General features: G+C 39.9%; 1 protein-coding gene across 1 annotated transcript; it reads right to left on the bottom strand.

Moving 5' to 3' along the window:
• Nucleotides 1–7,653: 7,653 nt before the first annotated feature.
• On the bottom strand, nucleotides 7,654–31,087 carry LOC105492102 (lactate dehydrogenase B). The gene is made up of 8 exons (XM_011759002.3): nucleotides 30,967–31,087; nucleotides 27,399–27,533; nucleotides 18,746–18,863; nucleotides 16,819–16,992; nucleotides 14,542–14,715; nucleotides 10,676–10,793; nucleotides 9,382–9,505; nucleotides 7,654–8,028 (listed from the first exon to the last, which is right to left on the bottom strand). Exons 2-8 carry the CDS (start codon nucleotides 27,525–27,527, stop codon nucleotides 7,861–7,863), a joined length of 1,005 nt encoding a protein of 334 aa, XP_011757304.1. The 5' UTR covers nucleotides 27,528–27,533; nucleotides 30,967–31,087; the 3' UTR covers nucleotides 7,654–7,860.
• Between the last annotated feature and the right edge of the window lie 36,258 nt (nucleotides 31,088–67,345).

Genomic DNA, 67,345 nt, shown 5'->3' with positions numbered 1-67,345 from the left:
ATGGGCTGCACCCACTGTCCAACCAGTCCCAGTGAGATGAACCAGGTACTTCAGTTGGAAATGCAGAAATCACCCATCTTCTGCATAGATCCCCCTGGGAGCTGCAGACCAGAGCTGTTCCTATTCAGCCACCTTGGAACCATAAATATACTATTGAGCTTACAACATACTCAAAATTGACATACAGTAAAAAAGTCTTCTTATATATCTATATGGATATTACCTAAATATAATACTTAGGTTTAACGTTGGCTTTTTAATCTCAAAATATGTTCTGTTAATGTATAATTTATTAAAAGACTGCTTGCATCAAGCACTGTGCTAGCAATCTTCTCTCCAATCCCATCACATACTAATATTAGGGATGGAAACAAAGGGTAATAAATTTTTAAATTTTAAGTAAGCAGCTGGCAATGTCTCCTTGCAAAGCCCTTGGGTAATCTATATGTGTTATTTTTGTCACTGTTAAAAATATCCTGTGCATTGTTCTAAGAATTACGTAACAGATTAGAAATGACCATTAAGTTTTCAGCATGACATGAAAGCACCGGCTGTCTAGTGTCAGGTGGGAGTCACAATTTCCAGGTGGCCATCGAGTTTCTCACTGCTATGAGGGTGTGCCCAGCAACCATGAGTGTTTTGGGATGCGAGCGGTCAAATACAATGTCAATAGAACAAACAAGAGACAGTCTGGGAAGTGAGTTTTCATCACCTTCTGATTGTTTATTTTATTTTGGGAGAAAAAATTTCTATATTATGAAACCCTTCTACACCTTAGGCTTTTCTACATTTATTAGAAAGTTGCTTTAACCCCACACCATATTCATCTCTGAATAATCTTATTGCTTTTATAAAATGTTTAATGAACAATTTGTTCAGTGGATCCAAAAGCCATAAATTATAAAAAGTATATCCTAAAATGTTCTCTTGCATCTGCTTAGGTTTTACCATGCTTCCTCCCACCAACCACCACCCCCTTAACTCTAAAAAAGTCCACAGACTTTTTTCTGTCTTATAGTTTCTTATTGTTTATACAATAAAATATGAAGTATATTATTTTTCTCCCTCCATTTTTCTGCATGCTACTCTTTTCATGGGCCAATACATCTTTCTGTAATGATATGTCGAGAGCATGCTCATTCTTTTATACAGTGGAGTAGCATGCCATTAAATGAATAAGTATACTTTTTTTTTTTAACAGTCTTCTATGGATAGACATTTCCATTGTTTACTGTCTTTTGCTGTTATAAGCAATGTGGTCTGACTAAAGTAGAACATACATCAAGTTGTTCTTGTGCTACTAGTAGCATTAATTCTCAAAAATGGAATTTCTGAATCAAAAGGCACGAACCTTTTCATTTTGATAGATGTTGCAAAATTCCCATCCATAAAGGTTAGACTAATTTATACTCTTTCCAGAAATATATGAGTTTTATTACTTCACAAAGAATAGAGTGTGTTATCAAACATATATATATATTTTTTCCTATTTTCTTTGGTGAAAAATGGAATATCAGTATATCCTTTTAATTTTCACTTCTTATAAATGGAGTCAAGAATTTTTCACATTGAAGAATCTTTTACATATTTAATAGCAATTTGCTTCATTTTCAATGAATGTCTATTTATCTCTCTGATTTTTTTTTATGTGACATTTAAAAAATCAAGGCTGAGGCCAGGTGCATTGGCTCATGCCTATAATCCCAGCACTTTGGGAGGCTGAAGTGGACAGATCACTTAAGGCCAGGAATTTGAGACCAGCCAGGCCAACATGGTGAAACCTCATCTCTACTAAAAATACAGAAATTAGCTGGGTGTGTTGTCGCAGCTTGTAATCCCAGCTACTCAGGAGGCTGAGACAAGAGAATCGCTTGAACCTGAGAGACAGAGGTTGCAGTGAGCTGAGATTGTAACATTCATGACACTCTGTCCTGGGTGACAGAGTGAGACTGTGTCTCAAATAAATAAATAAAAAATAAATAAATCAGGCCGGGCGCGGTGGCTCAAGCCTGTAATCCCAGCACTTTGGGAGGCCGAGACGGGCGGATCACAAGGTCAGGAGATCGAGACCATCCTGGCTAACACGGTGAAACCTCGTCTCTATTAAGAAATACAAAAAACTAGCCGGGCGAGGTGGCGGGCGCCTGTAGTCCCAGCTACTCGGGAGGCTGAGGCAGGAGAATGGCGTGAACCTGGGAGGCGGGGCTTGCAGTGAGCTGAGATCCGGCCACTGCACTCCAGCCTGGGTGACAGAGCAAGACTCCGTCTCAAAAAAAAATAATAAAAAAAAATAAAAATTAAAAAAAAATCAATCAATCAATCAATCAATCAATCAAGGCCAGGCACAGTGGCTCATGCCTGTAATTCCAGCACTTTTGGAGGCCCAGGAAGGAGGATGGCTTGAACCCAGGAGTTTGAGACCAGCCTAGGCAGCATAGCAAGACCTTATCTCTACACAAGTAAAATTAGCTGGGCATAGTGGCACACACCTGTGGTCCCAGCAACTTGGGAGGTTGAGGTGGGAGAATCACTTGAGCCCTGAAGTTGAGGCTTCAGTGGGTTGTGATCGAGCCACTGCACTCCAGCCTGGGTGGCAAAGTGAAACTTTCTCCAGATTAAATAATAATGATAAATTTAAAAATCTAAGGATTCTTTATACAATGTGGAGGCTCATGCTTGGCCTGAAATATGAGTTGATGTCTTTTTCTGCAATTTGTTGTCGTCCTTTGACTTTGCTTGTGTTATGTTTTCAGGTAAGAAGTTCTCTTTTTCAGTGGTTAAATTAAACCAATCCTTTCTTTAATGGCTCTAGATATGGAGACAAAAAGGTCCTCCTAATCTCAAGGTAATAGCAAAAATGTACCATATTTTCTTTTAGAATTTATACAGTTTTTTTTTCTGCATGTAAATCCTTGATCTATTTAGATTTGTCCTGGTTTAGGGTATGAGGTGTGTATATTACATGTTTTTCTAGTCATGCATTTGTGTTATTTATAATCATTTCCACTTAAATCCTGTCTTCTAAATTGTCTCCATGAAATGTCTCTCAGTTCACAAAGACTGACTTTTCAGAAACCCTAGGCACTTGGAATTTTACTACTATAGTGGTTTTACAATAATAATATATGAGTGTAGGGCTTGACAACTTATAAAGACATTTTCTACATATTATTTCATTTATATCCTTACTTATTACATTTTAAAGTAAAGAATCTGACATTCTGATCACATGGATTTGGAGAAAAAGAGCTATGACGTTAGAAATGTAACTTTGAGCACAAGTATAGAGCTCTGTCTCCTATAGTAAACTTACAAATGCCATGTTGGTACACATGTGTAGTAGGCCATTCTTGCATTGCTATAAAGAAATACCTGAGACTGGGTAATGTACAAAGAAAAGAGGTTTAATTGGCTCACAGTTCTGCAGGCTTTACAGGAAGCATGGTGTTGGCATCTGCTCAGCTTCTGGGGAGGCCTCAGGAAGCTTATAATCATGGTGGAAGGCAATGTGGAAGGAGACATGTCACATGGCCAGAGAAGGAGCAAGACAGAGAGTGGCAGGGGGAGGTGTCACACACTTTTAAATGGCCAAATCTTATGTGAACTCAGAGCAAAAGCTCACTTATCACCAAGGGGATGACCCAAGCTATTCATAAGGGATCTGACCCTGTGATGTGATCACCTCCCAGCAGACCCAACCTCTAACATTGGAGATTATATTTCAGCATTAGATTTGGGTGGAGATGAATATCCAAATTATAGTGATATTAATATGTTTTGTTGCTGTGAAGACCTGGACTATGTTCACTATCTTCCCACCATAACAACTAGAAGAGTTACTTATACCAAACAGATACTCAATAAGCATTTGTTTATTGGCTAATTTAATGTGTTATGGCTTCCTCTAATAATTGTCTGCTTAATTTTCCTCATATAGAACTCTTTGTTCCAAAATGGGATAAGAATTCCTGCTTTCTATTCATCTCTCAGTTTTCTAATGCAATGACTAGTATTTCTATGTGGGAGCTCCAATAATAACAGGAATCAGGTTGAGCCAGATAGTAGAATGGAAAAGATAGAGATTTTCCCTTGAAAGGCCCGCATTACACCTAAAAACACTTCACTGTGTCAGAACCCAGATATAACTGGAAGCATTTATTATATTGCTGTTGGAAGACACTGATGCCAGGCAGTAAAACAGGTCATGGAAAAGACTAATGATTTGGTGTCTGGATTTGAGAATTCTGGTTCCAGCTAGCCTTGAGAGATGACATCTATCTATCTATCTATCTATCTATCTATCTATCTATCTATCATCTATCTATCTATCTATCTTTAAAAATCACCCAGTTCTATTTCCCCTCCAATGTCTGGAAATGCCTTTAATTTTTTCTGGGATTCATCCCTTCCACTACTCTCAATTCATGGGCTTCGACTCCAGAAAAAACAAGTCATCTATCAATGACAGCAGTGCATTGCTCAGGCCATTGAGATAGGTCCAATGATGTACATCTTATTCAGTCACAGCCAGTAAGATACAGTGAGGTGTTTTCTGGAGTTTCTAGGAAAGAAGAAGACAGTTTTCTATTAGATCTGAACAAGAGAAGATACAATTTGGGAGTTGCTATAGACAATTTGCTACTGTATAGAACCTAGAATTAAATAAATGTACAGAGGAAAAAAGTTAAAGAGTTGGAAGAAAACTGCATACTTCTGACTACATCGATTTTTTTACCCTTGAATACAGTGTTGGTTTATGTCAGTTCCATTCCTAAGCTTTTCAGCTAGTTGTACCAAGAAATTCCACCTTTCTTTGTTTTAGCCACTTTGCTGGAATACTCAGCAATAGGTCCACAAAAGTACTTGGGTATCGTTTCTCTTCTGTAAAATAATTTGGACAAAAGTCACTTCCAGTTGTAAAATCATATGAGATCAAAGTACCTTTATGGATGAACTATCAACGTCTGTCTCATTCAGTACATCGTTTTTGCATTTTGGATATTGACCCAAGGAATATCTGTATCCATGTATTGACTAGTCAGGTGTTACTAGGCCTCTGCTCTATTCCTAAGGAATGTTATTAATTCCATTTTTCATGTTGCCCCAGACGATAAGAAAATAACAAAAGTGCTCCAACTGAATGTGTGAGGATTCAAGTCTTTTTTTTTTCTTGTTTTTATAGCATCTTATTTTGTTATTTATCATTCAAGTCTATGTCCTCAGTTAGATAAAAAGTTATCTAACAGGTACTGTGCCATATAGTTGGAGACTATATCATTTAGAATTAATTGGTTGGCCCGGCGCGGTGGCTCAAGCCTGTAATCCCAGCACTTTGGGAGGCCGAGACGGGCGGATCACGAGGTCAGGAGATCGAGACCATCTGGCTAACACGGTGAAACCCGTCTCTACTAAAAATACAAAAAAAACTAGCCGGGCGTGGTGGCGGGCGCCTGTAGTCCCAGCTACTCGGAGAAGCTGAGGCAGGAGAATGGCCGGAACCCGGGAGGCGGAGCTTGCAGTGAGCTGAGATGCGGCCACTGCACTCCAGCCTGGGAGACAGAGTGAGACTCCGTCTCAAAAAAAAAAAAAAAAAAAAAAAAAAAGAATTAATTGGTTAGCTGAGACAGATACTTAAAATGACAGTGATAGGCGTTTATTTTCTCCTAATATAAAAAGCAACTGGGAAGCAGACAGTCAATAGCTGGTACAGGCAGCCGCAGGCAAACTGACAGCCCAGCCTTCTTCAGCTCTTGGCTCTGCCATCCCAAGGGTTCTGCATTTCTGCCCATGGTCCAGTATAGCTAATACATTTGAGATTGTGGTCTTCCCATTATTTTGGCATTCAAATGTCTTTTGTATGATGGTAGAAAATGGGTAGTTTTTTCTCCACGTGCTTATCTGGCAAAATGAAAAGTTGGCAAACTTGTTCATGCTTCCTAACCTACGCACATGTCTATTCCCCCTTTTAAACAAAGTTTAAACAATTTTAAACTGATCCATGAAATTCAACGTTGGAAACTATTGGCTTATTGTAAATTCAACATTCACCTAGAAACGGAAACAATGAACTAGAAGCATATGTTAAATTAACACTCCTCCTTACATCTAGATATGATCGTCATACCAACAGATTAACTGGAAATGTATGAAAAAGGAATTTAATAACTGTGGCCATCTCCCTTTCTGTGATATAGCAGTAACAGTAGCCGCATAATATGCTGGAGCATTAAAGAATATCAGTATTATTCTAAAAAGATATAAAAATTTGACAGTAAGTTTTTCTGCATTATAGTACACTGTGCTTAAGAGAAGGGATTTTTTTTTCCCCAAGATGGGGTCTCGCTCTGTTGCCAGACTGGAGTGCAATGGCATGATCTCGGCTCACTGCAACCTCCGCCTCCTGGGTTCCAGAGATTCTCCTGCCTTAGCCTCCTGAGTAGCTGGGACTATAGGTGCGTGCCACCACACCCAGCTAATTTTTGTAATTCTAGTAGAGATGAGGTTTCACCATGTTGGCCAGGATGGTCTCAATCTCTTGACCTCATGATCCATTGCACCCGGCCAAGAGAAAGGATTTTAAAGCTAATTGCATAGGTTGAATCCTGGTACTGTTATTTAGTTGCTATTATCTGAGTGTCTCAGTTTCCTCATCTGTAAAATAAGGATACACACTTTAGATCAGTGGTTCTCAATCAGGGGTGATTCTCGTCACCCCCTCCCAGAGGACATTTGGCAAGGTCTGCAGACATGTTTGGTTACACCTTGTGGGCAGGGGTGTGTGACTGGCATCGGCTGGGTACATCAGGGATGCTGCTAAACAGCCTACAATGTACAGTTCAGCCTCCACTATACAGAAACATTCAGCCCAAAAGGTCAATAGTGTTGAGGTTAAGAAGCACTACCTTATAGGACAGTTGGGATGATTCAGATAAGTTAACATCTATGAAGCACTTGGAACAGTAAGCGCTACTTAAATGTTAGCTACCATGATGACCAAGCTATGTGCTAAGAGTTTTACATAATTTTCTCATTTAAACAACCCATATTGAAGAGGTATTGTTATCATCACTGTCTTATAGGTGACGAAAATGAGAATTAGGAGTGATTAAGTAGTTAACTTGATTAAGATCACAGTTAATCAATGATAAGGCCAGCACTCAAGTCCAGGTTTGTGAGACACCAAAAACCATGTTTTAAACACTACTTAAATTGACCCCTACATAACATGTAAATTTGTAACACCGTTAAAGGAAGTCTACGTAAGTTTCCCTGTAAATTCACACGTTATGCTATCTCCAAGTAGCCAGAATTGGAATAATCCAGACCAAACTTTCATTTTCCTTCACTGTGAAATAGAACTAATTCTAACAAAATTTCCATTTTAGGCATTCTTCCTTTTAAAATGGGCTTCCTTATAAATGTCATATATATTGACATCCGTTACAACTTCTTCAGTTATAACCTTAAAATGATAATCATATTCTCAGGATAACAACAAACCATGACACATGTTGCAACAAAGCATTTTTGGGTCATTCGGAGGGAGGAGTGTAGATGATGTTGGAACTTAGGGACATTTACGATGTGTGGTAAGAATGACTTGACAGATTGACTGAAATCTTTCAGAAATCATTAAAGAGGGAATCCCAGAAATAGAAGTACACTACAATAGTTAATTTTATTTGTTCAAGAGCTCATATTGCAAGCATTAAACCAAGCATAGGCTTTGATTCTATGAGCCCAAATTCACATATTGAAGAAGATCAAAGCAAACTGCAATCCATGTACACAGATGAAAACTAAAGGCTCAGAGTTAATAACATTGTAGTTTTAAAATTTCTATAGCCTAGAGCCCAGTAGTCACAGGTCTTTTAGGTCCTTCTGGATGTCCCACAGGGTATCCGCACTTTTCTTGAGCTGAGCAACTTCATCATCCTTTAGCTTCTGGTTGATAACGCTGGTTAATCCTCGGGCATTGAGGATACATGGAAGGCTCAGGAAGACTTCATTCTCGATGCCATACATCCCCTGCCACAACAACAAAGCATTGAGATTAAGACATGAAACTAAGTAAAAATGATCAAAGACAGGAGGCTGAGGCGGGAGGACTGTTTGAGCTCAGGAGTTTGAAGTTTCAGTGAGCTATGACAGTAGTACTACTCTCTAGCCTGGGTGACAGAGCAAGATCTCAACTCTAAAGAGGGGGAAAAAATAATCAAAGGTCCGATGTTTCAACAGAAAGAATTGTAGTAAACTTGATAGGCATGAACTCATTCCCTAATCTAATTTTCATCACTTACAGGTCCACATTTCCCCAATACTTATGTTTTGAATTAGGTTTTATACACAGAATGTGCAAACATACACTATGAGAAAATTAGATATTTGTACGTAACAAGTACTTATTTAATTTTATTATATATGTATTTTATTGAACACTGCTCTTCTACTTAAAAACACTTTAATAAATTTTGATATATGAGTCTTCAAATTAAATTGCTTTTAATTGTGGTTCTTAATGGATTACTTTCTATGACATTTTAAGTTGCTTAAAGACTTTTAGTTAGGAAGAAATTTCAGGTGGTAGCCAACCTATGAGGTCCTGGGTAACAGTTAAAGACCATTAAAAGGCAAGATGCTTGGAACACCCAAGAATTGCAAAAACAAACAAACAAACAGACAAAATTTCCAAAACACTTTACCAGTTCGTGTGGGCAATTTATTCAGAGTCAATTTAACTATATAACTATATTAAACATACCTTAACATAAGTTTTTAAACTTCTAATTTCCAAACTTTTGTACATACACAAAACTAGACAGAATAAACAAATTCCTATATTTGTACCCGAAGACTCAGTAATTACCCAATTATTGACACACTTGATTTACACTGACTTGTGGAAAATGACTCAGTTGTCTTCCAAATATTTTAATATACTTTTAGTTTTAAGTATATTAAAAAATAACTTCTACCTGTTTTGTGCATTTGCTCCACAGCTTTTGAATTAAACTGTATTTGCTAAGATACCAAGTGCTATATGAAAGACAATCTAGAGTTTAGTACACCAACTTTAAATGAAACTCTATTACGCTTATTCAAATGATCAATACTTTAAGAATGTGCTAAGTAAAGATCCAGAGTTAATATTAATTATATAAAGAATGACAACAATTTATTGAATGTCTTAGATTCTGTAAGTTTTCTGCCCTTGTTGTCCAAGACTTCTGTTGGAAAATGAGAATAGTTTACATAAAACCTTGAGAGACAGAAATAACCGTGAACTATGATTTTATCCAGTCTGGGCCTCTTTAAATGAATCTTTTTGTAGAATACAATGCTAGAAATCACATTATTATATTTTGTAGTAGTTTGTCTTACCTTTACCATTGTTGACACGGGATGAATCCTGGATAGATTTTTCAACATGGATTCAATAAGATCAGCCACACTTAATCCAATAGCCCAGTTGGTATATCCTTTTAGCTTGATGACTTCATAGGCACTTAAAAAAATTATAACAGACATCACTGAAATAAGACTCAATCATTACTGAAACCAGACCTGACTTTGACACCTGCTCTGTCTCTAACTATAATCTTGGGCAAATTATTTACCCTTTCTTGCCTTAGTGTTCCCTTCTTGAGTGTTAAATGAGTGAATATATATGTAAAATGCTTCAAACTGCAAGCACTACATGGTAAACACTATATAAATGCTTGATAACTTTAGTTTATTATATAAGATTTATAAAGTCACTGTGGTAAAAATATATGTTTTCCAATATTGTTAACAAATTTGTAAACATATTTCCAAACACATAAAACCAGGAAACAATAAAAGTGAATGGACAAAATATATCTCAATTGTGAGGTCCCACTTGCCATTGTCACCTAACATATTACAATCAACTAACTAATAAAAGTGGTAACAGTATCTTGCCTGGCAGTTTTTTTCAGCACAAATTGTAGCTCTCAAAACCCATAAAGGCCCTGGTACTTGAGAAGTAGCAGGAATAACTCTAGCTAAGTATCAGAAAATTAGGATTTAATGCAATTGACGCCCAATCATTAGAAGACTTTGGCCAGTTACATTATCTGGGTGAGCCATAGTTTTCTCACTTGTAAAATAAAGGGATATGTTAATTGAAATTATAAAGACTCTTTCAACTTTTTTGTGGTTCTTTTTCTCCACATATAGGTCAAATTCCTGAAAAAAAAAAAAAATTACTAAAATTGAACAAAATGATTCTATAATTGAGACATCAGTTAGTCTTGTTATTAAAACTTAAACACTGTTAGCAATCAGCCAGCAAGTTTATTTATTTTGGCCAATTATGAAACCAATAGTGTCTAAGTTTACTTTTCTAAATAAATCAACTTTATTTGTCGAGGAGGCAATCTGAAGACTCCTCTTACTTGTTAATTCCACATTTTGCTCCTCTTACCTCTACAATAGTTTCGCTAGAGAAAATATTTACTTTCCCTAGGGAGACTGGCATAACAAGTTTGACCAGTGTAAAAGTCTTATCAGTTTCAAAAGCTTTCAAAAAGTTTCAAAAGCTGCATAATTACAACATTAAGAGTTTATCTGAGCAGACAGCCATGGAAAATGTTTATAATTTTATTTAACTGGAGTTGAAACTAATCATCTAAAATCAAGCTCTTTCACTTACCTTTCAACCACCATCTTATGCACTTCCTTCCAATTTTCACTATCATTGTCCGTTCCCATTTCTGGATTCAATTCTTGGAGAGAAACACCTGCCACATTCACGCCACTCCACACAGCCACTGTTTAAAAAAAAAAAAAAAAGGCATTGCAGATATTTCTGACATTATTTTTAAAAATCTTTTCTTCTTTTAGTTCAATTTCACCTATGATGCAAGTTACTGAATATCAACTGGAACTGCTCCAATAAGTGACTCTCCAGTGGATTCCAGTATAGTCCCCCAAAAGACTGACATTTGCCTTCAAATAGCAACATGTCTGACCTTTTAAATGTCAAGAATTTTAGTGCAAAGCCAAATTGCTGTGTCATAGTTACAGAGAAAATAAAAATCTTTGCTTCTCTCTAGGTGTGTGAAATCACAGGGATTCTAGTCGGGGACTATGCTAAACTTTTGGTTTGAGGAATGTGTAACTTTTCTCCTCCATATTTTTCTAATATATGCTCCTTTATTCTAGAGTAAAGAAAAAAATCCTAGAATAAAACCCAAATAAAGCACAATTATGAAAGTGGGGTAAAAATTATAAATAAGGGTCTACTTAATTTAAGGGAGAAGAGTATCAGAAAGAACTACACAAAACAGGCCTTTGAATTGGCCCTTAAACCTTAAATTATACGTTCCTTGGAGACCTTTGGAGGAGAACATTGTAGACTCTGGAAATAAGAGCAAAAGTGTGGGGTAGAATCTAGTACGGTTGAAACAGATATGAAGGAAAAAGCAATTTATAGCTAAATAAGATCCCCTTTTAGTCCACAACTTCTGGCAAGTCAGGGTAATTGGATATTTTCACAATTGTTGATGAAAATTGTGAAATCGGCATAATCATGTCTAGTGAGCATGGTTTAATTCTCTTTCATTCTACGTACACAATATAGATCAACATGAAAATTTTTAAAAAGATGTTTTGGGAAAAATAACAGCCATAAGAGAATAGAACATTAGACAGGAATCAGAAGACATAATTCTAGTTGTAGATATGGCATTAACAAAAAGATCTTCAATGGCTACTTAACCTACTTACCTTTTTTTTTTTCTCACTAAAATTAAAGTCTTGAACTAGAGAACATGTAATATCACTTCTTATCTATAGGCCTAGCAATGTATAAACTATACCCAGCATTTACTGAACTTTTACTGTACACCTGACATTGTACTAAGTACTTTTTATATAGTACATAGGTGGCATAATTATCTTTATTTTATAGATGAGGAAACAGGTTCAGAGAAGTTAAGAACTTGCTAGTCACATTATCTTGTTAAGATGGGAGAGCCGAACTTAAAGTTACCGAGCTGACTTGCTAAAATCTTTCCATGCTCAAATTAATCTGATCAAGAGAGACACATAGGACCATTACAATTTAACCAGACAAAAATTCAGACGAGTCCTTGGAGGTAAAGAATTCTTGAATAAAGTGATATGATGTGTCAGAAAAAAAGTCAGCATTATCATATAAAAAAGCAAAAATAAATTATGCTATAACTTCAAGAACAAATTCTTATAACACCAAGATAAACCCTTTACTGAAATTGCATTTCAAACTCCCACTGAATTCAAAGGAAGATTTATACTTTGAGCTTACTGGGAGAAAATATTGCTTTACATATATGGCAGAAATGAATTCAGTCAAATAAAAGTATTATTTACCATCATTATTAACAAAATATTTTAAATTATTAGTTTCAATATTGCATGATTTTATTATTATTTTTTTTACCACAAGCTTATTCAATATATTGTGGTTTAATAGATTTAGATCTATGAAACAGAATCAAAATTGTTCAAAACCAGTTTTACATAAAATTGTTCAAAATATAAATATTAATTTAAATGAGAAAAATATTAATTTAAAACATTTATAATATAGTTTTTGTCTCAACACGAAGCACTAAAAAAAGTGTAATGTGATTTTAATGTTGCTCTTTTTGAATTACTAATTTATGGGCAATTCTTTTTTTTTTTTTTTTTTTTTTTTTTTTTTTTTTTTGAGACGGAGTCTCGCTCTGTCGCCCAGGCTGGAGTGCAGTGGCCGGGTCTCAGCTCACTGCAAGCTCCGCCTCCCGGGTTCGGGCCATTCTCCTGCCTCAGCCTCCTGAGTAGCTGGGACTACAGGCGCCCGCCACCTCGCCCGGCTAGTTTTTTGTATTTTTTAGTAGAGACGGGGTTTCACCGTGTTAGCCAGGATGGTCTCGATCTTCTGACCTAGTGATCCACCCGTCTCGGCCTCCCAAAGTACTGGGATTACAGGCTTGAGCCACCGCGCCCGGCCTTATGTGCAATTCTTTAAGTTCCTAAAGAAAATATTTAGTTTTATCGTAGTTTCTTACTACTTGACAGTTAAAATTAATAGTTTATTAAAAACAAAATTTCATTTGAGATAAGGTTTATTTTACATTATAGAAGAGTAGACACAAGTTATTTATAAGCTTTTGTTACCTAATTCATTCCTCCTTCAGCAAACACAATGGATGTAATAGCTCTCTGTACTCAAAGGGCCTAGAAGCAAAGATATACCAGTAGCACAAGCATACCTATGCCCTAATCTTGGTTTCTAAGGAGCATTCCTCACTAAAAGGAAACAGGGCTCATTAGGGCAACAGCTGATTCTAGTGCTGGGCAGGGGAAAGTTCAAAATGAGACTGGTGCAACTTATTGTGCAAGAAAGTGCTCAAAAAATGATGGGAAATGTTAAGAAAAAAAAAAAGACATAAGAGTCAGTTTGAAAAGCTTGGGACAACTTGAGCATTACAAATGATAGTGACAGAATATTTTGGACATGAAGTAAAAATCTGAGGCCATACTGATATCAACAAATGAATAAATAAAGAGGGAAGAAGAAAAAGTTCTGTCTTACAGTAGAGTGCAACTAACCAATATAGAATAAATGATGGAATTAGTAGATCATGTTTGACAACTATCAAGGTAATAATTTATTCAACCACAAATCATTAATAGATGCTAAATTTAGTAGAGAAAAATTGATGAGGAATCATTTTCCTAGTCAGCATCAAAACATCTTCCCATAAATTACTCATAAATTATAAAGGAAAAGTAGTAACTTCACACAGAGTAACCTGACAAAATACAACCTTAACTGAGTTATCACAGTTAGTGCCACCAATTGTTGGCCACACTGACATTACATGCCTTTGGATGTGATGCCATGAGAAAGCTATAGGGTCATTTCTGTGATATTTGCACCAAAAGTTCATAGCTCAACCTAATGATAAAGAAACAATCAGACAAATCTAAATTGATGGGCATTCCACAAAATAACTCACATAACTTTTCAAAAATGTCAGATCATGAGAAACAGAGATAGACTGAGAAACTGTTCCGGAATGAAGGAGGGTAAGGAGATACAGTAGATGTAATGTGTGAGCCTAGAATGGATTCTGAATTAGGAAAAAAGCTTTAGAGGACACTACTGAGACAGTTGGTAACATGTGAATAATGGACTCTGGATTAGATGATATTGTTTCAGGGTTACAGTTCCTGATTTTGCTAAGTGTACTGTGGTTATGAAAAAGAAAACCTTTGTTTTGAGGCAATACACACTAAAGAACTTATGGAGAAAAAGGTGAGGGAACTGATTTATGCTTAATTGATCAGGGTAAAGACAGATGATGATAGGTAGATAGACAGATAGATGAGAGAGTAAATGATAAAGCAATATGCAATATAATAGAAAAGTAACTATTTTTGCAACTGTTCTTAAATACAAAGTCCATAAAAATAAAATTTGAAATAAAATTAAAAATTCAAACTGCTAAAACCAATATCATAAGTAATTTTTTCTTTTTTTTTCTTTACCACTTGAGTCGCCATGTTCCCCCAAAATCCATCCATGGCAGCTGCTGGGATGAATGCCAAGTTTTTCAGCCATAAGGTAGCGAAATCTAGCAGAATCCAGATTACATCCACTTCCAATCACGCGGTGTTTGGGTAATCCACTTAGTTTCCAGGTAACATATGTAAGAATGTCCACTAAAAATTTTGGAAATAATATATGTAAGTAAACCAAAACCAGCTTCGACTGTTAGGCAGCTTGGGGTGCCCTGGCTTCCCTTTTCCCACTTCCCCATTCCTCAAATGAGATGTGGCCAGAAAGATGTAAATACTTCAACTTTTCATTGTTAGAGGGAACAGGAATGAGAGAGACAAAAACAAGCTTTTAAGCCTTACATGAAGATGGCAAGACATGAAAAATGCAATACTGTGCTTTCACATTTGCATTATTATGTGAAACAAGAATACATAAGAACCTTGCAGATTGATTAACTTCAAGTTGAAAAAAAGGAAACAGGTTGAACCAGGTTGTCAGTTAAGTTTCCACCAATTGTAACATTCGTAATTATGATTGTCATCATAAATCAAGAAGCCTTTGATTACTAAACTTCCAAATCTTGCTACCATAAATTTTTCTGGGCATGAGGAATTCTTCAGTAAACAATTATGATAATACATAGTATTAAACATTTCTATTTAATAAAAGAACATCTATGTCAGAACCTTTGCTCCAGCATGGCATAGCCTTAAAACCAGAGATAAAACTTCTGTTGATCCAGATAGGATCACAGCACTTGCAGGCTAAGATGTAAAAAGTAAAAAATGTGCACACAAGGAAGGTGAAGAGCTGAAAGTTAATGCTGCAGCCCCCACCCCCACACTACTCTGTAGACAATGGCTATGATAATTCAAGGACATTTGGTACTGGATAACTTTTCCTTGCCAACTTTGATTCAGTGGAAGTGACTCCCTGGAAAATCCAGCTGTGAAGCTATATCTAGAAAGTTGTATAATCATTTAGTGATGCCTGCCTGAGGCACAGGATGCAGAACTTACTATGTGCCAGCTACTTATCATTCCTATTCTACATCTACCTGATTTTTTGTTTTGTTTTGTTTTTGAAACGGAGTCTGGCTCTGTCGCCCAGGCTGGAGTGCAGTGGCGCGATCTCGGCTCACTGCAAGCTCCGCCTCTCGGGTTCAAGCTATTCTCCTGCCTCCGCCTCCGGAGTAGCTGGGACTACAGGCGCCCGCCACCTCGCCCGGCTAATTTTTTGTATTTTTAGTAGAGCTAGGGTTTCACCGTGTTAGCCAAGGTGGTCTCGATCTCCTGACCTCGTGATCCGCCCGTCTGGGCCTCCCAAGGTGCTGGGATTACAGGCGTGAGTCACCGTGCCCGGCCTGGCACATATATATTTATGAGACGTTTTATATATAAGACTGAACCATTTAATAAACTCCAACCTTGGTTTGCAGAGAGTAAAAATATGGAAATAACCTCTGTCCTCGCTGGCTCTCAACTCTCAATACTCAAGACACTGTGGGGATTCCCCTAGCTCTTATTCACAAAGTTTCTCTATGTGAAGTGTAAGAGATAATCAGTCCAGTTTATTTACTGTTTTCTCAATGTACCTGCTATGCTCACCAACATGCAGTAATTTTGGTGGCAAACTATAGATAAAAGCAGTATCAAATAGAGCACATTTTAGCTGTTAAGGCTAAAAAAGTGCATTCTTTCTAGTTAGAAGGTTTAATGTTCATCCTGTAGATGTTAAGTTAGCAAGGAAAGCAATTTTTAAGTCAGAGCATTTGGTGTTAGCATATATCTGTCCATCAATTCAGTCTATTTCTATCTTTAAACCAGAATTGTTTAATGGCTTTCTTATATACTTCTTTTCAAAGTTGATCTGTTTCAATTCTGTATAATGGGATTTTTCAGAAAATGAAAGGTCAAATATGTTAAAATGTTTCTTATGAACTGAAGCTACATTCGAATGCTTCATTCTCCATCCCAGGATAATCTTTATAAAAAAGTTTTAAAAGCCTTTAGAATCTATAACCAAGCGAGATGAAGCAAAAACATGACATTGCTTTACATAAAACTCTTGTCACATTTTTTGAACATTTGGCCTGGGACAGAGGTATTTGTTTTGCAAACACCACTATTTAGGGCCAATAAAAGAAGACATGTAAATTGCTTCTGTAAATGAATACTGGGACTGATTTTAGTCCAAAACAATAACCACAAAAACACCAGAACACTGAACTTAACAGAACAGAGACTTAAGTGTTACAATAATACCTGGGTTGGAAACCACAATTATGATGCAATCAGGACTGTACTTGACGATCTGAGGAATAATGAATTTGAAGACATTAACATTTCTCTGCACCAGATTGAGCCGACTCTCCCCTTCTTGCTGACGGACTCCTGCAGTTACCACTACAATCTTGGAATTGGCAGTCACAGAATAATCTTTAAAAAGAAAGGCAAAAACAGGTACTTTAAATGCAACTCTTCATTAAAACATATCCTATATGACATGCTCTAAAAGCCTAACCATACATAAGCTTCTAGAACATATATGTGAATTAAGTTTTCTGTATTGTAAGGGCTTGAAGTTCAATGTTCCTGTGGCTTGATTTTTCTCCCTTGAGCTACACTGCAATAATCCAAACATCAAACTGCCTCAGAAAATAAAGGAAATAAAGATGACCCCAAAGTATGGTTTTGGCTACGAATTCAATGAATTGTCAGGGATAAAATGAAGTGTAAACAGTGACTCCAATAGGTAGACATCAAAAAAATAAAACAAAACCCAAAACCAATCAATCTTAAGTTACTTTTATTTTATCTTAAAAAGTTAAATTTAGGAAGGGAAGGAAGGCACTGAAGTGTTTGGTTTTGTCTGGAAACTAAAACTTGGATTTCTAATACTCAATATTTTTAGGAAGCTTATTCGCTTTTTAGCACTGCAAGTTTCCCTGGAGATTTCTTTTTTCTTAAGGAAGTGTGTCCTTTTTCAAAATACACAGATATCACGATTTGATGTGGTCATTTGACTCAATAGCTATGGATGATTCGCATAATTAAACTAGGTTACAATGTGGCTTTTGATGGTTAATACTTTGGCAGGTTCCTCTCCCATAAAATGGTAGTAGTTATAGTCCCTACATTTCCTACGGTTGTTGTAAAGATGAAGTAAGATGAAATAATATGTGCAAAATGTTTCACACAGTACCCAGAATGTTACAAATTTATAAATAATAGCTATTATTTAGTTTCTTCAAGGCATTGAAATTACTTTATACCAATACTTCTGGGGTCGAAAACAGGCCGGTTCTCAGATACACACAACAAGCCGTTATAATACAATAGCCCAAAATCTTACATATCAAATGTGTAGAACGTATATGGGAGAGGGTTAACAGAAGTGAGTTTGACCTTGACGATAAACTGGACCCAGAAGAAAAGAAACTGCCGACACCAGATTCACCAGGATGGGAAGACTAATTTTATAAGAGACTGAGGGAGGAGAGGAGGATGATGAGCCATGAGGAAACGCAGGTTATATTAAAATTGAGAGCTGTGCAGGCCCTGCTAGAGGTTTTAGAATACAGACAAAGGTTTATAAAAAGATAAGAAATCTTTAAGCATCTGCTTTAGGATAAAGATAACTAGTGTGGCAGTGTGGAGTGTGGAATACATAACCATTTTCTACATATACTTCCAATGGGAAAATGTCAATTTGCTACATGTACATTTTAGTAGTAGCAAGTGGGTTTCTAGAAATGGATGAAAGAAAATTGGCCTATAGAAGAAAGGTGGTAAAATAAGCCAAACAATGCTATGAATCCAATTTGTTATTTCCTGTTGGTGACATATCAGTGATCATTTCTGGCTAGCAAACTCATTTTAGGTAGCTGTCCATTAATAAGCATATATAAAATGTATGAGAAATAAAAAGTAGAATATGGTAGAGAAATAAGAAGGGCAATAAGAAGAGCTTTTTATAAAATGAGGAAAAAAGGGGAAATATTTTATAATAACAATTTTGCAATAATTTGAATTTACTAGATTATAAATATCTTATTGACAGTTATTGAAATAACTGTTCCAAAACTTTTCCTACTTACAAATAAATCTATTAGGCTGTAAGACGCATTCCAAGTGTGTTTTTGGGGGCATGAAAAAATATTAGATCACTTTGGGAATTAAGTGAAATTACCTTTATCTGCCACAATTTTAGGCGTCTGAAGAAATAAGCTCCCATGCTGCAGATCCATCATTTCTCCTTTAAGCTTATCTTCCAAAACATCCACAAGAGCAAGTTCATCAGCCAGAGACTGTAAACGTAAAAACAGGCATTAGAACCCTAAGCCACTCGAGGATGCCTCAGCTCACAATCTAACCCACAGAAAGATCTTTAACATGGCTAAGCACCAAGGTCTAAACATCTTGGGAATTTTACCATGGACTTGGATACTCAACAAGGATTCAGGTCACATGGTACAAACTATACTTTAAGAACATGTAGACTTAAAGATTCATTAGGAAACCAGCTTAGTTCAGGAGTAGGCCTACTGAATACAAGTCTATATATTAAGCGGGAGGGAACGGTGAAAACAAAAATACACTCAGGCCCAGAAACAACCTTGGGTGATGTGTCCATCCTTGAGGTCACCCCAATTTGGAGGCTTTCTGAGAGGGTAGATTTGGCTTAAATCACCGGGATTTGAACCCAGGCTGAAGCTTGGAATTTTCAGGGTGGCTCTGATCCACTCAAATGTCTTGGTGGGGAAAGGAAGGAGAGTTTTATGGGCAGAAGAATCTAGGACTGGGAGGTTTTTTCATGAGATCACTCCAAATCTGTGCCTGAGATTTGTCCAGTCTCAGATTTCTTTTGTTTTCTATTCCAATTGTCATTCTCTGTACCCCACTCAAAATACAATCTAAAGTAATGAATCTATTTAATCTTGATCTGGAGTCATAATTTTTTTTTTTTTTTTTGAGACAGAGTCTCACTCTGTTGCCCAGGCTGGAGTGCAGTGGTGCCATCTCAGCTCACTGCAATCTCCACCTCCCAGGTTCAAGTGATTTTCCAGCCTCAGCCTCCTGAGTAGCTGAGATCACAGGTACATGCCACCATACCCAGTTATTTTTGTATTTTTAGTAGAGATGGTGTTTTGCCATGTTGCCCAGGCTGGTATTGAACTCCTGACCTCAGTCTCCCAAAGTGCTGGGATTACAGGCCTGGCCTGGAATAGGCAGCGCTGGGCCTGGAATTATTAACTTTTTAAATGTTCTCAGAATGTCTACATAAAAGTGAAAGAAAAAAAAGGAAAAAAAGAGGTGGTTGTCTACATAAAAGTGAAAGAAAAAAAGGAAAAAAAAGGTGGTTGGTTTACATGCATCTAAGCAACCTTTCACCTATGAAACTCCTCCATTATCTTATGGAATCATAATTTATACTATTTATAAAATGGTTATCCCTCCTATTGAAACATCACCAGAGTCCTTGCTTTTACTGTTGTTACGGCTGTTAGCAAAAATATCAGCTAAGTAAAATATTTCAATTCTGGGGCCCAGTTTAAAATGCCATTACAGTCATTCCTCAATATATGATCCTCAAGGGATTGGTTCTAGGACTCCCGAGTGTACCAAAATCTGGGCATAATCAAGTATACAGAAAGGACAGTACTCACAGGATGCAAAAGACTCTCCATATATGTGGGTTTCGCATCCCCTGAATACTGTATTTTCAATATACTTTTGGCTGAAAAAAAAAATCTGCCTGTAAATGAACCAGCCCATGCTGTTCAAGGGTCAACCTCTTCTAAGAATAGTAGTGTGATCAGCTACACAGGTGAAGGGTATTAATGGAGGAGTGGGGGACGGGGGTGTGGGGGGGCGGTGGGTAAGTAACTGGAGTTCAGGAAGCACTTAGAGCTGGGAGACAACCAATAAGAAAAGTTGACCTACTTAGCTTGCTAGATAAAGCAAGTCTCGCTCCGCTTAGGACAATGAATAAACACTGTCCTCTGTTGCTAAAATCTAAGTGGCTGCCTGATCTCATGAAGTGAGTTACAGTGGGCTTGCTTGTGAGGGTTTCTCTAAGACTGAGGCCTCCCGATGATCGGGAGCAATCAAATTACTTGCAGATTTTTGAAATGACCACTCTGTGAGTTGGGGATCAGGTACAAAACATTTCCTCATTTCGATGTATATCAAATACTGGCATGAATTTTTATCCAGTTTTCCTTAAAGACGTTTTGACACCTTTAAAGCTGCTTTCGTTCTTTGCAATTGCTGATAAGAGCACACAAAGTTCTCATTTGTGTTTTTTAGGTCCTAAATTAATGCAATACAACTTGATAACAGCTATAACGATTCTATTAAGGTACTGAGCACTGGGAATATCACTCTTATTTTAGTAACATCACATGTGTGCTGCTGAAGTCAACAGGGCAAAACAATTTAGTGCTTAAGTAGAAAAGGATGTCACAGGATCTCAGATCCTGTCTCTTTGTTTCAGTGGGTGTAGAGAATTGCCTGAGAAGTGCATTCGCGGCTGAAAAGGAAGGAAGAGATCCAACACTTAAATAATAATAATTGTAACACTGAATGTAGCTGCATCTGCAGCACTGAATATCACCCAAATCCAGAGGCATGCAAATAGAAGACGTGTGCCTAAGTACTCGACCTATTGTTTGGCTTAAATAAATCTGTATTCACATATTTTATAAAATGAATTTACCATACATATATTTCACTTAAGCTGTAAGTATGTTTAAAATGGCAAGGTGGGCCGGGCGCGGTGGCTCAAGCCTGTAATCCCAGCACTTTGGGAGGCTGAGACGGGCGGATCACGAGGTCAGGAGATCGAGACCATCCTGGCTAACACGGTGAAACCCCTTCTCTACTAAAAATACAAAAAACTAGCCGGGTGAGGTGGCGGGCGCCTGTAGTCCCAGCTACTCCGGAGGCTGAGGCAGGAGAATGGCGTAAACCCGGGAGGCGGAGCTTGCAGTGAGCTGAGATCTGGCCACTGCACTCCAGCCCGGGCTACAGAGCAAGACTCCGTCTCAAAAAAAAATAAAAATGGCCGGGCGCGGTGGCTCAAGCCTGTAATCCCAGCACTTTGGGAGGCCGAGACGGGCGGATCACGAGGTCAGGAGTTCGAGACCATCCTGGCTAACACGGTGAAACCCCGTCTCTACTAAAAAATACAAAAAACTAGCCGGGCGAGGTGGCGGGCGCCTGTAGTCCCGGCTACTCGGGAGGCTGAGGCAGGAGAATGGCGTAAAAACCCGGGAGGCAGAGCTTGCAGTGAGCTGAGATCCGGCCACTGCACTCCAGCCTGGGCGACACAGCGAGACTCCGTCTCAAAAAAAAAAAAAATAAATAAAAATAAATAAATAAATAAATAAATAAATAAATAAATAAATAAAAATAAAAATAAAAAAATAAAAAAATAAAATGGCAAGGTTTAGATTAACTGCAAAAGCAGTATTCTTACTATGGATCAAGGTCACTTAGATACCAAGAAAACCACTGTTGAAAGCTTGCTTAATATATCACTAAAATGGCTTTTAAAAACGTATTTATTTTTACTCTACTTCTGTGACAGACTTAACAAAAAGGCTTTTAATCTAAAGTCCTGTGTGGACCAGACACAGCTGTATATTCTGCCTCTTCCACTACCACGAGTGCCTTAATATTTGATGGTTTCATTTTTACACCTAAGTGTTGGCCAGGCGTGGTGGCTCATGCCTATAATCCCAGCATTTTGGGGGGCCGAGGCAGGCAGATCACCTGAGGTCAGGAGTTTGAGACCAGCCTGGCCAACATAGTGAAAGCCTGTCTCTACTAAAAATACAAAAATTAGCCGGGCATGGTGGCATGCACCTGTAATCCCAGCTACTCCGGAGGCTGAGACAGGAGAATCACTTCAATCCGAGAGGCAGAGGTTGCAGTGAGCAGAGATTGTGCTACTGTGCTCCAGCCTAGGTGACAGAGTAAGACTCTCTCTCTCAAGAGGAAAAAAAAAATATATATATATATGTATATATATATCTCCAAGTGTTTATTTAGTATGCATACAATTTTGCGGGAGGAAAAGGTATACCTTTCTCAAATAATTAGCTAAATGGTAAGTGCCATTTATTCAATAGTTTGTTTCTTCCCCTCTGAAATGCTACTTCTACATTATTATTAAATACTATTTGAGCATGTTTCTGGCTGAAATACCAAAAGTGGGTTGTACAAATACCAAATTTTAATTATGTTTTACTTTTAAGCCAAGTCTTGCACCATAAAATTACTTTGCAGTTTGTCGTTGTACCTACCTTGCTCCTCTTAAGAGCTTTGTTATACTGTGTTTGTCCACAAGAACATGGCTACAGTTGACTGAAGCAAGGATAAACACTCAAACCAAAGACAGACTTAGAAGCTAAGGATTTATGATAATCTTGCCTCAAAGCTCTTCATGACCCCTACAACACGATGAGTTCGACATTCAGATCCTCCTCTCTTGGTGGTTAAAATGCAGAGTCTGAGATGGATAATGGGGCAAAAGTAAAGTCTGGCAGAAGAAGATAAAGCCATGACCAAAGTTTGACAAAATGAGTGCAGCTTACAAGTAATAGCAGAAGTATTCATTTATTTATCATATAAGTGCCTGGCATTATCCTGCTACTCGGGTATACAGTTAGGATAAAGTCTCTGAAGCCATGGAATGTATCAGGAAGGAAACAGGAATTAAACAAACAACAAATCAGGCTAAGCTCTGAAGGTAGAAATCCTCTTAAGAGCACAAGGCGGGACGCCGGGCGCGGTGGCTCAAGCCTGTAATCCCAGCACTTTGGGAGGCCGAGACGGGCGGATCACGAGGACAGGAGATCGAGACCATCCTTGCTAACACGGTGAAACTCCGTCTCTACTAAAAAATACAAAAAAACTAGCCGGGCGAGGTGGCGGGCGCCTGTAGTCCCAGCTACTCGGGAGGCTGAGGCAGGAGAATGGCGTGAATCCAGGAGGTGGAGCTTGCAGTGAGCTGAGATCCCGCCACTGTACTCCAGCCTGGGTGACAGAGCGAGACTCTGTCTCAAAAAAAAAAAAAAAAAAAAGAGTATAAGGCAGGAAGATGTTGAAGCTACTGGGAAGGAAGTTTACTCTTATATCGGAAGGCAAGGATGGCCTCCCTGCACAAGCATGCATTTGCAGTAAGATCTAAATGATAGGAAGGGGTCAACCCTGTGGCCTAGGGAAGAACATCCCACGTGAAGGGAAATGCAAGTAAAACAGTTTAAGCAAAAATGAGATTGGCATTTGGGAGGCAGAAGAAAAACAGAAGAGATGAAGTCAGAGATGGTACCACCACGTTGCACCAGCAGGTCTGCTGCCTGCGTGTGTATGGTGCCCCTGGAATTCTGTGTTCCATTGCTTTACTCTGAGAAACAGGCAGGGAGGCATCTGTGAGGCCTCATGGGATTTTATGTATGTGTGCAGCATATGTGCACTGTAAAATGACTGGAGAGTTTTAAGTAGGGGAGCCACTAGTTTTATGAAAGCTCTCTATAGTTATTATATAAGCAACGGGCTGCAGAGAGTGGGCAAAAGTAGAAGCCAAAAATAACCAAGTCTTCATACGGTGGGACACTACTAGGGAGCCTTAGTGGGCTTCGCGAATCTAGCTCATGCATGTCCCTCCTCAACCTCTCCGATGCTATACTTTCATTTAATTTCTGGGGGCGAAGTACACCATCTATGAGCTCCAAAAGGCCAGATCTGGCATTTACTATCTGTATCATCTTGGGTGTTTGGTTTTTGTTTTTTTCAACCATAAGATATAGATGACAATATCCTCTGACAGGTTACAGAAAGGAATAAATGAAGTAATATAGAAACACCCACATGCAGAGTTATTTTCCTTTCTCTATTAAGCTAGTGGGATTTCTAATCTTTACCATGTATTAACACAATTTTGAACCACTTTTTACCTTTAACCATTAAAATAATATTTAGACATTTTTAATTGGTAAAACCATCTTTCAACAAGTCATTCTTTCCTGTACTTATAGTTTCAAAAATATTCTTTGTTAGATAGTCTTCACTTTATTTCTAAGGCAATGTACTCCATTTTGCAAAAGATAAAAGGAAAAAGAATGCTAGATTGAAAAACAGATATCAGGGCTGGGCGCAGTGGCTCACACCTGTAATCCCAGCACTTTGGGAGGCCGAGAAAGGCAGATCATGAGGTCAGGAGTTCCAGACCAGCCTGGCTAACACGGTGAAATCCTGTCTCTACTAAAAACACAAAGAATTAGCCGGGCGTGGGTGCCACGCGCCTGTAGTCCTAGCTACTCAGGAGGCTGAGGCAGGAGAATTGCTTGAACCCAGGAGGTGGAGGTTGCAGTGAGCTGAGATCCCGCCACTGCACTCCAGCCTGGGAGACAAAGTGAGACTCTGTCTCAAAAAAAAAAAAAAAAAAAAACCCAGAAAGACAGAAATCAAAGTCTCTGAATCTGAAGATTCCAACTGTGGTAGCAGCAGGGGCTATTCCCTTAAGCCCTTGAGTTGAGCCAAAGTGTTAAATAACTCCAGGCACAGTCTCAATTAAATTATTTACTGAAGAGAATTTAAAATTTATGATTACAACATCATAAAGGTACTTCTTATAGAATCATGATAGCTCAGATATAGTTTCCTGAAAGGCCCAAGTTTTGAGATTAACAGAAGGAAAGAAAAATCTCTAGCTAGTATTTAATGAATGCATTTATTTTTTTCTAAATGCCTAAACAGTAGCATTGAATAATAAAATGAAAATTGTCAAGTCACTACGGTGAAGAGTTCAGAGCCCTGGGTTCAAAATACAGCTCTACCACTGCCACATGTGAGACTGTGGACAGGCTTGTTAAGCATCAACTATCTCATCCAACAGCAAGTATATGAACAGTTCCTATCTCCTAAGGTTGTTTAAAATAAAGTATTTGATCTTTGAACATGGCACATACTCAATGTTTTTTTTCAAAAGGATGTAAGCTGGAATACTTTTTGTTTTTATTGGCATGAACAGTGAGCATGAAATTGTGGTTATTTCAATTCCCTGTAATCGAGGGAGCTGCTATCCCAAATGATAGTTACCTAAGTCAATTGAAGCTAGCTAGAAGGAAATGCAAAAGGATGAAACGTTCATTGGTGTCCACTACGTTTTTTAGTTAATTTTTTTGATAAGTGTTTCTCAGTAAAGCTTCAGTTTGCTGCTTTAGAATTTAAACTTTGAAAACAGAAACGTGCGTCGTTAGGGGTTATTCAGGCAGCCTTTACATATGATATAAAGGGACAGTGTGTTCTCCTGAAGGCAAGGCAGCATTTTTGTTTTTGTTGTTCCTACATTTAAGGCAGCCAGCAGAAGAAATAAGGAATCAATTCAGTGAGATAAATAAGAAAAAGGCTTTTTTCCTCAAAAGTCTTTGAGAACTAAAGAAAGCTTAACTGTGGTTCGAACTATAAAGGATACATATGAGGTAAGGCAAAAAGCCTATGGAGGTATATAAGAAAAACTGAAGTGGAAGGTGAAAACTGTATATTATTAGTGTTAAATCTCCTGATGTTGATAATTGCACTGATTATCTCAGAATGTGTTCTAAGGAAATGTACTCTAAAACAGGGGTCCCCAAAACCAAGGTCACGGGCCAGTACTGAACCTAGCTAATGCCTGATGATCTGAAGTGGAACAATTTCATCCTGAAACCATCCCCTCACCCCACATCTGTGGAAAAATTGTCTCCCACGAAACTGGTCACTAGTGCCAGAAAGGTTGGGGACTGCTGCTCTAAAGGACTTAGAAGTAAAGGGCATAATATCTGCAATTTATTTTCAAATGGTTCAGAAAAAAAGCCATCTATAGATATAGACACATATATCATGGACATCTATATCTATTTCTATAGATCTCTGTATCTATAAATCTATCTACCTATGAGCATACATATATATACACACGTGTATATATGTATATATGGTGAGAGAGCATAAATAAAATGTTAAGAATTGGTAAATGTCAGTGAAGTATTTATGAAAGTTTTATTTTTTTACCATTCTTACAAATTTTCTGTAAATCTGAAATCATTTCAAAATAAAACCAATAGGTAACTGTTTCAAGGGCTTAACAGAACATTCCCACAAACTCACAAAGCCATGCATGCACAGACTACTTATTAATTAAAGGATGGAAAGGGATCTTTGCAGTAGAGAAGGCTTGCTGTGACCACTTGAACCAGGGGATTAAGTTCAGCAGTAATGATACAAGTTGAGCATCATGTGTCTGCACAAAGGAGGACATGACATCACCTAGTTCCAATCCCAGCCAATAAATTCAACCCGAGCTGAATTACAAGAAAACATCAGACAGACAAACTGAGGGACATTCTACAGAACTCACCTGGATGCTACAAAAATGTCAATGACAGAAGAAACAAAGAAAGGTTGAGTAACAGCTCCAGATTAAAGAAGAGACATGACAAGTGTATGAAACACATGATCTCGCACTGAAGTGAAAATAGCTATAAATGGCATGATTTTGAGATTTTTGACAACATGGAGAATTTCAAATGTTCATAGTATATGCTGGATGATAGTATTGCATCAGTGTTAAACTCTCTAAGTGCAGTAACTATTACGGTCACATAGGGAGAATATAATTCTTTTAGGAAATACATGCTTAAATATTTAAAAGTGAAGTGGGATTACATCTACAACTTCAAATTGTTCAGGAAAAAAAGAAATCTTTTAGAGATATAATAAAATTCCAAGGTGCCCAAAGAAACTGTGTACACATGCTGAACTTCTCTATCATCTATGGTGTTCTTGAAATGTACCTTTCCCAGAATGCTGATAGCACACGCCATACCAACTTGTCCAACACCCACTACAGTGATCTTATTGTTTGGGACTGTTGCCTCTTCTTCCGCAACTGGTGCAATGAGTTTTTCCTTAAGAGTTGCCATTTTACACTGCAAGGAAAGAATCAAAACATTACACATATCTCTGCATAGGAAATTCAAATAGAAATCATTCTTAAAATGATACTGTTGTAATTCTGAACTCAAGCACAACTTAAAATCAGCCTAATGATATTCTAGAAAGCAGAATGTATTTTAAAGAACCATGAGGCCGGGCTGGGCGTGGTGGCTCATGCCTGTAATCCCAACACTTTGGGAGGCAGAGGCAGGTGGATCACGAGGTCAAGAGATTGACACTATCCTGGCCAACATGGTGAAACCCCGTCTCTACTAAAAAACGAAAATTAGCTGGGCGTGGTGGCACACGCCTGTAGTCCTTCCTAACTACTCAGGAGGCTAAGGCAGGAGAATCACTTGAATCGGGGAGGCGGAGCTTGCAGTGAGCTGAGATGGCACCACTGCACTCCAACCTGGCCAGACTCCGTCTCAAAAGAAAAAAACAAAACAAAACAAAAAACCAGGAGATCCATTTAATGGAAGAATTCATTAAGGTAGAGACTTTCATGAAGCCCATTAGAACTGGATTTCTTCCTTCACCCTATGAGTCTATGCATTTAGTAGGTTGTTACTATTTCTGGCTAAAGAACTGAACATTTATGTGTAAAATAGCTAATTTGTTTCCCCTATGAAGAATGTATATGTAACTATGTAAACTAAGTTTGGGTCTAGTATTAACTCATATTTAAGCTTGGATAAAAAGAATAAATGGCCAATTTTGAACATAATTTCTACTATTAATGGTTATTATCATTCTCGGAAGACAGGGATTGATTCTTCTACTTTGTCTCACATAAAATGTGTTACAGTGTACTGTACATACAATGCATACTTAATACGTAGTGACTGTAAAATGGCAATAATTTTTATGCAAAGTCTGCAAAAATATCAACCTGAATTCCTTTTAGGGTACCTAAGAAGCTTCTTGGAAAGTAGACACTTAATACATTGTCCTTTCAGGGATCACATTAGGAGACTATCAGTCTCTGAAACAGTTTCCGTCTAACCATCGAAATTAAAGACCCCCAAAATGTAAAAAACAAACAAACAAACAAAAAAACCGGAAACCTGTTGGAAAATGAATGATCTGCACAGTAACAAATGTATCTGTGCCATCAGTTAACCAGATATGTTTTCTAGATAACTGAAAAAAACAGCAAAACTTACAGAAATAAACATCAATTCCATGGCAATTTATAGTACACTAAATATATACCACCCCTTCTTGAACAGAGAATACAGATGGCAAATAAGCCTTTTCTTCATTATTATTACTTATAATTTTAGCAACCCATTGTAATGTCCATTATTTTCACTTGGTTTTTACTTTTTATGTCAGACTGTCGCATCTGAGGCCACCATACCTGTCTCAAACTGTACCAGTGCTTCCCAGTCTAGCTTTTAATTCTAATCCGCAATGGACTAAGCAATAAACCTAGTTTATTAACTGTATATGTAAAGTAAGAGTTAGCAGGACTCTGAGTTGGAATAAAGTATCTGAATTGAGACAACGGTGTAACAACTATTTTGTCTTATAGCTACTTTTTTTCCAAAAAATATTTCCTCCCATCTGTAAGGATAAATTAAAACGAGATTTTTCGCCTTTACAGATCATACTTACAGTTTCCTAGTGGATGCTAAAGAGAGAAGAAAGATGCAATGTTGTGCAAGTGTCTCCACAAACAGATGACCTTAAAATGAAGCAAATTCAGCCAGGGCCTGCATTTTAAGCAGGCTCAGAAGAAAGAATGCTGCATCTCTTCTTGAACGAAGGACACACATGGATAGTTGTTCTGCCCTTAAGTTTACTGTTGTCAGATGGTCTGTTTACGATCATTTTGGTATATAGGGCGCCCAGGAAACAGTGGAAAATGAAAATCCAGAAACGGTGGCTATCTAAATACAGATTCGTTATTCTGACAGACCTTTTAACTTAGAAAACTTCAGGAAGTACAATTTAAAGGCTCAAGTCAGATTTTCTTTCAGATATTTCTGGTGGAAGTGCTTTTCTTTAATTTTTCCTTCAAAGGAGTTTTAAGAAATGAGAAGAAAATGGTCTGCATGATATACGGGCCTGTGCCAACATCAGAGTGCAGGCTGCAAGGAACAAGAAGGACAAACCGGCCGGGCGCAGTGGCTCACGCCTGTAATCCCAGCACTTTGGGAGGCCGAGGCAGGCGGATCACGACGTCAGGAGATCAAGACCATCCTGCCTAACACGGTGAAACTCCGTCTCTACTAAAAATACAAAAACAAAAATTAGCCGGGCGTGGTGGTGGGCGCCTGTAGTCCCAGCTACTCGGGAGGCTGAGGCAGGAGAACGTTGGCGTGGACCCGGCAGGCGGAGCTTGCAGTGAGCTGAGATCGCGCCACCGCACTCCAGCCTGGGCGACAGAGCGAGACTCTGCCTCAAAAAAAAAAAAAAAAAAAAAAAAAAAAAAAAAAAAAAAAGAACGACAAACGGTAAAAATTTGTCTGAGTCTTGGTCCCTTATGTCTCCTCACTGCTGTAGATATATATCATTAGAAATAAGCGAGTGCCTTAATTTCAGGAACAAAGATCTTCTTTCAAGAATCTTTCTCACTGTAATCTTTTAAAGATTCAGGTTTTGCTTTTGAATTCCTCCCCTCCCCCCATCCCCCAGGCCCTTACTGCAGCTTGTACTGCTCGCGGCGCGCACAAACCATGTCCTCCTCAGGGTACAGGCAGCAAACAACAGCAGATCACAAGGGCAGGCAGAAGCTAGAGATTTCCCCGAGTAAGGTCTGTGGGGACAAGTCTAGGACTTCCTTACTCGGAGAACCCAAGGCTGGTAAAGTAAACGAAGTACCTAAGCATCAAGAAAAGAGGCCCTGCAGGAAAGAACTGGCGCATAGCTCCCGGAAAGGCTGAGAGCCGGGTAAAGATAAGTACAGCGCCAAACATGCTGGTCATCTAGGTGCCTTTCTCCCCATCCCAGCGAGTGCAGGGGCATTTCTCTATTACCTTGGTAGTAGATTGAAATATTCGAGGTAAAGATCGTCCAGCCTTCACAGGCCACCTGGTTCCGTCCCCCTCCCCCAGCTACTTGGGCACGTGTCCCGACTCCCGCCAGCAGGCCGTGGGGGTGATGTGGCCGCCATGAACCCACCAAGGACAAGCAGGGCCCGGTTTTAGCTGCAAATGCAGCAAGTCTCTCCCCTGATAGAACTCCCCTAAGCCGCCGCTGCTACCCTCCGCCTTCTGCTCCTCCGCCTGGGAACGACCCGCCCTGCGCCCCAAACCGAGCGGCAGAGTCAGGGCCCGAGGCCGGATGCTCAGAGCGAAAGGCCACGGAGGAGAGATGTGCTTCTTCCTCCTTCCCGCGGCTCCCCACACAATTACTCCCCCGCACGTCCCACCAGGCTACTCTGTGAGCCAGGATTCAGGATCCTGAGCCGAAACCTACCAGGAGGGAGAAGGCACTGGAGACCTCAGTAACAGCAGTGCGGAGAACACAATGTGAGCTGCGTGCGTCTCCTCCGGCGCCGGCTCTGCAAGGAGGGAGGAGGGGGCGGGGGCGGGGCCCCACAACCTCCGCAGCCTCTTAGGTTTCTCCATTGTGATTGGAAACCCGAGCACCGCCTACCCCTCCCCTCGGCTCGCTCAATCCCCTTCAAGGACAAGGGCTCAAGTGTGCACACTCCCTCCCCCACCCTCCAGATAAGGGGGTCACCTTCCAGAGGCCTCCGCTCTCAGCTGGTCTCACATCTCGCAGGCTCTTTAATGCGGAGGCCACGTTATTTCTAAAACTTGCCCATCCCCGACTCTTCTGGATTTTAACAAAATCGATTAGATGTTGTTCAATTAGATTTAGTACAAATAGAAATACATTTCTATGTTGCATTTCAGTTAAACTTTAAAGGACTTAAAAAACTACATCTGAATTTAGATCATCTCCGTTTTAAAGTTCATTTGATGAAGATGACTATTTTTTTTCAACGCGTTTCAACAAACACGCACTGATTGCTTACTCGTTGCCTGACAAGGCCAATGAGGCCTGGTCCTTGACTTCTGAAGTTCCCCTACAATTCCACCTGGTCTCAAGGTCCGGCTTTGCCCTCTAGGGGAAATGGTGGGACCACTAAGTGAGATGCACTTTCTTTTTTAGTCCCTGATCGACTCCAGAGCTCGATGTTGTCATTCATTCCGTCTTCAACCCTCAGCCAGTGCTTGGTACCTAAATATATAGCATTGATGAATAAATGAATGAATGATAAACTGGAGGAATTCTGAAGAGTCTGGCTTCAGTTCTGTTTTCTTATAATGAAAATGCTTTCAAATATAGCCATCTCACAAACTCCCTATATGTGAAAAATGGTTTGTTTGGTTTTTTTTTGTAAACGCATATTTCTTGTATATGACCACTAATTCTATAATTATTGCTTCAGTTTCTTCTCAGTGCCAAGCATTGGTAAAAACATAAATATAACACTATGCCCTCTGAGGTGTTCCTAGTCCAATGGCGATAGACAAGTAGGCAACCTATTTCAATTACAATACAATGTGATAAGTGGCGATAGAAATCTGGTTAAAGTACAATAAAAATTCAGAGGAAAGAATCACTAAGAGAAGGGTTTGTTGAGAAGAATTCATAAGCCTCAAACTCTTCAAATCATTCAGCTAGTGGGGACTTTGAATGACTGAAGATACAGTCCAGTTACAAATTAAAATGTGATGGTGAGGAAAAGAGCTTGGAGGATAATCTCAAAAGTATTACATTAACCCTAAATCCAGGTTTGAAGCAAGAATAGCCAAGTCAGCCTAGCAAGATATCTAGAAGCCACCCTAGATTTCTTTTTCACCTACTTTGCAAGTCAATCACCAGGCTCTGCAGACTTTACTTCTAAATATCTCTCCACTTATCCCTCTTCTTGCCATCCCCATTACTGTGTAACTTTGGAGATGAGGTAGGAAAAAATGAAAAGAGGTTTTTATTTCCTTCCTCTACCCTTATTTCCATTCCTTGCCACAAGGTGTTCTAAACTGATTGAACAAAGTGAATGCTCTAGTATATAACTCTAAATGCCAGGAAAGCATGCTACCGCCCTCAAACATTTGAGAATTATATACCCTGGCAAGCCATCTTTCATGCATAAAAGACAATTTTATATATACAATGATCCAGAAAATATATTCCTCATACCATTCTATTTTGAAATAAATCACTGGGAAACTACATGCCAACATATTGAAAAATAAGCAAAAGTAGGAATGTAAGAAAGGGAGAAATTATGGCATAAAAATATAGGCAAGGATGGCTAAACCAATTAATCTAGACATAAGGACAAAAAATTCCCAGAAATGTAGTTATAAAACTAAATGTTAATGTCAAAAATTGTCAAAAGAATATTTGTCATGAGAGATATATATTCCAGTGGAGGATCATAGATAATAAACAAGTCAATAAATTTTAAAATGATGAGATAAAGGATGTAAATGTAACAACATACAAGTTCCCTGTCTGGGCTTTTCCAGTCTGTGGGCTGTTGTCAACAGTATTTATGATGTTGCAGAAGATGGAGTAATTCACTCCTGTAGTAAATGACTCCATTCTGCTGTGTTTTTTGACTTCTTGTGCTTTAAAAAAAAGTCTCCTGTTACCAGACTGTGAACTGTTTTAAAACTGTATTCATAGAATTGGAGAACAAAATAGGAACTTAAAAATAATCTAATCCAAATGAATACCTAGAGTTTGAGTGACTGGCCTCAAATTACTCTGTTATTTAAGAATAGAACCAAAAATAGTTTTGATCTTGCTGCTATCTGTATGCCTTTCTGTGGGAATTCTTTGTTAATTCTATTTTGCTGTCTTTATACTTCAGTAGCCACAAAACCAGATTAGCTAATATTATTAGGACGGTAAATTCTTTGAGGGTACTTTATTCACTTTTATATCTCCAGGTAACATAGCACTTCTGATAAGGTACGTTTATATCTCCCAGCAGATACCTATTAAACTTGAGGCACAATATGAGTAAATGAACCCTGAGTTAGGATTTGAAAGACATTCATTGATACATAGATTCTTTTACATCATTTTCTTTGCAATTTTCCTTATTTCCTAATTCTTAGGAATAGTTTAAGGAGTTGAAGTTCCTTGAAGCTGAGCTTCAGATAGGTGAGGTTTTTTTTTTTTTTTTTTTTTTTTTTTTTTTTTTTTTTGAGACGGAGTCTTCACTCTGTCGCCCAGGCTGGAGTGCAGCGGCCGGATCTCAGCTCACTGAAAGCTCCGCCTCCCAGGTTCGCGCCATTCTCCTGCCTCAGCCTCCCGAGTAGCTGGGACTACAGGCATCCGCCACCACGCCCGGCTAATTTTTTGTATTTTAGTAGAGACGGGGTTTCACCGTGTTAGCCAGGATGGTCTCGATCTCCTGACCTCGTGATCCGCCCGCCTCGGCCTCCCAAAGTGCAGGGATTACAGGCGTGAGCCACCGCGCCCGGCCTAGGTGAGGTATTACTATAATAGCAATATATGCTTGTAAATGGAGAGCAACTGGCCTTGGTGGGTATCTCTAACAAGAAGAAGAAAAAGGATCCAGGTAGAGAAACACAATACTAGTTGGGGGAAAGGAGAACTGAGGGTTTAATATCTCAAAAAGCAAAATAATTCGATTCTAATTGTCTAGCCCTTCATTAGATAGTTGTAACATAGAGTACTTTTTTTCCATTTACATGTTAGCTGTTCTTTTTAGAAGACAGGTAGTTAAATTCTAAATCATAGTAGTAGCTATGAATTCTCATTGTGATGTCTACTTGGATATAGACTAGTTTGTGCTAAGCAGTAGGTCCCTAATGTGCTTGAATGACAGATGTTTAGAAGTAGTTTGTCGATAAAAAATGCGTAGGCTCAAAGCCATGAATATACGTTGATTTTTATCTCTTGCCCTTGCAAGCTGTTTTCTCTGGGTATCTGAAAAACGTCATGGAAAAAACTTTGACTGTATATGTTCTACTCATGGAAAAATGCCTTCTTGCTGTCTCCTACTGGGGGACATGATAAATCTGTGAAAGGTACCTCAGGTAGGTAAGCCTTTGACTTGCTAAGGGTTCATCCTTGCTAGAGTTATGTAGAGAATAAAATATCTATGTATAGTGAATTACACACCAGATTCAATTTCAGTTTTTGCCTAAAGTGAGCTTTCTGGCAGATCAGCTGAAAGATCAGCAGAGCCCATTAGAAACCAGAACTGCCCCCACTGCTTTCCACATGGTGTTCTTGACATGGTCTGGTTGCTGCTTCTGGGAACAGAAGCACCTGGTCTACATTCTCTGGGCATTATGTGAAGTCGTCTGATGCCATCTATATTTCCCCTTCCTGGAACCATGACCTATTATCCTTTCTGGTGCCAAGGACTGCAGTTGAAAATACTTCTTTTCTTATTCCAGAAATCCTGAAGGAGATATTAGCTTTTCTATGCTCTAGCTGTACACATTTCAAAACATAGATTTTTTATTTTATTTATTTATTTAGTTTATTTTTTTTAGCAAATAAAAGGTTAAGAATGAGAATGCAAGTGCTGGTAATAAAACAAACAGTCCCAGACAGCCTGTGATCCCACACTTTGGGAGGCCAAGGCAGGTGGATCACAAGGTCGGCAGATCGAGACCATCCTGGCTAACACAGTAAAACCCCGTCTCTACTAAAACTACAAAAATTAGCTGGGCATGGGCTGGGCGCGGTGACTCACGCCTGTAATTCCAGCACTTTGGGAGGCCGAGGCAGGTGGATCACAAGGTCAGAAGTTCGAGACCAGCCTGGCCAAGCTGGTAAAATCCCGTCTCTAATAAAAATACAAAAATTAGCCGGGCACGGTGGTGGGCGCCTATAATTCCAGCTACTCAGGAAGCTGAGGCAGGAGAATCGCTTGAACTCGGGAGTGGAGGTTGCAGTGAACTGAGATCCTGCCACTTCACTCTGGCCTGGGCAACAGAGCAAGACCGTCTCAAAAAAAAAAGAAAAAAAAAATTAGCTGGGCATGGTGGCATTTCCCTGTAGTCCTAGCTACGCGGGAGGCTGAGGCAGGAGAATCGCTTGAACCCAGGAGGCGGAGGTTGCAGTGAGCCGAGATCAGGCCACTGTGTTCCCACATGGGTGACAGAGTGAGACTCCTCAAAAAATAAAAAAATTAAAAAAATTAAAAACAAACAAACAAACAGTCCTCTGCCTCTCTCATCCCCAGATCCCCGTCCTGATCCTCAGAGCAACCACTTATTCTTTCTGACTTCTTGAATTGTAGTCCAGAAGTCCAGCTGCTGTTTCCTTTCTATCCCTGTGCTCATTTAAAATATGAATGAGTATATAGTCCTTTAAATATACATTAATTTGTGAGGTGGAAAGTGTTATTACTGAGATTTTTTTTGCTAGAAAACTCTAGAGTTCACTTGCTTAAAGTTTTCTTAAGAGTCCTGCAAAGCAATACACATCCAGGAATTTGTACTACATGATTTGCATAAAGCTTTCATTTATTGAAAATAGTACTGTGTGCCAGGCATGCAATGCATTAACTGCATATAATAATGTGGTCACATGAATTAAGTACAAGTAATGCTTACTTTACTTACATTAACTTATGTAATCCTCATTTCAACCCTATATGGTGGGTACTTTTATTTTTCTTATTTTAAGGATATGGGGAAACTGAATCACAGAAGGTCAGTAACCTGACCAAAATCACACAACTAGTAAGCAGACTCTCTCTCTCTCTCTCTCTCTCTCTCTCTCTCTCTCTCTCTCTCTGTGTGTGTGTTTAAATTTTGGTATTTTTTTTTTTTTTTTTTTTTTTTGAGACAGGGTCTTGCTCTGTCACGCAGGCTGGAGTGCAGTGGTGCAATCTCTGCTCACTGCAACCTCCGTCTCCGGGGTTCAAGTGATTCTCCTGCCTCAGCCTTCCAAGTAGCTGGGATTACAGGCACCCACCACCATGCCTATGGGGAAAAGAAAGATCAGACTGTTACTGTGTCTACATAGAAAGAAGTAGACATAAGAGACTCCATTTTGTTCTGTATTTGAGATGCTGTTAATCTGTGACCCTACCCACAACCTTGTCCTTGCAAGAGACATGTGCTGTGGTGACTCAAGGTTTAAAGGATTTTGGGCTGTGCAGGATGTGCTTTGTTAAACAAGTGCCTGAAGGCAGCATGCTTGTGAAAAGTCATCACCATTCTCTTAATCTCAAGTACCCAGGGACACATACACTGCCGAAGGTCACAGGGACCTCTGCCTAGGAAAGCTAAGTATTGTCCAAGGTTTCTCCCCATCTGATAGTCTGAAATATGGCCTCCTGGGAAGGGAAAGACCTGATCGTCTCCCAGCCTGACACCTGTGAAGGGTCTGTGCTGAGGAAGACTAGTGTAAAAGGAAAGAAGGCCTCTTGGCAGTTGAGATAGAGAAAAGCATCTGTCTCTTGCCAGTCCCGGTGGGACATCTCGGTGTAATGGAACATCTCGGTGTAAAACCCGATGGTATATTCTGTTTACTGAGAAAGGAGAAAACCGCCTTAGGGCGAAAGGTGGGACTTGCTAGCACAATGCTGCTCTTTATGCACTAAAAAGGTTTATGGAGATGTTTATATATGCCTATCAAGGCACAGCACTTTTCCTCAAACTTAAGTCACAGAGATCTTTATTCATATGTCTTACTGCTGACCTTCTCCCTGCTATGATCCTATTGTCCTGCCACTTCCCTTTTTCTGAGATGGTAAAGATAATGATCAATAAATACTGAGGGAACTCAGAGACCGGTGCCGGCGCGCGTCCTCTGTATCCTGAACGCCGGTCCCCTGGGCCCACTTTTTCTTTCTCTATACTTTGTTTCTGTGTCTCATTTGTTTTCTCAAGTCTCTCCTTCCACCTAACGAGAAACGCCCACAGGTGTGGAGGGGCAGGCCACCCCTTCACATGCCCAGCTAATTCTTTTTTTTTTTTTTTTTTTTTTTTGAGACGGAGTCTTGCTCTGTAGCCAGGGCTAGAGTACAGTGGCCAGATCTCAGCTCACTGCAAGCTCCGCCTCCCGGGTTTATGCCATTCTCCTGCCTCAGCCTCCGGAGTAGCTGGGACTACAGGCGCCCGCCACCTCGCCCGGCTAGTTTTTTGTATTTTTAGTAGAGACGGGGTTTCACGGTGTTAGCCAGGATGGTCTCGATCTCCTGACCTCGTGATCCACCCGTCTCGGCCTCCCAAAGTGCTGGGATTATTGTAGAGACAGGGTTTCACCCTGTTGACCAGGTTGTTCTCAAACTCCTGACCTCAGATGATCCTCCCGCGTCAGCCTCCCAAAGTGCTGGCATTACAGGCCTGAGCCACTGCACGGGCCGGGGATCATTCTTAACATACAGAAATATACAGATTTGTTTCCTTTTAAAAAATGGTTACAAAATATTCAATCATTCAGAAACACCATGACGTATTTAACTGTTCCCATATTTTGAGACATTATGCTTTTTACTATGGTAAATAACATTGTGTAGATATTATTGCACATTGTAGTCATCTATATTTGTCATTGCTTCCGTAGGTCTCTGAAAGTAAAATTCCTGGGTAAAAGAGTAAAACAGTTTTTCGGAAGGGCTGTAGCCTTTAATTCCGAACCCCTTCTGCGTATGTCTTACTATACTGTCATCATTGCATATTATTAAATTTTATTTGTCCAGTTTGTCAGATGAAAATGGTATTTCGTTCCCTTCTGCAATTCTAGAGGCAGTAGGGGAAAAAAGGAAGTGCTATTTTGTTATAAATTTGTATAACTATGATTATTGCTTATGTATACTTTTATATTTTTTAAACTTTCCATTATCTGCTCATCTACCAAAGTGAACATTCTTCTTATTTTGTTTCTCTGCTTAGCACCTATTCACTTTACTTTTGAAAACAGTCATGGGGTTTTCTACCCTCTCATCTCTTCCTCCCCTTAAATACATCGAAGCTTCCCAAGGGAAAAACTTGTCTAAAACTGGAGCCAAACAAGGGGAATAAGATGAGAGACAGCAAAAGAGAAGCCAGTGATGGCATTAGAGTTCCTGCATCAAGAGCAACATAGACCAGGCTCGGTGTCTCAGGCCTGTAAGCCCAGCACTTTGGTAGACTGAGGCGGGCAGATCACAAGGTCAGGAGTTCAAGACCAGCCTGGCCAATATGGTGAAACCCCGTCTCTATAAAAAATATAAAAATTAGCTGGGCATGGTGAGTGGTGGCAGGCACCTGTAGTCCCAGCTACTCTGGAGGCTGAGGCAGGAGAATCACTTGAAACCGGGAGGCGAAAGTTGCAGTGAGCCGAGATTGTGCCACTGCACTCCAGCCTGGGCAATAGAGAGAAAACTCCAACCCCGTCTCAAAAAAAAAAACAAAAAACAAAAAACAAAAAAAGGCGATATAATCCAGCCTTGTCCTTAGGCTATTTTAGGTTAGCAAACCTCACTGATGATAGACGAGGTCCTAACTGATGTAATATTTTGACCACTTTGAAATTACAATGTCATTGTTATTTCAATACTGATAAAAGAAAACTTCAACCAAATTAAATTTAAAGGAATTGAATTGAGCAATGAATGTTTTGTGAATCGGGCAGCCCCCCTAAATCTCAGCAGATTCAGAGGCTCCAGCGCAGCCACGTGGTGGAAGAAGATTACAGACAAAAAAAGGGAATGACGTACAGAAATTGGAAGTGACACACAGAATGGCTGGATTGGTTACAGCTTGGTGTTTGCCTTATTTGAACACAGTTTTAATACTAGCAGTGTATGAATGGTTGAAGTATGGCCTCTGGAATGGCCAAGACTTAGCTACAGTTACAGAAGTTACATTTTCAATTTTGTCTGACTATTAAGCTAGGTTACAGTTCATCCACAAGGACTCAAATATAGAAGTATGGAGTCCTTCTTAGGCCATATTTAGTTTGCTTTAATAATATCAAAATACTACAAGTAAGGGTGATTTTTAAAAATGTTTTGTTTCATGTTCATTTTAAAGTCATAAAAACTTGCCAAAATTGTTATGTATCAGAAAATTGACACTGGTACACGACTGTAAGCTGAACTAGGGACCTTATTCAAATTTTACCAATTTTAATATTGAGTATTTTTTTTAAAAAATACACATTTCTTCATGTTAAGCAGTTTGTGCAATGTGGATAGATTGCTTTTCTAACTAGAAAATAAATATTAAAAATATTTAAAAATATATCAAGCACTACCTAGGTTTTTTAGGCAATATTAATGGACTCAGGAGCTTATTTTACTTTTAGAGTAGAAAACGTTGGAGAGAACATTTGCCTCAGGCATTTGGAGAGTGGATTGAGCATTTAGGTTAATTATTATGTCTTACTCATTATTTAAGACAGGTTAAAATGTAACTTCTTGCAGTGTTCTGTACCATGAAGGAATTTGTTCCTACCCTCATCTATCACCAGTGGTTGAAATCGTTCAGTTTAATGGGTTTCTAAAAGCCATTTCCAGGCAGCTGTGTTTACCCTTCTCTCCAAATGCTCACTGGTGCTTCCTAAGCAAAAATATGACAAGGAACATTTCACTCATCTGTATTTAAATATAAAAGCCTTGCATATATAAATATAAAAGTTTAGTGTCTCTTTTTGTTTTCTCTGATTTGGGCCTATGGCAAAAAAGAAAATAAAAAGCAATAACAAACAAAAAGCAATTTGAAAACAAACGGAGAAGTGAACCAAAAGCAACCCCGAAAATTCAGAGTTCTGATGTTGTAGTTGATTTTCTTGTTTTCTGTTTTTCGTTTTAGGGATGGGGGTCTGTCTATGTTGTACAAGCTGATCTCAAACTCTTGGCCTCAAGCCATTTTCCTACCTTGGCCTTCCAAAGTTCTGGGATTACAGGCATGAGCCATCACTCCCAGCCCTGATATTACTTAAATGAAATTTGTTAAATAAAAAATAGGTGCCACTGGGGAGTGGAACATAAGGGTGCTAATATTTATTCACATCTACTATGGCTAGATTCCATACTAGGTGCTTTGAATGGCTCAGTTTAATCTTCATGGTGTAATCAAAGTGTACTCATGATGTTGACCTTGAGACAAATGTCTAATAGTATTTAATGAATAGAGATGATAGTGTAATGGGGCAAAGAAGCATTGTAAAGCCAGAGGCAGAAGGTACAATCCAACTTCTGGCTAATTAAGTGATACTGTACTGTCAGATCCTGTCTCTTTAATTATCTTAATTTTATTCTCTAAATAATTCATGATTTTTTATAAAGAATTGAAAAAATATGGGAATGTGTAAGAAAGCAAAAGTCCTTACTTTCCTCATACCCCGATTCTTCTCCCTAGGGATAATTGTCATTAATATATTAATGTGCATCCTTTCTGTCTCCCACAACCTAAATAAAATATATAGTTGAAATTTTGTTAGTAAACAATAAGATTCTAATCAACCCTTCTCGGATGTAAATTACTTACTGTTCATAATGATAGCTTTACTTTTGGCATATTATATTTCTTAATTTCAAATATTGGATCTCTTAGATCACGTGAGGAATAATATGCCATTATATGTATATTTTTCTTACAGGTTTAGAACTTAATAAAAATTGTCAAAATGTACTGAGTTTAAAAGTTACTAAAGTGTATTACTGTGTGCTAGCTTCTTTGCCTATATTATCATATGATAACATGTTTAATCCTCATGAGAACCCTTTAAACTAGGTGCTAAAACTCTTCCTATTGGACAGTTGGGAAATTTGAGACACCGAGGGGTCACATAAATTGGCTAAGATCACAGAGTTACTAAGTGGTGATGCTAAAATTCAAACCCAAAAGTAAGGTTCCAAGATCCCAGAACCATAACTCTTAACCACTATGCAATGATGAAGATATTGAGCTAGTAAAAGACCATGGTCAATACACACATACACACACAAAGGTGGTAATAACCTAGAAATCACAGTGTTGCTCCCAGGGACAAGGAGATTTTCTACTTTCTATGAAAAAAAATATTTTATTTTATTTTATTTTTGGCATGGGGGTTTAGAAAGAATTTGACTGAGGGTCACAAGGCAGAAAAAGAGACCAAAGCAAGTTTTAGAGCAGGAGTAGAAATTTATTAGAAACCTTTAGAACAGTAAGAAAAGGAAGGAAAGAAAGGAAGAAAAGCACAATTGGAAGAGGACCAAGCAGGTGACTTGAGAAACCAAGTATACCTATATTATTGTTATTCTGAACTAATAAAGTTGACGCTTTCTCATGAGTTTGGATCACAATCCTGAAAGACTTGAATACCATAATCCTGAATGTTGAAATCCCAAAAGATCAAAATCCCTAAAGTCCAAATCCCTGAAATCTAAAATCCCCCCAAAATCACAATCACATGATAATTACCTCATGTTTGGTGGAATTATTATCTTGTTATTTTCTTGTTTGAAAATTAGGTATGGGTGATTAAGGAGATGCATGTGGGTGCCAAGTTGACAAGGGGTGAACTTGTGGACTCAATTTTAGGAGTCAACTTGACCGAATTAAGGGATACCAAAAAAACCTGGTAAAGAATTATTTGGGGGAGCATCTGCAAGTATGTTTCCAGAGGAGATTGCTGTGTGAGCCTGAGTGGTGTAGGTGGGGAAGATCTGCCCTCAATGTTGGCGGCACCATCCAATCAGCTAGGGACTTGGAGAGAACAGGTAGAAAAAGCAAATTAGTCTCTTTTTTTTTTTTTTTTTTTTTTTTTTGAGACAGAGTCTCGCTTAGTCGCCCAGGCTGGAGTGCAGTGGCGCGATCTCGGCTCACTGCAAGCTCCGCCTCCCGGGTTCACGCCATTCTCCTGCCTCAGCCTCCCGAGTAGCTGGGACTACAGGCGCCCGCCGCCTCGCCCGGTTAATTTTTTTTTTTTTGCATTTTTAGTAGAGACGGGGTTTCACAGTGTTAGCCAGGATGGTCTCGATCTCCTGACCTTGTGACCCGCCCGCCTCGGCCTCCCAAAGTGCTGGGATTACAGGCGTGAGCCACCGCGCCCGGCCAAATTAGTCTCTTTGAGAGTAGAGACTTTTGCTGCCTTGGACACCAGAACCCCTAACTTGTTGGCTCTTGGACTCCAGAACTTACATCAGTGGTCCCTCAGGTACTGACGCTCTCGGACTGAGAGGTACATTTGCTTCCCTGGTTCTCAACATAAAAACAATGAAGCTTCCTCAATAAATGAAAATATGTCCTTCTTGTACATCTGCATTTGTGAAAGATAAAATTTCACAAGATCTCGGCTCTTTGGGATACTGCAAATGCGGTGGCAACCCATCACAATCTTTCATTGGTCTTGTCAAAAGACTTATGTTGTCCTTCACGGTACTTCAGATGACTGCCGTTACAAAACTAAGGGCACACAATTACCCACCATGGTGATATGCATTTATGCATTTTGCTTTTTGACCTATTTCTTTATGAATATGGTTTGTCTGCTATAACTGCTGTACCTGTGAGACTCTATAGATGAGTGTTTATGCTTGCAAAAATATGCATATTTTACATATTTTATTGTGTAAAGTTGTCTGTACAATAGACCTTTATACAATAATGACAATAGACCTTTACATAATAAAAATATTTTATTTTATTACGTAAAGTGGTCTATGAAATATTCTGTCTTGTTTTTATGTTTCTCAAATATCCTTTTAAAATGTAAATAAATGTTATTTAAAGAATTGTAAATTATCTTTACCAGAATTATATTTTCAAGATTTTGATCTTTTTTAAGTTTTCAACATTTGGAAATATGGCATGTAGGATTGTTTCTTTCAGAATTATTACAGGCTCCTGTTATCCATAACTTTTATGGTTTTCTTTCCTCTTCTGTTGGCCTTTGGCAAAGCAAAAACAAAATAAAAACAAGCCCTTTTGTCTCTGTTAGTGGTATCTATGCATGGAATGTGCAGAATTATATCTTGTGGCCCAAGAGTTTTAGCCTTCATTAGATTATTCAGTCACATTTCCATTTAATGTCCAGTTTCAACAGTCAGAGCCTCTATCCCATAAGACCAAAGACATTTTAGTCATTTTTCCACTTTTCTGCTTTCCAGCTCTGTTTGGGAACTCCTAGGTAATGCATACAATGTTCCCCAAATCAGTCCTGATTGTTCCCTGTCTCCATCAGTGGTAGGGCTTCAGTCCATTGCTTCATTCTCCTGCAGGTCCCCTCTTCCATTTTGAGACCAGCTTCTCCCAAGTGCCACTTGCTTTTCCTTGGGAGAAGGATGATAACAGATTATTCTCTCCAGTGGGAGCAGACATTAGGTTATAATGTTTATTAAAATTTATCAGATAGTTTAAGAAAAACAGAAGGGAATTATAACACAGAAAGCCTAAAACTGGAACCTATAGATAGCCATTCCAGAGTCCACAGATGCAGGCTCCTCTGCAGATGTCACTCTTAGCTCTGGACCCAACTACAAATTGTAGGGAACTGCTTCCCTCTAAAAAGGAGTAGCCTTGAACACAAGGAGGCCACTGTTTCACAAAGGAAGGTGTTTCTGTCTTAATTTAATTTAATGTAACTTAATTTAGGAGAGCTAAGTAATTAAACATGAGGCCAAAGTACATAAGAAAGTGGCAGTCTTTTATTGCAAATATGCGCACACTCTCCTGCGAGGTTCTCTGGTCCTCAGGTGTGGGGGGCCAGGGAAGTCCCGCCAGCGCTCTCTGGTGAGGTTCTCTGGTCCAGGAATGCCGGTGCCGGCCGGCTGCTACTGGCAGCGGACTTTTATGCATTGGTACTGGAAGGGGGAGGGCAGTGGGTGGGATAAAGGCATGATAGGGCCGTCTCCATAGGCGTGGCTGGGTAAGTTTCAATCTCTTCGGATTGATGTCCTGCAGCACCTGCTCAGTTGATCTGCATTTTCCCTGGCGCGGCTGCATTTTCCTGGGCGCCGGCTGCATTTTCCCGCGGGCGGGTAAGTTGGTGATGAAGAACCCGGAAGTAACAGGGGCGGTGCCTTCTTGTTCACCTTCCTCCATCTTGTCCCTTCTCCCTCACCCAAACAGTTTCCTCTTCTACCCTGTCTAAGCTGAGCCCCTAAAGTCCCCATTTCCTGCCCTAATTATTTAGGGAATAATTGCAGGTGGGGATAAAGTCTCATTGGTTGACAGAGAGCCCTCACCTCATCCCCCACACTTACAGGGGTATGGACTTGCTCTTTGGAATCCCCAGACCATTGAGATGCAACAGTGCATTCCTCAAGCATGCCATTGTTTGGTCTTATGTGACTCTATGTGTAACTTCAACAATCCAGACTTGTTTAGATGCTTTTTAAACTATTTTGTTGTTGCTTTATTGCACCGGCACTTTTATTGAGCAGCTGATAGGAGAGTAGACATCTATCTCTTGTTCCCAATCTAAGGAGAAAGCCCTTAAGTCAGTATTAAGTGTGATAGTAAATTCAGTGGGGGTGCTTTTGTTTTTGTTTTTATTTTTGTTTATTAAGAATAGGTGCTGAATTTAGCAAACACCTTATCTGTTTGTATTAATATAATGATTTAGTATTTATCTTTGATTACACTTGTCAGGCCTCTGAACCCAAGCTAAGCCATCATATCCCCAGTAACCTGCACGTATACATCCGGATGGCCCGAAGCAACTGAAGATCCACAGAAGTGAAAATAGCTTAACTGATGACATTCCACCATTGTGATTCATTTCTACCCCATCCTAACTGATCAATGTTCTTTATAATCTCCCCCACCCTTAAGAAGGTTCTTTGTAATTCTCCCCAGCCTTGAGAATGTACTTTGTGAGATCCACCCCCTGCCCCCAAAACATTGCTCTTAACTCCACTGCCTGTCCCAAAACCTGTAAGAACTCATGATAATCCCATCACCTTTGTTGACTCCTTTTTTGGATTCAGCCTGCCTGCACCCAGGTGAAATAAACAGCCATGTTGCTCACACAAAGCCTGTTTGGTGATCTCTTCACACGGACACGTGAAACACTTGGAATAAACTCTTACCTGTGTGGCCACAAGGTAGTATTCTTTTAGTAGATGATTGGATTTCATTTGTTAATATTTTGCTGAGAATTTTTACATCTTAGATCTCTAGAATTAGTTTGTAGTTTTCTGGTAACTTTTTGATGATTTTGGTATTAGGCTAATGCTGGCCTTAGAAGATGAGTTGGAAAGTATATCCTTCTCATCTGTTTTCTGAAAGTTAAGTGTCCGGATTTTACTGTATTTTATAAAGAGTGTGGAAGTTTGTTTGACAGACATTTAAGTTACTTGTGGATCAGCTTGATGCTATGGAGGCTTGTTTTTAAACTGTTAGAGCAGGTCTAGAGTGGTCTTGCTGTATGGCTGGTTTATACGTATTACCAAGGTTTATACTTCTGGTCGATGTACTGAAGCTCTGGGTCTTCAACAGGATCCATACACAATGGCTGACCCGAGTTTGAATACCTCCGGATTCCCTTTGGGTTCTGAGAATCATTTCATTTGCAGCTCCTCACAGTGGTTCCTTGCTGCCCTCCTGTCTTTTGTGCACCCCACACATTCCAGCTGCCTGAGCTTTCCTGAACTCCAGTCCCTGTCTTTCCGACTCAGCGAGACTGCAGTGTTCTGCTTGGACTTGTACGTCCAATGTGGTCCAAAAAAATCCCTTCAGGGAGAAAGTCAAGGCAATTATAATGATTATCTTCTTTACTATTTTTCAAGGATCACATTCTTGTGCCTATTTTATAATGTCTAAAAACTGGTTTCTCCTGTCTTGCTCAGTTTTCTAGTTGTTTACATTGGCAAGCCCAGAATTGTTTATTGTGGCTGCAGAGCCTTTTTATATAATCAAGACTTGTGAATAATGCTCAATTTCCTACTTTAAAATAGGTGCTTTAGATGGCAAAGATGTAGGCTGACCTGCATGGTATTGCATATTTAGAAGCATTTTCAGAAATTCTGAATTTTCCTTTAAACTGTACAACATTCAATGTTTTGTAATTATAGTAGTGGAGTTTTAAAAACTATTGTATCACAGTTCAAACTAATATTTCTTAAATCCCCTATAAAGATTCTGAATCAGTGGGGATGGGGTGGAGTTCAAGAGACTGTGTGTTTAATAAATATCCAAGTGATTCTGATACAGGTTTCCAAAGTACACATTTTGTGGATAACTGTTCTAAGTTTCTAAAGAGTCTCAAACCTTATCTTTGGCTCTCTACCCTCACCGCCTTCACTCCACCCCGTAAATAAGAATCATATAGTTTAATCCCAAATGCTTTGGTCAAGACGATAGGCAAATACAGGAAGCAGAGAGGGTGATGATCACATGTGTATGTTCTCTGTTAGAGTGTCTGGGGTCAAATTCAGGCTTTCCCATGATTAGCTATGTCACAGTGAATAGACAGTGTCATCTTTCTTAATCTTCCTCATCTCTACACATAGCAACGGATTGTCGCAGAGCTCAGATTAGATAAAGTGGCAGGATATGCCCATAACTGCAACCATGAAAGGACTAACAGTTCCTAGTGTAAAATTCCCTATATAATTTATTTATCCCCAAAGCGGGGAGGGTCCCCTTTATTGCCTCTACATATATCCGTCTGGGCCATGGCCTGTGCACTTGTGCATGTAAAAGGGGCCCCTGGGAGCGGTGGGACACCTACTCATACCAGCAGGTAGAGTCTGCTGATTTACTTTTACACTGCAAACCTCTAGAGGCTCATCTTTCATCTCTGTATCTTCAGTGCGTAAAAGAGTTCAAGACATATTGCAGGAAATAATTTAATGGTGGTTGTACTATGAAGTGTATATTTAGTCTTCTTCCCTGTTTCCTGCTACACAACCCCTAAAATCCATGGACTCTCCAAAGTGATGTATCTTTTTATTTGCTAATGAGTTGATTGGTGGCTGGTGGTCCTAGGTAGTTTCAGGACCAAGGCAAGATTAGAGGGCTGGAATTTTTCAGCCTCCTCCCCACACCCTGCCGCCTCCAGGGAGGGGACAGGGGCTGAAGGTTTAGTTGATCACCAATGGCCAATGGTTTCATCAGTCATGACTCTGTAATGAAGGCTCCATAAAAACCAAAAAGGACTAGGTTCTGAGACTTTCCACGTTCCTGAAGGGTGGTGTCACTGTGGAGGACATAGAAGCACCACTCTCCTTCCCACATGGCTTGTTTTATGTATCTCTTCATATCCTTTGTAATATCCTTAATAATAAACTGGTAAATAATCCTGAGTTCTGTGAGCTGCTCTAACGAATTAATCAAACTTGAGGAGGGGGCGTGGGAACCCTGATTTATAGCCAGTTGGTCAGCAGCACAGGTAAAATAACCTGGGGCTTTTGGTTGGCATTGGAAGTGGGAGGGCTGTCTTGTGGGACTGAGCCCTCATTCTGTGGGAACTGATGCTATCTCTAGGCAAACAGTCTCAGAATTGAATAGAATTAAAGGACACCCAGCTGATTTCTTTTTTTTTTTTTTTTTTTTTTTTTGAGACGGAGTCTCGCTCTGTCTCCCAGGCTGGAGTGCAGTGGCCGGATCTCAGCTCAATGCAAGCTCCACCTCCCGGGTTCACGCCATTCTCCTGCCTCAGCCTCCCGAGTAGCTGGGACTACAGGCGACCGCCACCGCTCCCGGCTAATTTTTGTATTTTTTTAGTAGAGACGGGGTTTCACGTGTTAGCCAGGATGGTCTCGATCTCCTGACCTCGTGATCCACCCACCTCGGCCTCCCAAAGTGCTGGGATTACAGGCTTGAGCCACCGCGCCCGGCTTTTTAACCCAGCTGATTTCTGATGCAGAATTGCTTGTTTGCCAGTGTCGTGGGGGAAAATCTACACATACCTGGTGTCAGAATAGCTTCATTGTTGGTCAAGAGAAATCCTCACACATTTTGGAGACCAGCCCAGAGGTCACAGAGGTGTTCCATGTGGATTGTGTTGCGGAGAGTAGAGAGTAGGAAAAATGTTTGTTTTTTTCTATGTCTTTACAGTGGCTTCCTTTTTTGTTAAGCAGACCAATGAATGAAGATGACATAAAAATAAGAAAGCCTCAGACCCGTTGGTGATGCTCCCTCTCCCCCTCCTCCTTCTCCTCCTCCTATTCTTCTTCTCTGATATGTTTTGCATGTTTACCTTGATGCACTCCTGACCTCTCTTCCTAGACGCAGGTTTGAACAGCTTAGGAAATAGATGTTTACAAGGTTTTCAAAATCTTCCTAAGTGTAAGTGGATGATTCACATCAGGGCAACCTGAGACTGATCTCTCCACTTTGAATGTTCCACCAGCCATGTGGAAGAAAGATCATCTGCCTCCAGACTTACAATTTCACAGAAATAGGAACCTGTAAAGGGACGGTACCATTCCCTATTATATTCCTACATTCCTAGCCCACAGTAATCATCAATAGGTATTTGATGGATACTTTTTCTTCCATCTCTCACTGAACTACTGATACTTTCTCTTTTCAGTATTCACAATACTGGCTTTTTTAGTGCATATCAGTGTAATTTAAAAGTAGAGTATAAAATTTGCTCTTATTTTGATTTTGAAAATCTGCTGCTATTAAATCTGCTGTTAGAGTGACCCTAACTTAGACTTCCTGGGTTTGGGTATTCGCTCTTCTTGCATCTGTCCTATATATTGGTGCTTCCTAGGATTTAGTGTGATGCCAGCATCTCGCCCACCATCTATGCTGCTTGGGCTGTTACATCATTCCAGGGGCATCAACAATTTGTTACCCTTGATCGCTACCTCCTGACTTCTCTCCTGAGCCTCAGACCTCTCTTTTAGCTATCTTCTGGATACATTTGCCTGGAAACCTTACAGGCACCTTAGACTCAGGCTGTCCCTGAAGAAGCCCCTCTACAACATGCTATTTCTTCCTTATGGCAGCTGTCAAATATTGAGAATATTTTAACCACAGCAAATTATTTCTCTGAATGGATGTCTTAAACTGTAACAAAAGATGTCATTTATTTTTTAATATGCCTAGACTCTCTGTGAAAGGTTAATGAATACTACAAATGGTTGCTTCTGGGGAGGAAGAAAGGTTACTTTGTGTTGTTAAAATTTTATGCCACAGACAGGTACACTTCTTTATACAACAATAATTAACAGTGTAATGAAAAGGAAAGGGAAATATTTATCATAAAAATTCACATACCAAAAACTGACCACTTGAGAACTCACCCGTAAGGGAACTGGCCCATTTCCTTTCAAAGTATACTTTGCTGAAAGTGAGAGAGAAGATCATTTATTCATGATTACTTGCTCCTTTTAAACAAGCTTGTTCAAAGGCTGTGGTATTGTATCAAGTTCTCTTGAACACAAGGTCAAGGGTTGTGAACTTTAAGGCACCTGAATTTAAATACTGAGTGCATGTATCACACGCATATGTGCACTATTCATTCATTCAAAAACATTTCTCAGTAGCAGGCACTGAGTTAAGATCTGAGGACGCAGAATTAAATAACTCAGAGTTCCTGCACTCAAGTGGCTCACAGTCTAGAGACCCTATGGATACAGAAGGCCAGCAGGGAAGTGCTGGGTAGAGGAGGGCTGTGGTCCTCTGCTAGGGTTCCACCCCCAGGCCTGCGCCCACAGACCTAGGTGAGGAGAGGCATTTCTATTTTCCTGCCCAAATGTTGCATTTCCCAAGACCACCCTGGCCGCTCACATCCCCATCCTGTGCCTATAAAACTCCCTGAGACCCTACCAGGCAGAGACACAAGCAGATGGACGTCAAGAGGAGCACATTGGCGGAGGAACACACAAGCAGCTGGAAGTCTAGAGCACACCGACAAGTATCTGCAGGCCGGCAGGCCATCCACCGGAGGAACAGCATGGGGTTTGGAGGAGGTGGTCAGAGGAGAGCCAGGCTGCTGAGCCACCTGACTCCAGCAGGAAAACCAACTTCCCACTCCGTCTCCCTTCTGGTTCCCCCATCTGCTGAGAGCTACTTCCACTCAATAAAACCTTGTCTTCATTCTCCAAGCCTACGTGTGATCCAATTCTTCTGGTACACCAAGGCAAGAAACCCCAGGATACAGAAAGCCCTCTTGTCCTCGAGATAAGGCGGGGGATCAAGCTGCCTAGGGAGGGTTAAAATAGAAGAGCGCCCTGGCCCGGCGCGGTGGCTCATGCCTGTAATCCCAGCACTTTGGGAGGCCGAGGCAGGCGGATCATGAGGTCAGGAGATCCAGACCATCCTGGCTAACACGGTGAAACCCCGTCTCTACAAAAATTACCAAAAATTAGCAGGGCATGGTGGTGGGCGCCTGTAGTCCCAGATACTCGGGAGGCTGAGGCAGGAGAATGGCGTAAACCCAGGAGGTGGAGCTTGCAGTGAGCTGAGGTCGTGCCACTGCACTCCAGCCTGGGCGGCAGAGCGAGATTCCGTCTCAAAAAAAAAAAAAAAAAAAAAAAAAAAGAGCTCCCTGTAACACACGCCGTCTGGGGCTTCAGCAACTGTAAGCATGTAAACATTCACCCCTAGACACTGCCCTGGGATGCTCCCTTTAGGGGTTTGAGCAATGGGGCCCTGAAAAAGTGAGCCACACCCCCCATCACGTGGCCTGCAAGGCGGACAAGGGAACTTTTCCTGTTTCAGTATGAAATGATGTATTATTGTGCAGGTGATATTTGGGGCATCTGGCCTTGCTGTGAACAGAAAGGGTTTAGGAAGCCAGATGAGGCTTTCTGAAAGACAGGGTCTCTACTCATTCTTAAGGTGGAGCTGAATTGGACAGGAGAGAAAGAGGAGGTGAACAGGAGCAAAAACACTGAGATCTGGAACGGCAAACTGTAAACTAGGGAGAGAAAAGCAATTTGGAGTTGTCAGAGCTTGTGTGAGGTAGCTAATGATGACTTTAGATGCGTCATCTTCCTAATTGAAGTCAACAACTCTGGCTGTGTGTGTGTGGGGTGTGTGTGTGTATGTGTTTAAACCAGGGGGTGTCTTACGTGCCTAATATTTTTATTTCCTGAAGGGTTTCAGTTGATCTTTTGCACGACCTAAAATCATATCAATTGATGTAAGTCTTTCTAATCTTTCAGTAAACCATAAAACCTCTGAATTTTATATAAAATTGTGCGTATATGCATGCGTACATTTTCCCAGGATGAGAGTCCAGACAGCCTCATCAGTGGTTTCCCAAAAAGGATCTCTCTCTCTCTCTCTCTGTCTCCCTCTCTCTCTCTCTCTCTGTCTCCCTCTCTCTCTCTCTCACACACACACACTCACTCAAGACATGGACACTTCATTCGTTATAAACTTTTAAAATACAGATAACTTTGGAAGGATTAAAAAAACCTCTCATTGCCGGGCGCGGTGGCTCACGCCTGTAATCCCAGCACTTTGGGAGGCCGAGGTGGGCGGATCACGAGGTCAGGAGATCGAGACGATCCTGGCTAACACGTTGAAACCCCGTCTCTACTAAAAATACAAAAAATTAGCCGGGCGTGGTGGCGGGTGCCTGTAGTCCCAGCTAGTGGGAGGCTGAGGCAGGAGAATGGCGTGAACCCGGGAGGCGGAGCTTGCAGTGAGCCGAGATCGCGCCCCCGCACTCCAGCCTGGGTGACAAAGCGAGACTCCATCTCAAAACAAACAAACAAACAAACCCTCTCATTTATTCCAGCCATTCCCAAACATTGAGCAGTCCACTGCCAATGCATGAGAAACACTTCACCATCTGAAGGGTAATACATTCACCAGCTGAATAGTTTCTGGTGGCTTCATGTGGGCTGATTATTCCAGGATGCATAGATACACTATTTTTATACCTAGTGGCTATTGTACAAATTCATATAAACGCTTGGGTTAAAGGTGTTTAGGATATAGAGCTGTATCATTCCATGAAATCCTTCTGTCATTTTTACTGAGCCACAAAGTCCTCCCAGAAGGTGAGGAGTTTACTGTGTAAGTTTTCCTCATCTATGTGTGGGCTGTATAAACACAGCCTGTCAGCATGTATTGAAAGTAAATAGGTAATCTTGGGGGAAAACTATACTGCATAAATTGGGTTAGAAATGTATTTCCTTTCTTCCTAAACCACACTTAGTTTCTTTTCTTTTCTTTTTTTTTTTTTTTTTTGAGACAGAGTGTCGCCCAGGCTGGAGTGCAGTGGCCAGATCTCAGCTCACTGCAAGCTCCGCCTCCCGGGTTCACGCCATTCTCCTGCCTCAGCCTCCCGAGTAGCTGGGACTACAGGCGCCCACCACCTCGCCCGGCTAGTTTTTTGTATTTTTTAGTAGAGACGGGGTTTCACCGTGTTAGCCAGGATGGTCTCGATCTCCTGACCTCGTGATCCGCCCGTCTCGGCCTCCCAAAGTGCTGGGATTACAGGCTTGAGCCACCGCGCCCGGCCCACACTTAGTTTCTTTCAATGCTGCTTTTTAAAGTTCTTTTTGTTTGTTTGTCTGAAAAATAAGTTACAGAACTATTTCTAAGAGAAGATGGATTTTTTTCTGCCTGTCACGATGTACTTACAAGGAAAGGGAAATGAGAATGTGTGTGAGACACGAACACATTATCCAAGCAATGATAAGCATGGTCATTTCCTAAATTAGTTGACAATTATGTTCCTCCTTTCCCCAGCTGGTTAATTATGTCAGAGCATTTCAAGTTTACTATGACTCTGGCAATGAAACTGACAGGAAGAAAATAATACAATGGATGAGTTTAATTTTGAGACATACCATACAGAAAAGGGAACATGATGGACTTTGTCTTAATGAACTGATAATCTTCTCTTCTTTGGTAAAATCTTCCTTATTGCTTGCCTATATTTATGACACATGTTCAACTGAAAATTGCAAGATAAACATATACAACATATACATTATGGGAAAATTGATTTTATACATTCTAAGAAAATACACAGTTGCAAAAGAAGAACACAGACGCAGTCAAAGAATGATGCCTAGGGAATGTTTTGTAAGAAGTATTTTGAAGCAAGATATGTACATGGATTGAAAAAGAGGAAAGCAAGAAAATTTTTTAATGGGAGAATGAGTGTAACCGATGGAGGTGGGAGCAACAGTGATGATCTTAGAAGATACGCGGTTTGCTAAACAGGACTGAGGGATGAGTGTTGCAGAGCAGAGAGAAATGTTGAATGTGGAATAGTTTGCAAGAGGTTTTAACTGTTAGGAAAATGTGGCAAACAGTTCGGTTTGTTTCTATGCCAAGCATATAATGTAAGCCTTTGAACGATTCCTGCGCATTGTCAGCAGAGCCTGACCTTGTATTTCGCATATCTTCTAGATATTTAAGAAACAATACATAACAGCCATTTGAATACTGCTCTGAGGCTTAGTCCACAAAATTCCAGGGAAGGAACTGATATTTAGAACAATTTCAAAGATCTTACACAATTTCCAAAATAAGATTAACTAAATTTACTGTAATTTATTAAAACCACTGTTCCATATCTGCAAGTTGAAGTGAACCTCAAATTAAACAATTATAAGAAAAAGGTAATGTTTTAGCTCTTGAGTCTTTCCAAAGACAATGAATAAAATAACTGGAAATTCAAGTTTGGGCCAAAGTTTAAAGACTTTTGTTTGGGCCGGGCGCGGTGGCTCAAGCCTGTAATCCCAGCACTTTGGGAGGCCGAGACGGGCGGATCACGAGGTCAGGAGATCGAGACCATCCTGGCTAACGCGGTGAAACCCCGTCTCTACTAAAAAATACAAAAATCTAGCCGGGCGAGGTGGCGGGCGCCTGTAGTCCCAGCTGCTTGGGAGGCTGAGGCAGGAGAATGGCGTGAACCCGGGAGGCGGAGCTTGCAGTGAGCTGAGATCCGGCCACTGCAGTCCAGCCTGGGCAACAGAGCAAGACTCCGTCTCAAAAAAAAAAAAAGACTTTTGTTTGACACCCAATCTCTCTTTGCAGCAATAGCTGCCCAAGTTGTGATTACCAGTAATGTTCTTAAATACTGCCACCTGCTGGAAGTTCTCTAGAAATACTGTGCACGATGTTACATGAGTGCTTCCAACATTTTCTATTTCAGTCTGAACGCATTCATCTCTATTTTTCCCATGGAATCATTCACAATTAGAGACAAAGGTAACTGGAAAATGTAGCAGTAGTGCTGAAAATTTGTATTTTTCTGTTAATTTATGATTTTTTATTGTTTTTTTCATAAGCTTAAAATTACTTATGCTTTGCTTATCTTCTCATTAGACATCAGAGTTACGAAGAAGATAAGTTTAAGACTGGGACATACGGTTCAACCAGGACTCCCCTACTTGCTAACTTTGTAGTTTTAGGTAAATTGCTTAAACCTTCTAAGTCTCAGTTAACTCTTCTATAAACTGAAACATTCTGAAGTTTAGTGTTACTAAATGTAAAACACTAGTACATAGTATGCATTTAATGAATTACAGTTGTTTATGGAAACTATGGTAATAAAGATAAAGACAATAGTTTGGATATTTGAAACAGCTCTTATTGGGGAAGGCATCTGAGATCTTAATCCAAGTTTTTGTGTGGTGGTGGTGGTGGCATAGCTTCTGCAAGGCCAATGTACAAGCTCTGATGCTCCCATTATGGGAGCCTTAGTTAGGAAGCACTAAGGAAAAAACATTGAAGAGATAGCTATGAAGCAGTTATGACGTGCATAAAGCATGTTGCTAGTACTCTTAGAGAACTTAGCATTGACATCTTTTCTGGGAGCCACATACCCAAGAAACATTTGCTCAGGGCAAAATGAGGACTTTCCTTCACTCCATGCCCTGAGAGCACTCAACTTCCAGCATGAGGGAAAATTGTGTTTCCTGTTTCCTGTGTATCCAAGAAAATGAATAGGTGATATCTTTAAACACCAACTCCTATCCCCCTTCCCAATCTCAATGACCAAAACCAAATCAGGCTGGGCATGGCTGGTGGCTCACGCCTGTAATCCCAGCACTTTGGGAGGCCAAGGTGGGCAGATCCCTTGAGGTCAGGAGTTCAAGACCAACCTGGCCACCATGGTGAAACCCCTTCTCTACTAAAAATAGTAAACCCCTTCTCTACTAAAAATTAGCTGGGCGTAGTGTTGTATGCCTGTAGTCTCAGCTACTTGGGAGGCTGAGGTGGGAGAATTACTTGAACCCCAGAGGCAGAGGTTTCAGTGAGCCGAGATCACGCCACTGCACTCCACCCTGGGTGACAGAGCGAAACTCAGTCTCAATATATATATATTGAGATGTATATATATATATATATATATATACATCTCAATGTATATATATACACACACACACACACATACATATATATATAAGCCAGGAGTGGTGACAGGTGCCTGTCATCCCAGCTACTCAGGAGGCTGAGACAGGGGAATCGCTTGAACTGGGGAGGCGGAGGTTGTAGTGAGTTGAGCCACTGCACTCTAGCCTGGGTGACAGAGTGAGACTTTATCTCAAAAAACAAAATAATAACTAAATAAAAACGTTTATTCATGTTCCTTATATATGGCCTTTTCAGTTTCTACAAGGTGATATCTACTTTATCAACAAAGTGAATGTCCTTTAAGCCCATTGATTTCAGTTTTTTTTTTTTTTTTTTTTTTTTTTTGAGACGGAGTCTGGCCCTGTCGCCCAGGCTGGAGTGCAGTGGCGCGATCTCAGCTCACTGCAAGCTCCGCCTCCCGGGTTCCCGCCATTTTCCTGCCTCAGCCTCCTGAGTAGCTGGGACTACAGGCGCCCGCCACCTCGCCCGGCTAGTTTTTTGTATTTTTTAGTAGAGACGGAGTTTCACCGTGTTCGCCAGGTGTTCGCCAGATGGTCTCGATCTCCTGACCTCGTGATCCGCCCATCTCGGCCTCCCAAAGTGCTGGGATTACAGGCTTGAGCCACCGCACCCGGCCTGATTTCAGTTTTATAAGGTAGGTGCCTTCAAGTTCTTGTCAGCTTTGCACAATCAAGACCTCATACCACCTATTGTTAACTGACCAAAGACACTATTTGTGAAGATCTGTCTGAAGCAGGTACAGGCACAAAAACAAGGCCAAAGCTGAGAGTAGAAAAGAATCACAATTCAACATTAAAGTGCTGGGGCATTTGAGGAACGAAAGTCTTTGTTGACACATTGCTTTAATACTTACCTTGGATACTCTGCTCCCAGTTATGTTCTGGGAACCTCAGGAGTATTTGACTAGCCTGGTCCATGCTTGGTCATCAATTCTGGATAAAATATATCTATTCATAATCTGATCATTTAATGGTTCTTGGATATTGTATCTTTTTTGTTAAGTGGGGCTATTTTTTCCTGAGTTTCTTTAATTTTGATACTAGTTTTCACAGACAAAAAGCTTCTCCGATTTTCTAGGCGCTGACTTACTTTTAATGGATTAATTTATGTTTATGGAATAAAGCAGACAATTGAATTTATTCTTTGATACTGTCAATTTTTTTTTTCATGATATAAATTGCCCTCCAGCCCAGACAAAACAGCTGATGCTAATCTTGACTTATCTATCTCGGGATTAAAGTGACTGCAGTAGTGGTGGTAAAGCAGACAAAAGTTTCATCTAGTTCTTTTGTCCTGTTTTGAGTACTAAATTTTTGAAGGTTTTAGTTATTTTCCTTGCTTATAATAAATTCTGCGGAGTAAAGAGTTCTGGCCATTGGAGAACATCGTTTTACATCCTTAGTTACTGTACGTTAATCTCTTATGGACTCAGTCAACTTTAAACTCTAGTTCTCAGGGATCGTTAGGGAAGGCAGCTAAGAAAGGTGAGCCTAGAAGAATCCTTTGGCCTCTCAGTAAACAGCTCTGGAGAACTGACTTACTGATAGAGAAAGAAGGGACACTCTACCTGTCCTCAGAATCCATTCCTCTTTTGCCCAGTGGTGTATTCTCTGTGTCTAGTACAGGGCTTGGAAAACAATGTATTTTCAAATAGTGTGTTTGTTTGAATAAATGAGATGAATGGTATTAACTGCCCTCTGCCTTTTTAAAAGCAGCAAAATGGTGACCACCATTGATTTGTGAATCTCCAGATCTCATCACTCTAAAGTTCTCTGACCTGTTTCTAGCAGAGAAAATGATTTGCTTGCTCATCATTTTTGGGAGTGCTCTCCTCTTGCCATGCCAGGCATATTCCTCTTCCCAATCAGTCAGAGATCAGATGTGGAGCTATTCTTGGATTTTGAAGCCATTGGCCCTTGCCAAGATGTGTGGAACGCCTGCAAAATTATATAACTCTCTGCGTGCATCCACCTTTCTGTTGAAATGTGCCCTTTGTCTTACTCTCTTTAAGGACAGATATTTATGGCTGGCCCTGAACACAAAAGTAAAATTTGTTTTCTATTCTTATAAATGAATCTTTGAGGATTAAAGAATCTCTCTAGTTTGCAGACTTTGTCTTCTCTGTTTCCTATTCTTATCTTTTTTGTTTTGTTGTTCTTTTGTACTTCACTTAAGTTCTCTTGATTCTTCACTCTTAAGTAACTCAGATGTCTCCACTTTTTTTTTTTTTTTTTTTTGAGATGTTCTGTCACCCAGGCTGGAGTGCAGTGGCACAATCTTGGCTCACTGCAACCACTGCTTGTGGGGTTCAAGCAATTCTCTTGCCGTAGCCTCCCGACTAGCTGAGACTATAGGCGTGTACCACCATGCCAGGTTAATTTTTTGTATTTTTAGTAGAGATGGGGTTTCACCATGCTGGCCAGGCCGGTTTTGAACTCCTGACCTCGTGCTCAGCCTGCCTTGGCCTCCCAAAGTGCTGGGATTACAGGCGTGAGCTACCGCGCCTGGCCTGGTGTCCCCACTTTTTAGTCTCTGTTTCTAAAGCCAGCCTCACTCTTCAGTCTACTTCAGATCAGCTGCCTTGCAACAAGAACCATCAAGGAAGACAGTGCCTTTAGAAGACTTCTGACATTGTATTGATAGCCGTTTCATTCCATTCTTATTTCCACATCAAACTAAATAAGAAAGAACTATTATTCCCCTATCATCCTAGTGCACCTTAGCTCAAAGGCATCACAGAACCTACATTTGCTAAAAACTTCTAACCTGAGGCTTGCTAATGCTGGTCTCTGGGGTCACTCAGATGATGCAAAACCCAGTCAGTCAGGATGGGATTGAGGAGATTTTTCTCCACTGAAGTCAACCCAGGTGGTCAACTGCAGATTTAGGTTGGATTTGGAGTGGAAGGTCTTCACAGAATGGAGTACCTTAAAAAGCTAAGGCTATTAGAATTAATCGAAAAGAGGAAAATAAATAATTACTGCTTCCTTTCCCTTCTTGTGTGTATGTTTGATGTCTTTCAAAATTTTTGGAAAATTCTGTCATTATTTTTTCACATATTTCTCTAGACAAAGAGCTTGGCATATTCATAGAACAGAAGGGCTGTCAGAGTCACTGGTACAAAATGAGCAAGGGAAGAGTGATGAGACGAGATTGCAGGATAGGTATGGACCAGGTTATATAGGTCCTTGTAGGTTAACAGCAAATATTCCAATGTTATTTGTCCTTTTTATTATGGAAATTTTCAAATGTGTACCAAAATAGACTTATATAACTATTTCCGATATATACATCACCAGTTCGAGTTACCTTTTTCCTTTTTGGCTCTATTTACTCTCCTCCAACACACTAGGACATTTAATAGCAAAATAAAGACATAGTCTTATTTGTAAATATATCAGTATCATTGAAAAATAGAAATTCTTTTTAATTTAATTTTATTTTTTTGAGATCGAGTCTCACTCTGTTGGCCAGGCTGGTGTGCAGTGGTGCCATCGGTCTCACTGTAAACCCCACCTCCAGGGTTCAAGTGAGTCTCCTGCCTCAGCCTCCTGAGTAGCTGGGATTACAGGTGTACACCACCACACCCAGCTAATTTTTGTATTTTCAGTAGAGATGGGGTTTCACCATGTTGCCCAGGCTGGTCTTGAACTCCTGAGTTCAAGCGATCCGCCCGCCTTGGCCTCCCAAAGTGCTGGGATTACAGACATGAGGCACTGTGCTGGGCCAGGAATTCTTAACACAACCACAATTCCATTATTATACTTAGCATTAATATTGTTAAAATATTAACAATAAATTTTAAATATCACCAAGTATTGTCAGTGTTCAAATTTTCCCCATTGTCTTGTAATTTATTTTCAGTGTGTTTTAGTTTTGGATCACATTTGAAATAAGCTTCATACATCATTGCCGCTGGTTACTGTCTCTCAAATCTTTTTAATCTATGGGGCTTCTTTCCATCACTTTTTCCCCTCTCTTGCAATTTGTGTTGTAGCAACTGAATTTTGCTGATTGCATCGCTATGGTGTCATTTTATATATTTCTATAATTTCAGTAAATTGATTGATTTAGGATCTTGAGATTTGGAATAATAATATAATAATTATTATTATTTTGTCAATCATACTTGATAGATTTTTTGCACTTCCATAGAAAGGTATATCCTGCCTGGTTAGTTTTCTTATTTGTGATTTTAGAAGCCCTTATTAATCATTATCTAAATCCATTAATTCATTACAGTTTATAAGAGAATAATAGAATATTCCATCATTTCTGTTTTATTAGCTGAAATATTTCTATACCGAGAAACCTATCCTCAGTAATCATTGTTACCTTAAATTATCATTTATATAGAAAAAGCAGGATAAAATTTGATTTTTTTCCGTTTACTTACTCATTTTCAAAATAATGACTTTGTTGCATATTATCCTCCAAAGCTGGCCATTGAGTTAGGTTGTTTGTTTGAATATTATTATAAGCCATAGGTTTAATGCATGTGATGTGACTGTATTTATTGTTCTTATTGATGCTCTAATTGTCTAACTTTGGGGCAGTGGGAATCTCTTCAAGCTGGTCAATGAGTCCTTTGGGCATGATCTTGGCATTCCTTCTTTTCTGATTCAACAAGATAGTTCAAGTTTATTTTGTAAATTTCTTGCTCCAGCTTTGGAATCAGTCCTTCCTCCAGGAACCCCACTTTCCATATAGTGGAAAATAATCTTTAGAGACCACAACCTGGGTGCAAAAGTACTCATTACTCTTAGATTGGTCATTAGTTATAGGCCTTTGCTGAGGACAGAGGTAAGGAACACTTGAAATAATTTGTGTTTTAGGATAAAATTCATCATGAGTTTACACCAATATTTTCAATTAGTATTCAGGAAGACAGAACTTTACTTTTACTTAATTAACCTTATGTTTGTAGCTACTTTCTTTCATACTGAAATTCCTATTTGTCAATGACACAAACATGTTTCTTTACTTCATCCTATAAGACACACTCAGTGGTCTCAGAATGACAACATCACCACTACCACCAACAAGAATTACAGAGAACAGTTAATGTGTTTTTTCAAAGGTTTTGTTTGTCTTTAGACTGTCATTAAGGATGTTCAGAAAAGATTATTGTGTCTGAAAATTACTTTTACCTATTCATATAACTAATATAGAATGTTTATGTATGTATAAAACATCTAAAGCATTCACTGACTTGGCTGGCGGCTCATGCCTGTAGTCCCAGCACTTTGGGAGGCCGAAGCAGGTGGATCATGAGGTCGAGATTGAGAGCATCCTGACCAACATGGTGAAACCGTGTCTCTACCAAAAATACAAAAATTAGCTGGGCATGGTGGTACGTGCCTGTCGTCTCAGCTACTAGGGAGGCTGAGGCAGGAGAATTGCTTGAACCTGGAAGGTGGAGGTTGCAGTGAGAGATCGCGCCAGTGCACTCTAGCCTGGCAACAGAGTGAGACTCGGTCTCAAAAAAACAAAAAACAACAAACAAACAAACAAAAAAAAGGAATTAACTATAGTTCCCAATTCAAATTTATAAAATAAACTGTATTTAAAGAAAACCAGCTCCTCTCACTCTTTTTTCCACTCCATATTCCCTCTTAGACTATTTGTAAGTGGTTAAAATATTTTTGTGATTTATCATTCCATTGATTCTTTAAATACAACTAGACAGAAACATATATTCTGTTTTCAGATAATGGTAGCATATTGTACAAGTTTTTCACTACTTTGTTTTTACCACATAATATATCCTGTGTAATTAATAGATTTATAGAGATATGGCTTATTCTTTTTTCACATCTTCAGAGTATTCCATTGTGTAAGGGTACATTATTTAACCAATTTAGTCCCCTCTTGATGGACATTTGACTTCTTTCTAGTATTTTGATATTATAAATAATGATTCAATGAAGAATCTTGGAGAAGACCTAAGATGGTCGACTAGATGCAGCCAGGAAGAGCATCTCCCATAGAGGCACTATCAGCACACTCTGAGCAGATCTTTGAAGGGAAGACATTAAGAGTGGAAGGAAGGAAGATGCAGACCCTGGGCTGAAGGGGCAGGAAGCTGGGAACCTTGCCCAGGGCAGTCAAACACCAAGACTCGCTCCTGGCCCTCAGCACTTCCTGGGGTAAGAGATAAGTTAAGTAGGTAAGGAGTGGCCCACTCTTGCCATGGACCTCCAGCTGCAGGAGACTCTATGACCCCCACAGAAACTTGAGCTGATAGGAGAGCTACTTGAAGAGGTGGCAGGGACAGTACTCCAGCCTGTGCAGTGGCAACAGGGGTTTGCATAGGAATAGAGGCAGTGGAGCACGGCCAGGGGCACTCATTCCCAAGGCTCACTACACTCCCCTAGGTGGCTTTGGCCTTTGTTGCCTGTCACACCTGGACAGAGTGGCACGGTTTTGCCCGTGGGATGGAGCTAGTCTGATCTGTGCACTCCCTTGCCTCCCAGTCTCTCCCAGAGTCCCTTCCTGGCCATGCCCATTTGCAGCACAGCTTTGGATGCCCAACTAGGGTGCTTCCTGGTGGCAGCTGCCATAGCTCCTTCACTGGCAGACTCCACCTAACAATCAGGGAGCTTCAGCAGATGGGCCCTGTTGGTGCACATCCACTTACAACCTCCCCTCACCCCTTTGCCAGTGTGCACATGCACACAGACTTCACAGCTCAGTTGTCACTGGCATGTGTGTGTGGACCTCACTGCTGCTGCCCCACTCCCTCTGGCATGTGCGGATACTGCCTCATTGCAGCCACCTTTGTGAGCACTCATGAAAGGATGCTGCTGGGCGTGGTGGCTCACGCCTGTAATCCCAGCACTTTGAGAGGTTGAGGCAGGTGGATCACGAGGTCAGTAGATCGAGACAATCCTGACTAACACGGTGAAACCCCGTCTCTACTAAAAATACAAACAAATTAGCCGGGCGTGGTGGCAGGTGCCTGTAGTCTCAGCTACTCAGGAGGTTGAGGCAGGAGAATGGTGTGAACCCGGGAGGCAGAGCTTGCAGTGAGCCGAGATCGCACCACAGTAACTCCAGCCTGGGCGACAGAGCAAAACTCCGTCTCAAAAAAAAAAAAAAAAAAGAAAGAAAGAAAGGATGCTGTCTCCTGACCCCTGTGAGCACGTGTATACCCCATCATGATGATGCTGCTGGCAGTGCATGCATACTCTGCTGCCACCACCCTGATGGTGTGCTTTTGTTGGCACCCCCCATCAGAGTGCTGTCAGCAGACCAGAGCCCTTCAGCCCCTCCTGCAGAGGGGGTGCTTAACCTCAAGTGGACAGAGAACAAAGCTGTGGGCCTGTTACCAGCCCCCAAGGGTTAGGACGTGCAGCCCACAGTTGCTGAGCTGAGTGTTGGCCATCTGAAATCATCCAGAAATGAAGTCAGCTGACTGAGCTCAACTTACACCACAGTCAAAACTTCAAGGTCTTCAGAGAATATAAAAGCAAAAAGCTCCATCCAAAGTTTAGCAACTTTAAAGGTTAAAGGAACATCAGCCTGCATAGATGAGAAAGAACCAGCACAAGAACTCTAGCAACTCAAAAAGCCAGAGTGTCTTCTTATCTCCAAATGATTACACTGGCTTCCCAGCAATGGTTCTTAACCTGACTGCCATGGCTGAAATGACAGACATAGAATTCATAATCTGGATAGCAGTGAAGATCATCTAGATTCAGGAAACGGTTGAAACCCAACCCAAGAAATCTAGGGAATCCAATAAAACAACACAAGAACTGAAAGACGCAATAGCTATTTTAAGAAACAAACGAACCGATCTGATAGAACTGAAAAACTCACTGTAAGAATGTCATAATACAATCATAAGTATTAACAACAGAATAGACCAAGCTAAGGAAAAAATCTTACAGCTTGAAGACTGGTTCTTCTAGTCAACTTAGTCAGACAAAAATAAAGAAAAAAGAACAAAAAGGAATAAACAGAACCTCCAAAAAAATATGGGATGTAAACAGACCAAGGCTATGACTCATTGGTGTCCTTGAAAGAGAGGGAAAGAGAGTAAACAACTTGGAAAACATATTTGAACATATTGTCCACAACATTTACACAAAAGTCCCCAACCTCACTAGAGAGGTTGACATTCAAATTCAGGAAATTCAGAGAACCCCTGTGAGATACTATACAAGATGACCATTCCCAAGACACATAGTTATTAGATTCTCCAAGGTCGATGCAAAAGAAAAAATATTAAAGGCAGCTAGAGAGAAGGGGCAGGTCACCTGCAAAGGGAACCCCATCCAGCTAACAGTGGACCTTTTAGCAGAAACCCCACAAGCCAGAAGACATTGGAGGCCTATATGCAGCATTCTTAAAGAAAAGAAATTCCGCCAGGCGCGGTGGCTCAAGCCTGTAATCCCAGCACTTTGGGAGGCCGAGACGGGCAGATCATGAGGTCAGGAGATCGAGACCATTCTGGCTAACATGGTGAACCCCCATCTCTACTAAAAAAATACAAAAAAACTAGCTGGGCATGGTGGCGGGTGCCTGTAGTCCCAGCTACTCGGGAGGCTGAGGCAGGAGAATGGCCGGAACCCAGGAGGCGGAGCTTGCAGTGAGCTGAGATCTGGCCACTGCACTCCAGCCTGGGCGACAGAGCGAGACTCCGCCTCAAAAAAAAAAAAAAAAAAGAAAAGAAAAGAAATTCCAACCACTAATTTTATATCCAGTCAAACTAAGCTTTGTAAGTGAAAGAGAAACAAAATCTTTTTCAGAAAAGCAAATGCTAAGGGAATTAATTACCACCAGACTTGCCTTACAAGAGGTCCCTAAGGGAATGCTAAACATGGAAACAAAAGACTGTTACTGGCCACCACAAAAACACACTTAAGTACATAGACCATTGACCCAAAAAGCAACCACGCAATCAAGCCTGCATAACAACTAGCTAACAACAGGATGATATGATCAAATCTGCTCATATCAATATTAACCTTGAATGTAAATAAGCTAAACACTCCACTTACAAAAATACAGAATGGCAAGTTGGGTAAAGAAGCAAGACCCATCTGTACACTGTCTTCAAGAGATCCATCTTACATGCAATGACACCCATAGGCTCAAAGTAAACAGATGTAAAAGAATCTACCAAGCAAATGGAAAATGAAAAAGATCAGGGGTTGCATTTCTAATTTCAGACAAAACAGACTTCAAACCAATAATCAAAAAAGATCCAAAGAGGGGCATTGCATAATGATAAATAGTTCAATTTAACAAAAGACTTAACTATTCTAAATATATATGCACCAACACAGGAGGACCCAGGGAGACTTCAACACCCCACTGACAGTATTAGACAGATGGTCAAAGCAGAAAACTAACAAAGATATTCAGGACCTCAATACAATACTTTACCAGATGGGCCTAATGGGCATCTACAGAATATTCCACCCAGCAACAACTGAATATACATTCTTCTCATCTGCACATGGCACATACTCTAAAATTAAATATATGCTTAGCTATAAAACAATTCTTGACAAATTCAAAGAAACCGAAAACATATCAACCACACTCTTGAACCACAGGACAACAAAAATAAGAATCAATATTAAGAGGACCTCTTAGAACTATATGATTATATGGAGATTAAACAACCTAATCCTGAATGACTGTTGGATAAACAACGAAATCAAGGCAGAAATCAAGAAATTCTTTAAAACTAATGAAAACAAAGATACAACATACCAGAGTCTCTGGAACACAGCTAAAACAGTGCAAAAAGGGAAGTTTACAGTGCTAAATCCCCACATCAAAAAGTTAGAAAGATCTCAAACTGACAACCTAACATCACACCTAGAAGAACTAGAAAAACAACAGCAAACCAACCTCAAAGCTAGCAGAAAACCAAATACCCAAAATCTGAGCTGAAGTGAATCAAACCGAGATGTGAAAAACCACACAAGGCCAGGCATAGTGGTTCACGTCTGTAACCCCAGCACTTTGTGAGGCAGAGGTGGGTGGATAACTTGAGCCCAGAAGTTTAAGACCTGTCTGGGCAACATGAAGAAACTCTGTTTTGACTAAAAATATAAAAATTAGCTGAGTGTGGTGGCACATGTCTATAGTCCCAGCTACTCAGGAGGGTGAGATGAGAAGATCGCTTGAGGCCAGGAGGTGGAGGATGCAGTGAGCCAAGATCATGCCACTGCACTGAGGCCTGGGTGACAGAGTGAGACCCTGTCTCAAAAAAAAAAAAAAAAAAGAACGTCAATGAAACAAAAAATTGGTTCTTTGAAAGAATAAGTAAGATGGATAAACCAGTAGCTAGACTAATAAAGAAAAAAAAAGGAGACTATCCAAATAAACACAATCAAAAATGATTGATTATCATTGACCCCACAGAAATGGAACACAATATCATTCAGAGACTATTATGAACACCTCTGTGCAAAGAAGCTAGAAAACCTAGAAGAAATGAATAAATTCCTGGAAATATACAACCTGGTCAAGATTGGACCAGGAAGAAATTGAATCTTTGAACAAACCATAATTGAGTTCCAAAATAGAATCAGTAATTAAAGCCTACCAAGAAAAAGCCCTGAAGTTGATGGACTCACAGCTGAATTCTACCAGGTGTATAAAGAAGAGCTGGTACCAATCCTACTGAAGCTATTTTTAAAAATTGAAGATGACAAACTCCTCTCTAACTCATTCTATGAGGCTGGCATTATTCTGATAGCAAAATCTGCCAAACACACAACAACAGGAAAATAAAACTTCAGACCAATATCCCTGATGACCATAGGTGCAACAACCCTCAACAAAATACTAGAAAAGCAAATCAGCAGCATATCAGAAAGCTGATTCACCATGATTAACTAGGCTTTATTGATATGAAAGATTGATTCAACACACACAAATCAATAAATATGCTTCATCATATGAAAATAACTAAAAGCAAAAACTACACAATCATTTCAATAGACACAGAAAGACTTTCAATAAAATTCAACATCTCTTCATGTTAAAAATGCACAACAAACTAGGCATTGAAGGAATGTACCTCAAAACAGTAAGAGCCATCTATGACAAACTTACAGTCAACATCATACTGAATGGGCAAAAGCTGGAAGTATTCCCCTTGAGAACCAGAGCAACCAGGGAAGAGAAAGAAATAAAAGGCATCCAAATAGAAGGAAAGGAGGTCAAACTATCTTTGCAGATGATATGATTCTATACCTAGAATATTCCATAGTCTCTTCCCCAAAACTCCCAGATCTGATAAACAACTTCAGCAAAGTTTCAGGATACAAAATCAATGCACGAAAATCACTAGCACTCCTATACACCAGCAACATCCAAGCTGAGAGCTAAATAAAAAAACTTAGTCCTATTCATGGTAGCCAAAAAAAAATAACATATATAGAAATACAGCTAATCAGGGAGGTGAAAAATCTCTACAACAAGAATTTAAAAACACTGCTGGAAGAAATGCAACAAGAATTTAAAAACACTGCTGGAAGGGAGACACTAACAAATGGAAAAATACTCCATGTTCATGGATAGGAAGAATCAGTATTGTTAGATTGGCCACACTGCCCAAAGCAATGTACAGATTCAATTCTATTCTT

The sequence above is a fragment of the Macaca nemestrina genome, chromosome 10 (genome assembly GCF_043159975.1).
Source record: "Macaca nemestrina isolate mMacNem1 chromosome 10, mMacNem.hap1, whole genome shotgun sequence".
NCBI classification, from domain to species: domain Eukaryota; kingdom Metazoa; phylum Chordata; class Mammalia; order Primates; family Cercopithecidae; genus Macaca; species Macaca nemestrina.
This window is presented reverse-complemented; position numbering and strand designations above follow the sequence as displayed.

What these genes read in the sequence shown, in the direction of transcription:
- LOC105492102 (XM_011759002.3), bottom strand. Translation starts at nt 27,527, where the DNA reads ATGGCAACTCTTAAGGAAAAACTCATTGCACCAGTTGCGGAAGAAGAG. An exon ending in CTATCAGCATTCTGGGAAAG is followed by an intron (nt 18,864 to 27,398) that starts GTACATTTCAAG and finishes TTACGTTTACAG; the next exon opens with TCTCTGGCTGATGAACTTGC. An exon ending in CATAAGATGGTGGTTGAAAG is followed by an intron (nt 9,506 to 10,675) that starts GTAAGTGAAAGA and finishes AATTTTTTTAAG; the next exon opens with TGCCTATGAAGTCATCAAGC.